At 46.5% G+C, this 72,089-nt stretch overlaps 1 protein-coding gene across 1 annotated transcript; it reads right to left on the minus strand.

Annotated features, from left to right (window-relative positions):
* Nucleotides 1–8,738: 8,738 nt before the first annotated feature.
* Nucleotides 8,739–25,325, minus strand: LOC122542336 (platelet-derived growth factor subunit B-like). Its single transcript, XM_043680003.2, has 7 exons — nucleotides 24,434–25,325; nucleotides 23,705–23,765; nucleotides 13,727–13,816; nucleotides 12,847–13,046; nucleotides 11,992–12,118; nucleotides 10,118–10,247; nucleotides 8,739–9,890 (listed from the first exon to the last, which is right to left on the minus strand). The coding sequence occupies exons 1-6, from the start codon at nucleotides 24,485–24,487 to the stop codon at nucleotides 10,138–10,140; spliced, it is 642 nt and encodes a 213-aa protein (XP_043535938.2). The 5' UTR covers nucleotides 24,488–25,325; the 3' UTR covers nucleotides 8,739–9,890; nucleotides 10,118–10,137.
* Between the last annotated feature and the right edge of the window lie 46,764 nt (nucleotides 25,326–72,089).

The raw sequence follows: 72,089 nt of genomic DNA on the forward strand, positions 1-72,089 counted from the left end.
AATGTTAAATTATATCATGTTATAAACACTGTCTCCAAGGGCATCTTTTACTCTGACATCATTTATTACATGTGCCTTATTACACATCATCAACTCCAAAATAATTGTTTCTTGGTTGAATCCACAATAAATTGTCCTAAATACACTCTATGAATTCTTCCTTGTGCCTACCATTGTCAATGTGACTTTGTCAATCGAATGAAGATTAAAGTCACTCATGATTAATGGATTGCCCATTTTACATGCTCTCCTTATCTCTTGATTTATTCTCTGCCCTACCCTGTAGTTACTGTGAGGGAGCCTATAGATTACTCCCACAATGCCTTCTTCCCTTTTTCATTTCTTACCTCCACCCATAAGGATTCTATACCATTTGATCAAGTTCATTTCTTGCTATTGTACTTACTCCATCTCATACCAACAAAGCCATCCTACCACTCTTTCCCTCCTGCCTTCCTTTTGAAAATGCATGTAGCCCTGAAGATGTAGTTCCCAACTTTGATCTCTGTGTAATCATATCTCTGTCACAGTGATAAGATCAAACCCATTAACCTCCATTTATTTCATTTATTTTGCTGTAATTACTTCATGCAAGTAAAGAGCCATTAAGTTTGCTTTTTTTCCCCCATTTTCTCCCACTTTTGCACATATTTACTGCTGTTTTGCTGTATTTGTACACTCTGAGCCTTCCTACCCCTTGCTGGGTATGGTTATATAAATAGCTGCCCTGTAATGTTGCCATATCCTCTTACTTCGTAAGTCTACATTCACCCTCTCCCAAACCCCACCTCCCTCTAATTAATCAGAAGTCCTCTCTGCAGCCCTAGTTATTTGATTCTGCCCCACCAGGACATCTCCCTTCTGCTGCAGTACTGGTGCTAGTCCATAACAAGCTGAAACCCATTCCTCCCACACCGATCTCTGAACCATGTCTTTAACTCCTTTCCTTTATTTATCCAATGCCAATTTACCCATGGCTCAGGTAGCAATTGCGATTATTTACCTTAGAGGTTCTGCTTTTCAGTTTGGCTCCTAACTGTTCAAAATGTTTCAGCAGAAACTCCTTCCTCACCCTAAACACTGTGCCGATAGTAGTCATGATTTGGAGATGCCGGTGTTGGACTGGGGTGTACAAAGTTAAAAATCACACAACACCACGTTATAGTTCAACAGGTTTAATTGGAAGCACACTAGCTTTCGGAGTGTTGTGCGATTTTTAACTTTAAACACTGTGCTATTGCATCTATTACAATAATTTCTAACATTTCCCCAATAACAGATGTCAAGCTAATTAGTCTTTAGTTATCCTTGTCTCCTTCCCTTTTTGAAAAAAGGATGTTACTTTGGCAGTTTTCCAATCCTCTGGCACTCTTCCAGAATCTAAGGATTCTTGGCAGATTACCGCAAATATATTCACTATCTCCGAAACTACTTTCTGTAATATCCTCGGATGACTCCCATCAGGTCCAGGAGACTTATCGACCTTTAGCCCCACCAGTTCCCTAAATACTTATTTCTCCAGTAATAGCTATTGTATTTCTTGTCTCGCCCACTTTTGATCCACGACTATTAATTTTTTGGAATGACATCAGTATCTTCTACTGCGAAGATTGATGCAAAGTATTTATTTAACTTCTCCACCATTTCCTGGTTCGTTATGATTAATTCACCCCAGCCTCATTCTCTATGTCTCTTTTGGCCTCTCTCTTCCTTTTGATATATTTATAGAAGCTCTTCCCGTCTGTCTTGATATTACTTGCAAGTTTACCCTAAAGGGTCATCTCTGGTTATCTTGGTCATGTTTTTGTTGATTTTTAAAAAAATTTCCCAGTCCTGTAGCTTATGACTAATGTTTACACAACGGCGTCAATTTTTCTTTCAATTTGAAGCTATTTCCACTGCTTGGGAATTCTAGAACTGGGGGGTGGGGGGGGGGGGGGGGGGAGCATAGTCTAAAAATTAGGATCAGACTATTCAGGAGAGATGTTAGGAAGCATTTTACACACGAAGAATGGTAGAAGCTTGGAACTTTCTTCTACAATTGGTAGTTGATGCTAGATCAATTGTTCAATCTGAGATTTTTTTAAATTAAAGAAATATATTAAGGGAAATGGGCCAAAGGCAGGTGTTTGGAGTTAGGCCACAAATCAGCCATGATCCCATTGAATGATGTAACAGGCTGGAGGTGCTGAATGGACCTTACCTATACCTATGCTTCTATCCTTAACTTCCATGGGTGGCTGATCTCTTTTCCAGAATCCGTCTTTCTCACTGGGAATATATATTTTTGTTATGAGCCATTCAACTTGCTGAAATCTACATAGGCTGCATTAAACACATTACCTTCATTGATATTCCTGGTTACCTCCTCAAAACATTCAAACAAATATGTCAAAAATGACCTTCCCTTAACAAATCCGTGCCGACTGTCTCTGGTTAAGCTATATCTCTCCAAGTGCAGATAGGGTTAGGGTTCTTTCCTGGTAAAAACAATGACTGCAGATGCTGGAAACCAGATTCTGGATTAGTGGTATGACAATAAAGCTTTATTCCTGATGAAGGGCTTTTGCCCGAAACGTCGATTTCGCTGCTCCTTGGATGCTGCCTGAACTGCTGTGCTCTTCCAGCACCACTAATCCAGAATTAGGGTTCTTTCCTGTAGAATTCTTTCTCATAGCTACTCCACCACTGCAAGTTAGACTGATTGGCCTGTAATTTTCTAGTCTGCCTCTTCCTTTCTTTTTAAACAATAGAATAACGATAGCATTGTCCTCTATTCTTCTGGCACCTCACCTGTGGCCAGAGAAGATTTGAAAATTACTCCTAATTACTGCTACTAAGGCCCCTAATGTCTCCTTCATTGCCTCTCTCTGCAGCCTCCGCTCCATCTCATCCAGACCTGTATATTTATCCACTTATAAAGCTGCTAAACCTCCTCTCCATCTAAATTGCTCCTAATATTTCATAGTCCCACACCCCGATGTCGATACCCTTGTCATCCTTTTCCATTGTGAAGACTGACTATTCACTGAGGACTGTGCCCACACACAGATTATCTCTGCGCTCCCTACTCTTCCCCTAATTATTCTCTTGCTCTTAATAGATTTGAAAAACCCCTTTGGGTTTTCTTTTACACTCTCTTTCCTTCCCTAATTTCCCTTATAAATTCCCCCCTCCCCACACGTTTCATATTTCGAGGACTTGATCATACTTCGCCCTTGGTAATTGCCATACGTTTTGGGTTTTTTTTTCCCTTTTAACAATATCCCTTGATATCCAGGCTTCTCTGGTCTTGAGCTCACCCTTTGCCTTTTCGGGAACAGACTTGGTTTGTACTCTCACTATTTTTCTTTAGTGCTATCTGTCTATCACTGCTCTAAGGTAGCTACTCTCAGTGCAAATTGGACCAATTTATGTCTTGTCACAGTAAAATTAGCCTTTCTCCAATTTGTTCCTGGCCCATCCTTATCCTTTTCCACAGTTGTCGTAATGCTTCCCTACTGATATGCCTGGGCTCATTTCTGAATTACAGGTCCAAAACTGCTTGTTTCCTTGTTGGGCTTTCTCACATCAAGTCAGCGTGTGGCCTCAAGGAGACAGAGCAGAACCGTAGTCAATGGGAATCAGAGGGGAAAATTTCTGTTGTTTGGAGCCACATGCACAAGGAAAGTGGGTTGTGGTTGTTGGAGGTCAGTCATCTCAGCTCCAGAATATCTCTGTAGGAGTTCCTCAAGCCCAACCATCTTCAGCTGCTTCATCAATGACCTTCCCTCCACCAATAAGGTCACCAACAAGAATGTTTATCGATGATTGACTGCTTAGTATCTGGTGCTGGGCATTGCACAATGTCCTAATACAGCAAGAGCTGGATGATATCCAGGCTCAGACTGACAACTGGCAAGACAAATGCCAGTCAAAGACCATCTCCAGAAAGAGAGAATTCAACCACTGAATCCTCCACTTATCAACATCATGGGGACTTACGATTGATGAGAAACTCAACCGGATTTGTTATTTAAATGATTGTGTGATTTTTAAACTTTGTCCACCCCAACACCAGGTTATAGTCCAACAGGGTTTATTTTAAAGCATCCCAAAGTTTGTACTTTCAAATAAACCTGGCAATTTCATTTTGTGAACATAGCGGCTACAACAGCAGGTCAGAAACAAGGAATGCTGTGGTGAGTAACTCACCTCCTGACTCTCCAAAGCCTGTCCACCACCTACAAGGCACAAGTTTGGAGAGTGAGGGAATATTCTCCATTTGCCCGGATGACAGCAGTCCCACAATAAAAGAAACTTGATAGCATTCAGGACAAAGCAGCCCGCTTGATTGGCACCACACCCACAAACACCCACTCGCTCCATCACCGACAACCAGCTGTTAGTACAATTGTAGGCAGTACACATTGCTCTGTGCTAAATCACTAGGTTCCTCTGATAGTACCTTCCAAACCTGTGATATCTACTATCAGGAAGGACAAGGGCAGTCGATATGGGGGAACACTACCTCCTGCAAATTTCCTTCCAAGCCACTGACCATCCTGACTTGGAAATATATTGGCTGCTCCTTTACGGTCGCTGTGTCCAAACCCTGGAATTCTCTCCCTAACAGCAGTGTGGGTCAACCCAGCATACAGACTCACCACCACCTCAAGAGCCGCTAGGGATGGGTAGTAAATGCAACATGAAGTAAACAAGAAATAAATCAACTGGCTCACAGATGTCATGACGTCTCTGCAGCAGGCTGGATTTAAACCTGGGTCTCGTAGCCCAGAGATGGGGACACTACCATCACAACACAGGGGGCCCCTCCGCCCAACCCATTCCTGCATACCCTCTTCTATTAACAGTGATTTTGAGCCATTTAACCACAGCGCTTCATGCTGGCTCCTTAGTGACAAATCGAGGTTTCATGTCACTCCACTGCTTTGTGTTTTGTTTCAGGTCTGAGCGATCGTGCAGTGACCTGTCTGATATTGTAACACTGATCTGTTAAAACTGGCAAGGAAACAAACCAAGTACTTTGATATATGCTGCGCCTGTTCCCATTCTCATGTTTTTAAGTTCTGGCCCAGAATTAACCCTTAATTCACAAAGTTTAAAGTCACGCAACACCAGGTTATAGTCCAACAGGTTTATTTGGAAGCACTAACTTTCAGAGCGCTGCTCCTTCATCAGATGGCTAGTGGGGCAGGATCATAGGACACAGAATGTACAGTAAAAGATCAAAGTATTACGTAACTGGTAACAATAAAGTTGAACAAACCTAGACAGTTTGTTCAATATATTGGATCAGTTGCATGCCACTGTGATCTTTTACTATACATTCTGTGTCCTATGACCCTGCCCCACTAGCAATCTGATGAAGGAGCAGCGCTCTAAAAGTTAGTGCTTCCAAACAAACCTGTTGGACTATAACCTGGTGTTGCGTGACTTTAAACTTTGTGCATCCCAGTCCAACACCAGCACCTCCTCAACATTAATTCACAATGGGAGCCCTCAGCTGACGTCACAATTAAAAGTTGTCTTTGGCATTCGAACAGTTAAAGTTGGACCTGTCATCTCAAAGAATGTTCCTGTAGTGACAGAGGTTCCCAGGGTACAAACACTCGACATTAGTGTAACACCTTTGGTATGATGTGGATTCCAAGAATGCTGCGCTTGAGAGCAGCTCCTTCACATGCAAAGAACTGAGGGGAGCAGACATTCATGAGAGAGAGAGAGCGAGAGCGAGAGAGAGAGAGAGCGCGCACACACAAACAGAGAGACAGACAGACAGACAGAGGGAGAGAACAAACTCTTTCAAGGGTCAGTCCCTCAGGGAAGACATATGCTGTGGATTGGAGCGGAGGGTAAAATAGACTCTTGTAGCTAAGAGTTGAAACTTTATTGCTGGAACAGCACAGCAGGTCAGGCAGCATCCAGGGAACAGGAGATTCGACGTTTCGGGCACAGGCCCTTCTTCAGGCCCTTCCTGAAGAAGGGCCTGTGCCCGAAACGTCGAATCTCCTGTTCCCTGGATGCTGCCTGACCTGCTGTGCTGTTCCAGCAATAAAGTTTCAACTTTGATCTCCAGCATCTGCAGACCTCACTTTCTCCTCTTGTAGCTAAGAAACTAGAGCAACTGGAGGCCATTCTGTCCAACAAGATTGTTCTGCTATTCAAGACACTCATCGCTGACCTTCAACCTCAACTTGCCTTTGCTGCCTGTGCCTCAGATTACTGACTGAGCGATCCAACGTCTGTCACCCCTCAACTTGAAATATATTCAACAATGGGTCAGCCATTACACTCCGACAGAGAATTACAAATTTTTAACTTTGCCAAAATGCTTTCAATGAAGACGTTTCTCTTCATCTCTGTCCAAAACAGTTAGCCCTCCCCCAATCAGGAGGCTATGTCCCCATGTCCCAGATTCACCTTAACCAGAGTAAAACAGCCAGCGTCAACCCTGCCAAAGCCCCTTCGGAATATGGTTTATATCAATGAACCCGGGACATCAAACATTCCCAGGTGAGGTACAGCATAGGGTTAGAGACGGAGTAAAACATTCTCTACAATGTCCCCAAGTACACTCAGAAGATGTAGAGCATGGAGTTAGATAGAACAAAGATCTCTCTATTCCTTTAACATGAAAGAAAACATCCCTGGACTCTGTCTCCATCAAACACTCCGAGGACAGGTTTAGACAGAGAAAAGCTCTCTGTGCTTGAGCTACACTTGGCATGTTGCAGTTGTACCTGCTCTCGGCACAGTGAGGTTTGTTATATTGTTATTCAGAAATGCTCTTATAAAAGGAAGATGCTCTTCTCATCACCAATGGCATTTTTCATCTACTAACAACCACCAGTAACTCCATGTTTTCCAGTTGCCTGTTAAGGACAATATAGACCATTAAAAAACTAAATCAAAATGGAGCAATGGAGTGGAATGAGGTGGTATTGAAGTTACCAAATTAGCAGCAGTGTTCTCTGCTGGATTAATTCAGGCTGGCTAATGGGGTAACTCAGAATGAAGTCAAGAAACCCCATACGACCAGGTGATAGAATCATGCAACATAGAAACAGACCCTACAGTCTAACCAGTCCACTCCCACCAGGTTTCCCAAACTAAACTAATCCCATTTGCCTCGGTTTAACCCATGTCCCTCGAAACCTTTCCTATCCATGTACCTGCCCAAATGTGTTTTAAGGGTCGTAATTATAGCTGCATCTACCACTTCCTCTGGCAACTTTTTCCATACACAAACCACCCAGTGTGTGTGAAAATGTTGCCCCTCAGTTGCCTTGTAAATCTTTCCCATCTCATCTTAAACCTATGCCCTCTAGTTTTGGCATTCCTTCCCCCTTCACCTTATCTATGCCTCTCATGAATTTATAAACCTTTATAAAAAGGTCAGCCCTCAGCCTCCTATGCTCCACACACAAAATCCCAGCCTATCCTTAATAGTCAAACTGCCAAGTCCCAGTAACACCTTCATAAATTTTTTTCCTGTGCCCTTTCCAATTTAGTAACATCCTTCCTATAGCAGGGCGACTAGAACTGTGTGCAGTATTGCAAAAGTGGCCTCACCAACATCCTGTATAGCTGCAACATGACATCCCAACTCCTGTACTCAGTGCACTGACCAAAGAAGGTAAGTGTACCAAACACCGTCTTCACCTCCTCTCCCTGTGGAATGTTCAACAACCTAAAGGCCTCTGTCTGACAATACTCCCCAGGGCCCTACCGTTAACTGTATAAGTGCTGCATTTATTTCAATTAAACTCCATCTGCCAATCCTTGGACTATTGGCCCAGCTAATTAAGATTCCACTGTACTCTTAGATAACCTTCACTGTCCACTATACCACCAAATTTGGTGTCATCCACAAATTACTAACCATGCTTCCTATATTCCCATCCAAATTGTTTATGTAAATGATGGACAACTGTGGATCCAGCCCCAATCTCCCAGAAAATTGAGCATCCAGTCCTGTCCTTCCCTCAACCATGTTTCTGTAATTGTTCTAATATCTTCTTGCTATGTTCCCACCCATGCCGTAAGTTCAATCTGCCTAACCTGTAAGGCCTCAGACATTGAAATAAATTCAGATTAATTCATTAGTCATCCCTCATCCCCTGCTGTGTTGTTGCCTACCTTGTCTATTTAACGTGCTGTCTAACTTTGAACCATCCTTCACCCCCTGTTATCTCACTACTGCTTAGAAATCACCTCCACCCCACTGCCAGACTAGTTTAAAGCCTCCCAAGTAGCTCTGGCCAATCTCTGTGAGGACATTGATCCCCCTCCATCCATCTTGTACAGGTCACGTCTACCCCAAAAGGGGAGGTCACAATGATCCAAAAATCTGAATCCTTGCCCACACTGCCAGCTCCTCAACCACTCGCTCATCTGCTCTATCCTCTTGTAGGTCAGCAGCAAATTGGAGAGCTTCCTGCCCTTGTCAGTCAAGACTGAATCAAGAATTCCGTGGCATCTGTTAGGAGTGTCAGGTTGCTACTTGATCAAGAAGATAGAGCATAGACTCTGCATCAAGATGAATGTTGGTGCAATGGTCCTCAAAAACTTCAGTCAGTCAGTCAGAGCCTAAGGCAATCCAGAGCAGCTCAGGATAATTAACTGACTGTCTCCAAATTATTTAGTTCACATTCCCAGTCCATGTTCTAGTTGGAATGTGTGACTCAGTGAAACGGATTCAACATGTTCCTTTGCACTTGGGTCTAACACAGGGATCACAAAAAGCCATTTATTGTGTTTCATATAAATCTTTACAACTTTAAATATATAAATAATTAGTCATAATATTTATCCTGAAAAAAAAAGAGATTCCATTCCAGTGTATAATACAGGTGAGCTGCTGAGGAGAATTCCCCGCTGTTTACAGCCTCTAGCAGAATAACGTCACCCACACCAGCCCCTGCACAGAGCAATCCATTTGCTGTTTCCTGCCCCCTCCTCTGTTCTGTGTTCCGGTACCTTTGCCCCTCGCTGGACAGTGCTGCTGCAGTTAGATCCACAGTTGGGGTTTGATCACAGTCCTGGCTCTGAACCAAATCGAGGCCGATCCCTTGCCTCAGGCAAGTGTAAACAAGTAGCAAGGACCAGGCGTGCCGTCAGCTCAACTATGCAGCATGCTTCGATCCCAGGAGCAGGAGGGGCCGGGTCTCCCTGAGCAAGCGAGTGACTGAGCGAGCATGGGGCTTCTGTGGCCATGCCTCAGGCCACTTCTTTCAGCTCCAGCTTAGTTAACTGTTGCACAAGCCAAATCTGCAGGGACACAAAGTCACAGCTTTCACAGACCAGCATTGAACCCTGATCTGGCCTGGTTTCCAATCCTGGGCCTGGGGTCTGCACGAATCCTGAAGGAGGTTAGGAACCAGGCAGGCACCGTGCAGTTAGCATCCTGGGCTGGGAGGAGGGTGGAAGTGGGTATTGAACATCAGCACCTGGGGGGTCTGTAGGTACCCCTGTAAAATGCCACTCAAAACGGGCAGAACCAGCTGGTGACCTGGCTTCCCCTCACGCTGTTCACTCCGATCACAGTAACCAACATTAAATACACAGAAAATATATTTTAAAATAAGCAAAATATACAGTGCAAGCAGCCTGGGTCTCCATGCAGAATCAACCACTCTCTGTCCATTTCTCACCCCAACAGAGGCATGAAGCTAAAAATCCAGTCGTCATTAGCATGGTGTCCGTATTAAGAATCAGCTTCAGTCTTTAGTGCAGATTTGTCTCTGGTTTGCAGGAGTTTGCCATGAAGATGTTAAAATCCAGTCGATCACAGTTGGAGTGATTGTGAGCAGCTGCCCTGACAGATAGAGCCCACTGACCGACTGCGATTTCAATTGGATTCTCCGTGGGATCCGAGTGTAGGACACCTGCAAATTCAGACAGGACAACGTGAATGTGACAGACAGGAGGACGGCACACCCAGCACAGGGCCAGGCCTGGAGGGTCACTGACCTACTCACAGAGCCTTTAGTGTTCATAACGCACGGCCCACCAGATCCGACCATCCTCTCGGGATACATAGCCCTCTCCCCCACCCCTTCCCCTACTCAATTGGGAACCTCTCAGCTGAGCGGAGAGCCAGAAGGCTCTTTACCTGAATCATGTTGCCTGCCCCTATCTCGGGGGGAGTCCCTTGCCATCGCTGATGTGCTTGAATTTCCGATACTTGCGCTTCCTGTGTCCTCGAGGCTGGATCACAGTGGGAGCTGCACTCGCCAGAGATCCTGGGGGGAAAAAGTCAGTCAGTCAGCCAGCCAGCCAGCCAGCCAATCAGCCTCCAGGGCTTCACAGAACCAGAGAGCAGGAGTAGGCCACTCACTCCAATCATGGTTGATCATCCAACTCATTGTTCCTGTTCCTCTACATTTCTTTTGATCCCTTTGACCCCAGGTGTTATGATCAGCTCTTTAAAATCATTCAATGTTTTGGCCTCAGCTGCTTTCTGTGGTAGGATGACTGCTTTCTGGGTGAGGAAGTTTCTCACCACCGTCCTAAGTGGTTTACCTCAAGTTCCGACCATGATCCCTGGTTCTGGATTTTCCCACTATCAGGACATCCTTCCTGCCTTTACCCTGTCTACTCCTGTTAGAATGAGGGGTTTCTCAAAGAAACTGAAATTCTAACTCCAATGAGTATAGGCCTAATTGACTTAACCTCTTCTCATATGTCAGTCCTGCCATCCCCAGGAATCAGGTGATTTTCCTGCTCCTCGGATGCTGCCTGACCTGCTGTGCTTTTCCAGCAACGCTCTAATCCATCCCCAGGAACCATCTGGTAAAGCTTTGCTGTACTCCCTCCAGAGCTAGAGCACTCATCCTCAGTTAAGGTGACCAAAAAAAACTGCACACAACACTCCAGATGCAGTCTCACTGAGGCCCTGCTCCTGTACTCACTATGAAGGCCAACAGCCCATTTGCCTTCTTCATCGCTGTTAGACCAGCAATGCTTACTTAGAGCGACTGGTGTCATCACACATTCCCCTCTCTCTATTAACACCCAGACAGTAATCTACCATCCTCTGTTTGCTCCCAAAATGAAGAACCTCACATTTATCCACATTATACTGCATCAGCCATGGATTTGTCCACTCACTCAGCCTGTCCAGATCCCACCTGAACCATCTCGGCACCCTCCCCACCCAGCTTTGCGTCATCTGCAAATTTGGAGGTTTTACATTTACATCCCTCATCTAAATCATTAACATATCCATCAGCCTGGATCTCGGCTACTCTGAGCTTCTAGTTAGCAGCAATGTTCCTGCTCTTGGTCACTATCTGGGCTCCTCAGCGTAGTGTGTTGGCTCTCTTAATTACAGTGCTCTCTCCATCACAACCTTCACTGCTCAGGCTCCCTCACACTAATAAGGAACATGTTGGTGAGGGCAGTAACAGAGCAGATCGAAGGGTTCCAATTGATATTGGCACTATATGGAAAACATGAAAGCAGTGACAAAACTTGGAAGCAGTATTAATGAGAACAGGATATTACTACATAACACTCAGCAACACCCAAGATCCACCCAGAACCCAAAATAGTCCTCAAGACTCACCCAGCATCCAACATATTACTCAGAAGCCACCCCCAGCACCCAACACTCTCCCAGCACCCACCTAGTACCAAACGTACCACCCAAGACCACCCAGCATACCACTCAGAATCCAATATACTACTCAGGCCTACTTAGCACCCAAGTGCCACTAAGACCCATCTAGTACTCTACATTACTGAGAATCCGCCCAGCACCCAACATACCACCTCAGGACCCACACTGCACCCACCCAGCACCCAAAATACCCCCCCAGCATCCAACATACCCCAGGACCCACCCAGCACCCAACATACCCCCCAGGACCACACCAACACCCACCCAACATATCCCCCCAGCACCCACCCAACATACCCCCCCAGCACCTGTTCTAGTTGGTCACTCCCATTTGCTTGCCTTGGGTCTGACGTGTGGACACTCACCCTGTCTCTCCCGCGAAGCCGTGTTTTCAGCAGTGGTTACACACTTGCACTCGACGTGGTCTAACAACACAATCACTGCATTCTTGTTTTTACAGTGTCGGTGGGGGCATATTCTCCTCGTTACCACCTGAGAAAGAGACCGTTCAGTTAGAGCAAACCATCATCAATAAAAATAACAGCCCAGAAAGACAGAGCCTTCAGTCAGTCACAGTTTGCTGTTTGCGTTTAGCACGAGGGGGCATTGCCATCAGGCGATGGGACTGCACAGTGAGGTAGTTTACTGTTGCCTCCAGACTCCAATGGGATGTTGCACTTTTTCAGAATTTTCCACCAACCCAAAGTCCTCAATGGTACCAGGGTGGTGGTAGGGGGGTTGGGTAAGCCAGACCACCCCGCAAGCAGGCTCCACAGCTCCCGCACTGTCCCTGCTCTCAGCACTGAAGATTCTAGAAGCCTCTCTTCCTGAGTTGGGGTCCCAAACATTGAAGAGTCAAGTGTGGAACGTTTCCCTGTAGGATTTGTTGTGGAAGCTTGCAAGGGACTGTCCGCAGTATCTTTGACTTAAGCAGAGACTGAATGAGGGGGTCAAATCCTTCCCTCCATCACCCAGACCATCACTAATCCTGCAGGTTAGACAGAGCAAGCCCAACCCTATCGCAGACCAGTAAAACCCCGACTTCCCTTTGACAGCCTCCTTTCAAGATCCCCTATACAACCCCCACCTTCTCTGCAATACCTTCCTGTACCCCGCTTCTCGCACTTGCTCCCATAGTCCCAAAGCCACCACAGACCCTCATACGCTGGCACTATCTGACCCCCCCCACCCCCAGTGATGCCATACGTCCTGCTCCTCACCTTGACGTGTCGCTCTTGTACCTTGGTTGCCTGGCACTTGTAGTTCCTGGTGTTGCAGCAACCAGAACATCGCTGCACCTCCACGCAGGATGGCCACACAACAAAATTGGCGCTGGTGTGATCCACCATGCTCCGGGTGATTTCGATGACCGTGGGCCTCACCTTACACTTGGCGGGCTTGGCAAGTTCCACCACCGGCTCTGGAAGAGATCAGCAAAGCAGCTCACCACAACAACCTGGGCAAATAGAGAGAACTCCGAAAGCTCTCACCGAGTCAGGCCAGAGCTCCATCAGTCAGGGTTAGCATAATCCCTCCAATATCCCCAAAGACAAAGGGCAGACTGGGAGACAGGAATTAGCAGTGCTGCAGGCACGGCCCGCAATGGACAAGTGACAGGACAGAGGAATGAAAGGCAGAGTCAGAAGTGCAGCAGTTTGATGTAGGGACTCCAGATGGGTAGGAGCAATCCCTCCCTAAAGTATTGCTTTAAAAACCTTCCTCTTACCCAGTGTGCCCCAGGGAGTGAGCTAACGCTCTCTTCACACAGGCACACTCTCCTCTCTGATTCCACCCTCTCCCAAAGAGAGGCCTGGACAAAAGCCTCCAACATCAATTCTGGCAAGAGTTTACAAACCTTCCACCCCTTCAGCCCAGAAATCACAACTAAACACCCTCATTGCTGGCGATCCCGATGAGTTGCCAAGACAGACATCCAACGCCCTCCTCCCGAGGCACTCAGAAATGTGACCAATGGCTACAGCAGGAAAAACAAGTGTACTTAGACACGGGCACCCCGTCTCGATCTGTTTCGCAAACGTACCCCCCCCCCCGCCAACCAGACATCAGCAGAAACTCATTCCTCCCAGAAAAGGCTCTCACCTGGGCTCTGTGTCACTTGGACAGCTTGCCAATGGCCTTTTCCAACCACAGACACCGAGTAAAGCTTCTCCGAATCCTTGGCATCTGCACCTGAAATCAGACCCATCGCTGCTCATTATTTTGGCCCACCTCCAATTCTACATTCACAGAATGGTTTTTGGAAACAACTGACAGCTGGAGACTGATATCACGCATTTGCGACGTGCACTTTTGAAATAAACTGAAGAAAAAAAGAAGTCACATTTAAAAAGAATGCATTTATTTAAAAAGTGCCATTTCAAAACCACCAAATGGTGGGATTCAGTTGACACTGAGAAATATTGAGAGAATAGGAAACTAATCATGAACTTCAAATTAAACTTCAGTTGCCAATTGCATACCAACGTGGATACGTGAGAGGATGTGTAAAAACAAAAGTCGTTGTATCCTCAAACAAAAGCAAAATACTGTAGATGATGACAATCTGAAAGAAAACCAAATTGCTGGAGAATCCCAACAGGTCTGGCAGGAGAAGTAGAGCCAATGCTGATATGACTCTCCTTAGTCCTTGGAAAATGTGCTTGGTCATTCAGAAATCTACCTACAAAATCAATACAAGTACTGATGCATTTAATAACAGAACTTGGATCAGGCCAACACAATGCACAATTCAGACCTCCAGATTATATTAAAAGGTTGGAAGCACGGGAACAGATGGATTGAAATGACATCAGAACAGAGAGGTTAAAGCTATCAGGAAAGATTTTAAATGGACAGATAATCAGATGGAGGTTTTAAAGATCATGAAAGGATTTGATAGAGTAGATGTCATGAAGATGTTTCGACTTGTCGTGGCGACTAAACGCTGTCAATAGTAGATAGCCGCTGATAAATCTAACTGCAAATTGGGAAGAAACACATTTGCCCAGAGAGAGTGAGGAAACAGTGGAACTCGTTTCCATAAGGAGATATGTCAAGGGGATGCTGGAAAAACACAACAGCAAAAGGAATAATAGGAGATGGTGACAGTGAGAGATGAATGGATGGGAGGAGCTCATCTGAGACAAAGATCAACGCAGAGCAGTTGGACTGAAATTGGTTTTGGTGCTGGAAATATTTTGGAATTAAAGTAATACCATGTCCAATTAGTTTCTATTGAGTACAATGTATCAATATCTTATGACTTCCAATATCTCTAATGATAAGAAAGTTAGCATTAAGGCACTTTACCTGAATGCTCGTAGCATTCGTAACAAAGCAGATGAACTAATGGCACAGATCATCGTGAATGATTATGATGTGGTAGGCATCACAGAGACGTGGTTACAGGGGGGTCAGGACTGGCAGTTAAACATCCAAGGGTTTTCAACTTATCGAAAAGACAGGGAGGCGGGCAGAGGGGGCGGGGTGGCCTTGTTAGTTAAGAACAAAATTAAATCTATGGCACTGAATGACATAGGGTCGGATGATGTGGAGTCTGTGCGGGTGGAATTGAGGAACTACAAAGGCAAAAAAACCATAGTGGGAGTTATGTACAGACCTAACAGTGGTCAGGACCAGGGGCGCAACATGTACCGGGAAATAGAGAAGGCATGTCAGAAAGGCAAGGTCACAGTGATCATGGGAGACTTCAATATGCAGGTGGACTGGGTAAATAATGTTGCCAGTGGATCCAAAGAAAGGGAATTCATGGAATGTTTACAGGATGGCTTTTTGGAACAGCTTGTCATGGAGCCCTCAAGGGAGCAGGCTATTCTGGACCTAGTGCTATGTAATGAACCAAACTTTAAGATTTTTTATAAAGTAAGGGAACACTTAGGAAGCAGCGATCATAATATGGTAGAGTTCAGTCTGCAGTTTGAAAGAGAGAAGGCAAAATCGGATGTAATGGTGTTACAGTTAAATAAAGGTAATTATGAGGGCATGAGAGAGGAACTGACGAAAATAGACTGGAAGCAGAGCCTAGCAGGGAAGACAGTAGAGCAAAAATGGCAGGAGTTTGTGGGTAAAATTGAGGACACTGTACAGAGGTTCATCCCCAAGAAGAGAAAGATTATCCGGGGAGGGATTAGACAGCCATGGCTGACAAAGGAAGTCAGGAAATCTATCAAAAAAAAAGAGAAGCCTATAAAGTGGCCAAAAGAGCATGGGGAAATCAGAAGATTGGGAAGGATACAAAAACAAACAGAGGATAACAAAGAGAGAAATAAGGAAGGAGAGGATTAAATATGAAGGTAGGCTAGCCAGTAATATTAGAAACGATAGTAAAAGTTTCTTTCAATACATAAGAAACAAACGACAGGCAAGAGTAGACATTGGGCCACTTCAAACTGATGCTGGAAGCCTAGTGATGGGAGGTAAGGAGATAGCAGGAGAACTTAATAAGTACTTTGCGTCAGTCTTCACAGTGGAAGACATGAGTAATATCCCAACAATTAAAGGGAGTCAGGGGGCTGAGTTGAGTATGGTTGCCATTACAAAAGAGAAAGTGCTAGAAAAGCTAAAAGGTCTTAAAATTGATAAATCTCCTGGCCCTGATGGGTTACATCCTCGAGTTCTGAGGGAGGTGGCTGAGGAAATAGCGGAGACTTTGGTTGAGATCTTTCAAAAGTCACTGGAGTCAGGGAAAGTCCCGGATGATTGGATGATCACTGTTGTAACCCCCTTGTTCAAGAAAGGATCAAGGCAAAAGATGGAAAATTATAGGCCAATTAGCCTAACTTCGGTTGTTGGTAAAATTCTAGAATCCATCATTAAGGATGAGGTTTCTAAATTCTTGGAAGAGCAGGGTCGGATTAGAACAAGTCAACATGGATTTAGTAAGGGGAGGTCGTGCCTGACAAACCTGTTGGAGCTCTTTGAAGAGGTGACAAGTAGGTTAGACCAGGGAAACCCAGTGGATGTGGTCTACCTAGACATCCAAAAGGCCTTTGATAAGGTGCCACACGGGAGGCTGCTGAGCAAGGTGAGGGCCCATGGTGTTCGAGGTGAGCTACTGGTATGGATTGAGGATTGGCTGTCTGACAGAAGGCAGAGAGTTGGGATAAAAGGTTCTTTTTTGGAATGGCAGCCGGTGACAAGTGGTGTCCCGCAGGGTTCAGTGTTGGGGCCGCAGCTGTTCACATTATATATTAATGATCTGGATGAAGGGACTGGGGGCATTCTAGTGAAGTTTTTCGATGATACAAAGTTAGGTGGACAGGCAGGTAGTACTGTGGAAGTGGGGAGGCTGCAGAAGGATCTAGACAGTTTGGAGGAGCGGTCCAGGAAATGGCTGATGGAATTCAATGTGAGCAAATGCGAGGTCTTGCATTTGGAAAAAAGAATAGAAGCATGGATTATTTTCTAAACGGTGAGAAAATTCTTAAAGCCAAAGTACAGAGGGATCTGGGATTGCTAGTTGAGGATTCTCTAAAGGTAAACATGCAGGTTGAGTCCGTGATTAAGAAAGCGAATGCAATGTTGTCATTTATCTCAAGAGGGTTGGAATATAAAAGCACCGTTGTGCTACTGAGACTTTATAAAGCTCTGGTTAGGCCCCATTTGGAGTACTGTGTCCAGTTTTGGTCCCCACACCTCAGGAAGGACATACTGGCACTGGAGCGTGTCCAGCGGAGATTCACACGGATGATCCCTGGAATGGTAGGTCTAACATATGAGGAACGGCTGAGGATCCTGGGATTGTATTCATTGGAGTTTAGAAGATTAAGGGGAGATCTAATAGAAACTTACAAGATAATACATGGCTTGGAGAGGGTGGACGCTAGGAAATTGTTTCCGTTAGGCGAGGAGACTAGGACCCGTGAGCACAGCCTTAGAACTAGAGCGGGTAAATTCAGAACAGAAATGCGGAGACATTTCTTCAGCCAGAGAGTTGTGGGCCTGTGGAATTCATTGCCGCGGAGTGCAGTGGAGGCTGGGATGCTAAATGTCTTCAAGGCAGAAATTGATAAATTCTTGATGTCACAAGGAATTAAGGACTACGGGGAGAATGCGGGTAAGTGGAGTTGAAATGCCCATCAGCCATGATTGAATGGCGGAGTGGACTCGATGGGCCGAATGGCCTTACTTCCGCTCCTATGTCTTATGGTCTTAATAAAACTTCCATATTAAATGGTGACAGACATTGTTGCATTATCTAGATCAAAGTAACATGATAAAGATTTGTTATAAAAAAAATCACTAGTCTGGGATATATACAGTGCAAGGGAGACAGACAGACAGGAGATACCACATAGAGATAGACATGCCTAGATACAAAATCCTCAGGATAACTCATTGTCAGGGTGTGCTGTAATCAGCAGGTGCTAAGGGGTCAAAGGCCAGAATATTGGGAGCGGTGATAAAGCTGGGCTTTAAGAAACATCTGAAGTGGATGAGACAGAGGTATAGAGAGACTTACAGAGGGGACTTCAGAGCTTAAGACATACACAGGTAAGGATATGGCCAATCAATGGGAGATCAGAAAGGAAGTCTGCAAAAGAGCTCAATTTAAATTAGTTTCAGATTGTGAAGTGACCAGTACAGTATCCAGTTAGCAGGATAGTTCCCTGACAACTAATAATTAAGTTATCTATTTACCGCTTACTGTTACCAATACGTATATAAAAACATAACAGATAGTTGCTAATATAATAGCTTTTCTGCCAATATTATAGCTTTTCTGCCAATATTCCAATGACCAGTTCAATTCCCAGCAGACCCATGCCCTGGTTACCAGAATCAATCCCAGTCTTTACAATTCACATTCATTAGCAGCCCCCTAATCCTCTCCCTTCCATTCAAATTCTGCTCATTTATCCTCATCTTTCACACATTTGCACAAATTGCTTCCAGCTAAAAGTGTGAAATACCAGCGAGAATAAACCTCATCCTTCAATCATCAGCTTCTGGAGCATTTCTAGCAATCAGTCCATCCCAGGTTGCAACTCTGTGGAACCAAACTGCAATGAATCAATGGGAATTAACAGACTGGAAAGAGTTTGCCTGGGGTTTACCAACTGTTAGCTGAAAATAGTGAAGTCACACCAGGCTAAAGGTAAAGTACAGAAAGCTCCAAGTTGTTGCTTTCTTCATATCTTCATTATACAAAGAATGTTTTTCAAACTCTGGCCAGGATTTGTTGCAAAAACTGCATCAGTGTTAGACAGAACAATTCTAACTGCCCAGTAATTGACCTGAACTTCAGCAGGACAAATAGGATGCCATCCAGCTCCTCAAACCTGCTGGAAAGCCACATGAGGAGGCCACTCCATTACTTTGCTGTGCTGTGCTGTGCTGGGGTAGGTGGAATGACCACTATATTCAATCGGTTATTGGTTAATCCCTACTTCAAATGTTAATTCTGCTGTGGTTTCATACCTGCAAAACTCTGAACTCAAAAACGCTTCAATCTCAGTTTTGGAATTTTCAAATGACCCCACAGACTCAAGTGCGTTTTGGGTGGGGGGGGGGGGGGGGGGGGGGAATGTTTTTGATCTGTGAGTGATAAATGAGGAAGGTGGAACGTATTTCCCTTGGGATGAGAATGTTGTCGTCTGCATTCAGATATATGGTGACCACAGACTGCTCACTATCATCTGTCCATCTTTGTAATTACTGCTCACAGGAACCAAGTGCTCTGATCACTTTTACTTGATTAATTCCTGGGTTTCTGTTTTCCTCTTTTCCCTTCAATCGCTTGTTGTACCTAACCTTCAATTTTGACAGTTTCCCTTCCAACCATGAAACCTGAAGGTGAATTCTGAAACCTCTCAAACCTGTGTGTAGAAGCAGAGTTTTAAATCACATGTATTTTATCTTTATCTTGTGCCACCCTGTTCTTAAGGCTTCTCTACAACTGGACCAAACCTAACTACTTCAATCCTACTGTCTGCAATCTCTGCTGCTCCAACAAGTCCATATGCATTTTCCATCGTTTTTAAAATTATGAGGAACGCGACAAAATCAAATCAAGAGAAATTACCCGCAACAACTAAATACTATTCCATCCTCTGGGATTTGAAGTAAGTGGGAAAGTTAGGAGCCAAGGGATGGGCGAGTTTAATTTACATTCAAACAAGAATTAAGTTATGGGATAATTTACCAGGAAAACTGACGCAGGTCTGGACAAAACACTTGAGCATCAACAACCATAGCTTGCATTTACACAACAATTCTTTCCCAGTAAGGAGCTGCCTTCTGGGCAGGGAAAGGGTCCAGAAGGAAAAAGGTGGAAGTTGATGTCAGTTCAAAACTACAGATTTAATATAGGCTGTTGTAAATATCTGACAGTCTGCAGAATAACAGATACCAATGATGATATTTGATTAAAGTTGGCCAGAGTTGGAGGATTAGATGGTAAGCCTGGTGAACACCCCCAATGTGAGCGGTCTAGTGTGCGGGGGAAGAGGTTTGTATGCTTTCCACTTTGGTGTGCTAGTTCGCATTTCATTTTTAGTGTCTACACCACTGGCTAACAGCAATACGACAAAGAGAACGCTGCATGTGTCAATCTCTCCCAGTTAGTTCACAGCCTCGCCATCAGAGAGTTCAGTTCAACATATGGAAACCAGCTTTGTTTTGGCTGCAAGGCTAAGCTTTGAAGGGGGTTCCATCCCCAGACATTGCAGCACATCCCAGGAATCATCCAACTTGCAGATACAGGCCAGAAACCTTGTTGACGTGGGAGAATTGGACATTAAAAAGATGCAAATGCAGACAGGAAATTTGGAGCGGAGTCCAAGTATGGATGGAAGTCTAAATTATTGTGCACCGGGAGGGGAAATGGGGAGCTCTTGAAATGGTTTGGTTCTGAGCAGAAATGCTGACCTCATGCCAACTGTCAGTGCCTTAGTACGGGATAACCGCCTCACTTGATCAGACAAGGATCTCCACACAGAAAGAAGAAGCAAAACGGAACATTGAAGGCACCTTTCATAACGGCACATTACCAGTGCAAGAGCAGAAGAATTGTGGTCTGAGGCTAATATCATTGTAAAGGGAGCTTCCATTGAGACCATGCAGACTGCTCCTGTTCATTGTCAGAGATATCGAGCAAGGAGACTCTGATTGCAATAACAGCTACTCAAAGTGAAGTCCAACAGACCGTGAGATAATGTATTAGTGACTACCGGTTACAACTTTGCCAGAATATCCATAATCTCGTGGAGTGAGTGAATGGGACAGGTACGCAGCAAGGAAAACTGCTCCATTGAAAACAAACGCAGGGAGGTCACTGGCTCTAATAAAGCAGCTGGGGAGATGGAACAGCACTCCAAGCAAACTGCCATTCAACAAGCTCCAAGTAGCATAGAAAGGCACAGCAGAGTATGATCTCGAGCACACACGAAGGAGCTAAGGAAAGTTAGGACTCACTCGCGCGGCAGAGCTAAGGTGCAGCGCCATCTCAATCAACACTTGAGATTGCTGATAGCTTGACAGATCTAAACTCCACAAATCACAAGCACTCGACGCTGAAACCCCAACATAACACCATGAAAGCTGCAGCTGTTATACCTGACTTGAGTAAGGCAGTGTGGAACAACAGAAACCCGACTGAGAGCACCAGATACGATCTAGCAACTCTGCACTCTCGGTGTATTTGCCATTGCAGGGAGTCCTGGATAGCCTATACCGAGGAGGAGTAAAGGCTGAAAAACACCAAAAAAACCCAGAAGATGTTGGAGACACTCAGCAGATCTGGCTACACTTGTGAAGAGTTAACACTTCAAATCCAGTGACTCTTCAAAACTGGAAACAGCTTGGAAATGGTATTTATGCTAAGGGGGGGGGTTGTGAGGGTTGAGGTAAATAAAGAGGTAGATAAAGGGATTGTTGATAGGAAGCTAGGGAAGACGAGATAGGCAATAAGGACCATCAGTGGGTGAAAAATGGGTTGACTCTGGTGAAAGCAACTGATGTGATGACTGGGCTTGGTGTGGGAGTTGCGGTAAAGAACATGGAAAGAGGTGCTCATTCTAAAATTATTAAACCCAATATCGAGTCCTTAAGGCTGCAGGGTCCCCAAGCAGAAAATGAGGAGCTGTTCTTCCAGCTTGTGCTGGAGCCCTACAGTGAGACAGATGTTGGCCAGGGAACACAGTGGGCTGTTGACGTGGCAGGCAACTGGAAACTCAGGGTCATTCTTGCAGACAGAACATAGGCGCTCCATAAAAGCGGTCACCCAGTCTGCATTTCGTTTCCCCAGTGTAGAGGGGACCACATTGTGAGCAGCCTGAACACCTCAACGTTTTAAGACGTATCTGTCAGAAGGATAGGGTCACTTCCTCAGGTTCCGCCACGCGCTAATTCCTCTAGCCAACAACCCATTGCTAAGCCAATGGCGTCCGCGCTGGCTCGACCACTTTCATCACGTCAATAACAGAAGTTTACCCAACACTGGGTTACAACAGCCTGAAGGACCAGACTCTCTGCTCAAAGGACACCTGACAGGAAGATATGAAGACAGCATTGACAACTGGGAGACAGACACGGATGGCTGTGACCTCTGGAAGGAGGGGAGCAGATAAGAGAAACACTCAGCTGGCTGAGAAGAGGGTCTAGAGAAAAGGCAGGCCATGAATGCTGCTCCTTCCCAGTCTGTCATCCACTGCAGTAAACCCCACAGAGACAGCAATGCCGGGGAGGGGGTGGCCCTGTACTATTATACCAAGAGAAGCTCAACACAAGTTTACCATCATCTTGCAAACAAAAACAGCCAGGTAATTGGGACGTTGTGTGCGAGAGAGAGTGTGCGAGCATGGAGGAGGAGGTTAGGTAGCAGGTGCGCTAAAATCGTTTTGGGAAATGTCTTTATTCAGTGGACTGGACCCTTACTGTCTCCAAAATGTCTCAATACCATTATAAACAAAAGCTCAAGCAGGTCAAGGGTTAAACAGAAATCCTGGCAGCAAGACTGAATTTACTGAAATGCTAACTATCATATTTGAGCAGCTGAAATGTTAATGTGAAGGTCATCAGCTCCAGCAAAAGAAAGAAACTTTGTTCATTTGAGTGTTCCAGACAATTGGAAATACAAACGATCAGGAAATAATTCCACAGATTCCATCCTTGTCGGGATGTGAGGAATGCTAACACACTGAGCCTATATTTAGAAGCACATTCATTGTGTTTGGAAAAAATACAAGAAGAAAGAGACTGGCATTAACAATGCTGGGCCCGAACCCAGGCAAAGAGATCAGCCTCACGCGATGCCTTACTCTGTTATACTGGTGAGGAGATACTGCAGCCTTGCCAAACCCCATTCGGATTGTAGACAATTGCAGGAAACACTGGGCTTTCTTAGATAGTAGCTGAGCTGAGGTTGGAATGGCCAGCAGACAAAACAGGCAAGAACTGAAATGCCGTTCCAGAATGCTGTGAGGAATGTGACCTAATCGAGGAGGTAGCCCAGCCCAGGAGAGCAGTTAGAAGCGACAGGGCTCACTCCTGTTTGAAACTGTATAATCTGCTCAGGTTTATTCACTCTGTCTCCCTTCTCAAGGGCAACAAATGCTGGCTCAGACACAAAAGCCCACTTCCTGCAATCCGTTACAAAGTGGCCCACATTCTGGGCACTGTGATGTTGCACTCTGTCTCTCAGCCCCACGGTTTCACCGTGCCTCCTGTTAGCATGCACTCCCTCCCACACACTCTCCATTCTCAGTGTTAACAAACCCTGCCAACTCCCCCTGCACACCCCCCTGCCAACTCTCCAGCCATTTCAAAACCCCACAGCTTCCCATCTGTGGATGTCCACACTCGCAAATCCCAGCATTCCCTCATTTCTTGTCAGCTGCAGATCAGCTTCACACTTTCACATCCCTCCCATGGCCTTTGACACCAACCTCTGGGTGGGTGAGACCAACCCATCAGCAGTCACCCTCTGAAATGACCAGTATCTCCCCTTACCCTCCCAACCTCACTTCCTGCCAACTGTTGTACCTACTACCAACAGCTTAGTGAAGCAGCCACACCTCTCCATGCCTGCACATGAGCCACAATGTATCTGTGATTTACCTTTGGCTTGATGAGGGACGAAATGCTGGGATCTGCTGTATTCTGAAGGAATCCAGTCACCCTGTTGGTATGGAAGAGACATAGTAATGATCAGTAACCCACAGAGACTGCCCTAACCCTCAGTAAGCCACCCACAGGCTGGAAACCAAGTGGCAGGGCGAGGGAGGGCACCAGATTGGCAGGGGGTAAAAGGGGGAGCACTCTCAATGTCACCCACACCTATCCCCACCTGGAAGGATGATTCAGGTTGCAAACTGACCCAGCATTTTACAGTCCCGTTCTGGCAAACTCTGATTAATGACAATAACTGCCCCACATTTACCCTTTAGTCTATGAGCCCCATTGCCTTCTCCCCCTGCCCTCACCACCCTGCCCTCACCACCCTCCTTCCTAATGTATCTCAGTACAGGCGGCAATAATCAAATCAAATCTGTGCTATTTGTTCTCGTCCCCTCTAACTGAAGCTCTGAGCAGGCTCTGAGTTCCCCCCCCCCCCCCAGGGGTTACAGACCTCACCCAACCCAAGGGGGCATGGAGAAGGAGCCAAAGTGGGGAACTCGAGCTCTGATCCTACCCCCTCCTCATGCTCCCCACCCCAACGCCCCATATCCCCAGACCCTGATCCATGTACCCCATGCTGTCCTGCCCCCAGCCCATATAGTTGCACGCCCTACCCCCCCAGTTCCCATACCCCCGCAGCAGACTCCCCCTACCCCCCCAGTTGCTCACCTGAGTGACGGCCCACAGACAGCCCAGTATGAACATTGCGGTGTTCAGATCCATAGCTCGGCTCCTGCTCTCAGAGGCTGCAATCGGAGCAGCTCATCGCCCCAACCCCCGGGGGCTAGCAATCCAGGGGCTTGTCCCGGGGCAGCTCGGAATTCCCTGCAGCCTCTCCCACACACGCTGGGAGTCCGCAGGTTCTGATACCACCGGGAGGGAGGATCCGGAGCAACAGGTGTCGCTCGGTGACCAGGAGCGGGTCCAGAAGCAGAGCCGGAGTGCCCAGTCCACGGCTACCCCTCACCCCGATGTCGTCCTTGCCCCTCTCCCCCCGTGTGCCTGTCGGTCAGTCTCCCAGTCTGTGCCCCTCTCTCTCCCCCCCGGTGTCTCTCAGTCTCCCTGTGTGTATGTCTCCCAGTGTATGTGTGTGTGTGTCTCTCTTTCTTTCCGTGTCTCTCTCTCTCTCTGTGTCTGTGTGTGTCTGTCTCTCTTTCCCTGTGTATGTCTCCCTGTGTGTGTGTCTCTCTCTCTTTCTCCCCCTTTGTGTCTCTGTGTGTGTCTCTCTCTCTCTTTCTCTCCCTGTGTGTCTGTGTGTGTGTGTGTGTCTGTGTGTGTGTCTCTCTCTTTCCCTGTGTATGTCTCCCTGTGTGTGTCTCTCTCTTTCTCCTCCTGTGTGTCTCTGTGTGTGTGTCTCTCTCTCCCTCCCTGTGTGTGTGTCTCTCTGTGTGTGTGTGTCTCTCCTCTCTGTGTGTGTGTGTGTGTGTCTCTCTCTGTGTGTGTGTGTGTGTGTGTCCCCCCCTGTCCCTGTCCCTGTCCCTGTCCCTGTCCCTGTGTGTCGCTAGGTCACTGCCTCGCTCCCTGTGTCTGTGTCCCTCAGGTTTTTCCCCCCTGATTAACTCTAGCTGCCTGCCTGGCTCTATGCTGTAAACTCCCTGTCACTCTGCTCTCTCTGGAGTTTTATAACCAAAGGCTGTGGAGGTGTGGGTCAGGATTGCGCATGTGTTGCGGGATTTCCCCCTGTCTTAAAGGGAAGGCGCAGCCCGTTAGCCGATAGAAAGGCCCGCCCTGGGGCTGAGACATGAAACATGACAAGTGTTGCACAGTCGGAGGCCAGGCCACCTCCTGTTGATGTTACATCACCATCGTCAGCTTTTTACAGGTCGCATTTTCTTTTCGTTATGTGTGTTCCTATGTCTTTCCGTTCTTTTCCACACCTGTCTTTTGCCTCTCCACACTTGTCCCTTTCTCCCCGTCTTTTCTCGTTTGTTTTGCTTCTATCTATCTCCCTCCTATTTATTTCTTTTTGTCTGTTTCTATCCATCTCATTTGTCTCTCTTTTATTTTTTAAGAATCACTACTGCATGGAAACAGGCCATTCATCCCAACAAATCCATACCAACCCTCTGAAGACTATCCCACCTGTCTGGCCAATCCACCGGTTTCCAGCATCTGCAGTCATTGTTTTTACCACCTAACCTGCACATCTTTGGACTATGGGAGGAAACCCACACAGACACGGGGAGAATGTGCAAACTCCACACAGTTGCCTGAAGGTGGAATTGAACCCAGGTCCCTGGCACTGAGGCAGCTGGGCTAACCACTCAGCCACCTAACTGTTTCTCTTCTCTCTTTGATTTTCTATCTCTGTCTCCTGTCCTCTATTTTCTCTCTCCTATTTCTGTCCTTCGGTCTCCAACTGTCTTTTCCCTCTTTTTCCCCCTCCTGGTCTTTCTCTGTCCTATTCACTCTCACCTGCTTCATCACTCCCTGTCTGTCTCCCTCTACTTCTCTCCTGCCCTTTTCCCTTGATATCTATCCAGGTGTTATTTTCCAGATCTTTTCCTTTGTTACCCTTTCTCTCTCAACCTCTCTCATTCTGATCTTCAAACTTTCCTTTTCTCTGTCTCTCTCTCAATATTTCTGACTCCTTGTTTTTATCAGTTTATGCTTCAATTCCTTTGTTTCTCGAGACATTCTCTTTCTTTTTCATGTCCCTCTTTCTGCATCCATCTTTTTTCCACTGTCTGTGTGTCTCTCTCTCTCTGTGTGTGTTTCTCTCTGTGTCTGTGTGTGTCTCTCTCTCTGTCTGTGTGTGTCTCTCTCTGTGTGTCTCTCTCTGTGTCTGTGTCTGTTTTGCTGATTCTTCTTTTATCCCTCACTATCTTTCTCTTTCTGTCCATCCGTGTCTGGGCCTGTCTCACTGCCTCTCCCCGCTCTCTGCGTGTCTGTCTCCCTGTCTGTCTGACCCTCTGTGTCTGTCTGGACCTGTCTCACTGACTCCCCTTCATTCTCTCTCTGCACTTCTGTCTCGCTGTCTGTCAGACCCTCTGTGTGTGCTTGTCTCACTGACTCCCCTCCATTCTCTCCCTGTCTGTCTGTCTCTCTATCTGGGCATGTCTTACTGGCTCCCCCCTCTCCGCCCCCCCCCACTTCACTTTTTTTCCCTCTTTGTGTCTGTCTCTCTGACTCCCCTCCATTCTCTCCCTGTCTGGGTCTGTCTCTCTGACTCCCCTCCATTCTCTCCCTGACTGTGCCTGTCTCTCTGACTCCCCTCCATTCTCTCCCTGTCTGTGCCTGTCTCTGTGACTCCCCTCCATTCTCTCCCTGTCTGTGCCTGTCTCTCTGACTCCCCTCCATTCTCTCCCTGTCTGTGCCTGTCTCTCTGACTCCCCTCCATTCTCTCCCTGTCTGGGTCTGTCTCTCTGACTCCCCTCCATTCTCTCCCTGTCTGGGTCTGTCTCTCTGACTCCCCTCCATTCTCTCCCTGTCTGGGTCTGTCTCTCTGACTCCCCTCCATTCTCTCCCTGTCTGGGTCTGTCTCTCTGACTCCCCTCCATTCTCTCCCTGTCTGGGTTTGTCTCTCTGACTCCCCTCCATTCTCTCCCTGTCTGGGTCTGTCTCTCTGACTCCCCTCCATTCTCTCCCTGTCTGTGCCTGTCTCTCTGACTCCCCTCCATTCTCTCCCTGTCTGGGTCTGTCTCTCTGACTCCCCTCCATTCTCTCCCTGTCTGGGTCTGTCTCTCTGACTCCCCTCCATTCTCTCCCTGTCTGGGTCTGTCTCTCTGACTCCCCTCCATTCTCTCCCTGTCTGGGTTTGTCTCTCTGACTCCCCTCCATTCTCTCCCTGTCTGGGTCTGTCTCTCTGACTCCCCTCCATTCTCTCCCTGTCTGGGTCTGTTCCCTTGTCTGCATCTGTTGCCCTGACTCCCTTCTGCATTTCTTTCTTGCACTGTCACCTTTTCTGACTGTCTGTCTTACGTATCCACTTTGTGTATTTGTCCATCTCTCTCAATCTGTCTTTCTCATTTCCTGCCTTTCTCTGCCCCAAACAAAGATTGAACAGATTGGAAACTCAGGTTAATAGCATCTGTAGACAGAAAAATGCAAAGTTTTCAGAACTGTTTAATTGGCATCTCATCTATCATCTTCAACATTAGCTCCCCTCACCACTGTGACAGTAATGTGCACTAACTAACTGTTTACTGCAATAATTCATCAAGGATACTCAGACAGCATCTTCCAAACCCACAACCACTTCCACCTGGAGGAACAAGGGCAACAGGTACATGGTAACACCACCATGGCAAGATGCCTCCCCACCCCCCAGCTCCTCACCATCCTCACTTTGAAATATATCACTGTTCCTTCAATGTTGCTGGGTCAAAATCCTGCAATTCCCTGATTTACAACGCTGTGGCTGTCTCTACACTACCTGATGAAGGAACAGTGCTCCGAAAGGTAGTGCTTCTAATTAAACTTGGTGTTGTGTGATTTTTAACGCTGTCTCGACAGTTAAAGAAAGGAGCTCACCTCTACCATCTCCAGGCAGTAAGGGATGGGCAACACCCACATTCCAGCAATGAATAAAAACTTTCAGTCCTTGATGCTAAAACGGACGCTTATTTTTAAAGAGAATATGAAAACAAGATTGAAGAAAATAAAATGTTTCCGCTGTGTGCCTGGATTTCTGTCTCTAAACAGAAAGGCTTGTATTAATACAGCACATTCGATTGGATGTGTTAAAGCAACTTAGTCAATGATATGTATTCAAGGAGTAATCACTGGAGAAGGAAGCTTTGAAGGGAGGTAGTGGCAGTAATGTCACCAGATTAGTAATTAAGGCCAATCATCTGGGGATGTCAGTTTGAATCCCATTGTTGAGAGAGTGGTGCTGGAAAAGCACAGCTGGGCAGGCAGCATCGGAGGGGCAGGGACATTGACCTTTCGGGCCGGAGCCCTTCATCAGGAATGAATCCCATTGTGTCAGGCTGGGAACGTTTGAATTCAATTAAAAGAGAACTGGAATAAAATAGAAAGGATTTCATGGTGATTGTTAAAAACTCATCTAATTGAATGGATACTTTTGTTATGGTATTGTACAAGTAATAATGCCCTCTCTCCTGTTCATTGTTGGACATGGTTGTGGACTGGAAATATGCTGCGAAAAGAAAAAAAGAGAATAAAAAACTCATCTAATGTCCTTTAGGGAAGGAAAACTCCCCCCTTTACCTGGTCTGGTTCACATGTGACTCCAGACCACACTGCAATGTGGTTTGACTGTATAAATACTGTTGACCCACCTGGCAACACTCACTTCCCATGAGCAAAAACATAGATACCTATTGGGCATTGCACACACATAGCGATGTGATAATCAGATGTTTTCTGAATGAAGGGTAAACATTAGCCGCGATACCAGGGAGAACAGCACTACTCTTCAAAATCGTACCTTCTGCCCAAACAGACTGAAATTTAAAAGATCTGTTCAAACAATCAGCTACCAATCAAGTAGGTGGTTTTGTTCTGGATGGTGTCCAGCTTCTTGAGTGTTGTTGGGATTGCACCCATCCAGGTGAGTGGGGAGTATCCTATTCCTGATGAAGGGCTTATGCCTGAAACGTTGATTTTCCTGCTTCTCGGATGCTCCCTGACCTGCTGTGCTTTTCCAGCACTACTCTAATCTAGACTCTAGTTTCCAGCATCTGCAGTCCTTGTTTTTACCTAGTATTCCATCACACTCCTGACCTGTGCCTTGTGGTGGATGGAATTTTGGGAGTCAAGAGATGAGTTACTCGCTGCAGTGTTCCTAACCTCTGACCTGCCATTGTAGCCTTATTTAAATGGCTTGACCAGTTTCTGGCCAATGGTAATCTGCAGGATCGGGATTTCTATTTTCTCAGCATTATGACATATTCATGCTTAGTAAGACATCACATTTTATGGGCAGTAAGTGTGCCACCCCCACCACTGGCACAGCCATATTGAATGACAGAACAGGCTCAAAGGGCCGAATAGCCAACTTGTGCTCCTATTTTCTTACAAGGACCGACCAGACACCATGTTTAAAAGACTCCAGGAGTCTCACGAGCATGATCCAGCCTCTGCTTATCAGCCCCTCGGAGATGTCAGAGACCAGGCACAAAACGAAGCCTGTTTGGATAATGCCCTTCCTAGATATTGTCCTGGAGGTGGTCAGGGGACATAACAGTGTTTCGTCAATGCTTCACCCCCCTAGGAGTGTGAATTAGTGCTGTCACACTGCCTCCTTGACCCTGCAGCACAACCAGGAGAACATACACAGCTGATATCTTTTACCAAACACTTCCATAGGGTGAGGACACAGCTGCCAAACATGAACACTCCCCATCTATTCCAGGCACACACATCGAATAAGGTTTTACTGGTTTTCATCAACTCAAACTCTTTGAGAACATTGAACCCCCTTCATTCAGAGCTGCTTAACATCTAAAAGCCTCTGAACAACATTCTTCTTACAAGTAACGCACAAGGATAACCAACGCTCTGGGTGTTGACACCTCTATTTGTATCTGTCAATGCAGACAAAGTGCACACGTGCCTGTGCACATGGCCTTTCCCGTTAGTGTGAACATGTACAAACAGCAGAAGGAGATGTCTGATACCAGGCTCCTCAAGCAGGCCCCTGAACTGACAGGAGAGCAAGGAGAAGGGGCCAGGGCTATCCACAGGTTGGCTCAGTGGTTAGCACTGCTGCCTCACAGTGCCAGGGACCCGGGCTCGATTCCAGTCTCAGGCGACTGTCTGTGTGGAGTTTGCACATTCTCCCCGTGTCTGTGTAGATTTCCTCCGGTTGCTCCAATTTCCTCCCACAGTCCAAACATGTGTAGGTTAGGTGAATTGGCCATGCTAAATTGTCCCATAGTGTTCAGGGATGTGTCGGTTAGGCGCATTAGTCAGGAGAAATGTTAAAGTAATAGGGTAGGGGTCTGGGTCTGGGTGGGATACTCTTCAGAGGGTTGACATGGACTTGTTGGGCTGAGTGGTCTGTTTCCACCATGTGGGGATTCTACGACTCTAGTGAGGAAACCTTCAATCAGCTACTCCCAGACCACATCCAGCAGCACCATCTCAATGAAATCTTGCCTAAGGGTGGTAGCTCGCGACACTAACCAATCTTCACAGCGCCCGCGCCGGACAAACGGATGTGCTTTCCTGTTGAAGGTGTTGGTGACCTCCCGGATACATGCGTGGGTCACTGATTTGGTGATACCACATGTGGAGGTGGTTGCAGGTTCAACGTTCAGCCGCACTGGCACAGCAGTGCCTCCCCAACGGTCTGCCCACAGCATCAGTGTTCACCCATCGGCACCATCAATACAACAGAAAGCTTGGATCCCCACTTCAATCCCTGTCTGTTCATCCCCAGCTGCAGCTCTACTTCTGTAGATCACTTCTTCTCCTTCTCATAATTAGGAAGGCCAGTACAATATTATCATTCATCTCAAGTAGACTGGAATATAAAAGTAGGGATGTACTTCTGAGGCTTTATAAAGCTCTGGTCAGACCACAGTCAGAGTATTGCAAGTGATTTTGGGCCCCATACCTCAGGAAGGATGTACTGGCTCTGGAGCGGGTCCAGAGGAGGTTCACGAGAATGGCCGTAGGAATGATTGGCTTAACATATGAGTTCTGTTTGAGGATTCTGGGTCTATACTCGATGGATGAGGGGCGATCTGGTTGAGACTTACCGAACAGCCTGGACGGAGTGGATGTTGAGAAGGTGTTTCCTTTGGCAGGAGAGATAAGGAGCCGAGGGAACAGCCTTAGATTAAAGGGAAGATCCTTTAGAACAGAGATGAGGAGAAACTTTTTGAGCCAGAAAGTGGGGAATCTATGGAATGCATTGCCACAGAAAGCTGTAGAGGCCAGATCATTGAGTATAGTTAAAACAGAGATAGATTGGTTCTTGACTGCAAAGGGGATCAAAGGTCACAGGGCAAAAGCGGGAGAATGATGTTGAAAAACCTATCAGCCATGATTGAATGGGGGAGCAGACTCGATGGGCCGAATGGCCTAATTTCTGCTCCTATGGTCTTACGGAAACAACCTGATCAGGGCTGTGATTACACACATCTGCAGCAGGTGAGACTTGAACCGTGCCCCCCCCCCCGGCTCAGAAGGCCATGAGAGTCGCCCCCACCCCCCACCTCCTTTCAGCCTGAGTACAGCAAATTCAGCTGCTGGGGGGGAGTTGTTTAAACATCTGGCTTGGGAGGACCCACCTGTGAAGAAATCCCAGGAACGAGGAGTATGTTTTCAAGTTGACAATCCAGCTTGTGCATTGGGTGACAGGTTGTCCTCCAGCTCCCTCGCTCTACAAGGGGTCATGCATCCTCCAACACCCACCATCTCTCTGATGGAGACAGTGAGGACTGCAGGTGCTGGAGATCAGAGTCAAGAGGATGGTGCTGGAAAAGCACAGCAGGCAGCATCCGAGGAGCAGGAGAATCGACATTTCAGGCCAGAGCCCTTCATCAGGAACCTTCCTGAAACATCGAACTTCCTTTTCTCTTTCTGATGCTAACCATTTACAAGATCTTAGCCTTGATCTTTAAGTTGTTTTTCATGCAGGTGACAATGAGCTCCATCTTCTTCATGGTGGCCTTTGTTATCCCCTGTCCCCTGTGAGACAGCCCTCAAGCCGGAAATCTCCTGCCTGCTGAACTATTTCATCCCAATATGTGAACCTTTCAGATACACGGCTGCAGATGCTGCTGTCCACCTGGATGTTGGGTAACTCTCCAGTGCCGTTCCCAATGTTGGTGATTCTTTGGTGTTCCTTGTTCAAGGTGAATGAATGCTGGAATACCATTGGGAATGCTGGTGTTTATTCACTGAAATTCTACAATAAGAGCAAAGCCCTTAATGAGTGCACCTACAATAGTATTTTCCAGTTTCTGTACTGGTTCCATCAGGTTGTGCAGGAACTCATAGACACAGAGTGTGGGTCAATCCCATTAGCACGGACCATACTCTGAGAGGTCTGGTTTGGAAACCGATTTTGAGAAAGATGGTGGATCTAGACTTTCCTTTGCGTGGTTCACCCTGTGTCCACCCCATTAACAATAACCATCTACTCCCATCACTGGAGAGCCTTATCAATTTCTCTCGTGTCCCCCTCTAATCTTTATTTACTGTTTAGGTTAGATTAGATTCCCTACAATGTGGAAACAGGCACTTCGACCCAACCAGTCCACACTGACCCTCTGAAGAGTAACCCACCCAGACCCACTTCCCTCTGACTAATGCACCTAACACGACGGGCAACTTAGCATGGCCAATTCACCTGGCCTGCACGTCTTTGGACTGTGGGAGGAAACCGGAGCACCCGGAGGAAACCCACTCAGACACGGGAAGAATGTGCAAACTCCACACAGACAGTTGCCCGAATCTGAGACCCTGGTGTTGTAAGGCAGCAGTGCTAGCCACTGAGCCACCGTGCCACCCCTCAAAGTACAGCAGCATCCTCAGCAGGGAATTGAACCCCGGCCTCCAGCATGATAGGCAGGGATACTAACCACGATACTACCGAGGACTGAATGTGATTTTGTTTTCCCTGTTGTGCTGTTTTGTTCCTTGCTGCCAATGTCTCTTTGCGTCTTTCTCTCCCTGTCTCTTCCTTCTTTTCTATCTTTCTATCCTTTATTTGTGCTTTTTGCTGAGTTTTCTGTCTACCTTCCTTTATCTCTTGTTCTGTTTTTCTGAGATTATTTTTCCTTTGAAGTTTTGTTGGGTATAATAAAGCACACCTGCTCAGCACTTGAAAGGTATTCTATTTTTGTTCATTTACATTTCTGCTTTCAAACTAATTTCTGGCCATTGGAGTATAACACGATTCCATGAGTTGTCAGTGACTCTTTGAAAGTAGCACTTGTTGCAACCTGTTCACTCCCAAGTGGCTGTGTTACAGAGAGCTCACTGTACGATTTAAAAACATCAAAATTCAAGCAATAAACTACAAATGGATCTCCCATTGAATTCCTGACTAAAGTCTGTTCAGTGTCAATCCTCTTCAACAGGTATCCTTTAGGTTTTGGGGTTCTTCACCTTTTTGGGATCTGTCTACTATGATGTTCCTCACCTGCTGGAATCCCATGGATTTGAGGTTCATCACCTGTTGGGATCTGGCAGGCTTGCGGTTCCTCATCGTACAGTGAGCTCTCTGTAACACAACCACTTGGGATCCCTCAGATTTGGGGTTCCCATTTTTGTAGGATCCCAATTATCCCGGCTCCAATGGTTAAGCAGTGGATTGGAGCCTTGTCTGTGATGAGCATTTCAGGGTGTATGGGGATAAGCTCGAGTTTGAGGTCGGGTGGGAAGGCCGAGAGTGAGGGACAGCATGCAATAAAGGAAGAGGGTAAGGGATATGGAGATAGGGAAGTGGGTGAGGGTAAGGGATATGGAGATGGGGAAGTGGGTGAGGGTGAGGGATATGGAGATGGGGAAGTGGGTGAGAGTGAGGGATATGGAGATGGGGAAGTGGGTGAGAGTGAGGGATATGGAGGTAGGGGAGTGGGTGCGGGTTAGGATGTAGAGGAAGGGAAGTGGGTATGGAGATTGTGTGGGTGGGGAGCAGGGTGTGTGTAGGTGGGGAGTTGGGTGTGTGTGGGTGGGGAGCAGGGTGTGTGTGGGTGGGGAGCTGGGTGAGTGGGTGGGGAGTTGGGTGTGCGTGGGTGGGGAGCTGGGTGTGTGGGGGTGGGGAGTTGGGTGTGTGTGGGTGGGGAGTTGGGTGTGTGAGGGTGGGGAGTTGGGTGTGTGAGGGTGGGTAGTTAGGTGAGTGAGGGTTGGGGAGATGGGTGTGTGGGTGTGGCATTGGGTGTGTGTGGGTGGGGAGTTAGGTGTGTGTGGGTGGGGAGTTGGGTGTGTGGGTGGGGAGTTGGGTGTGTGAGTGGGTAGGTGGGTGTGTGAGGGTGGGGAGCTGGGTGTGTGAGGGTGGGGAGTTGGGTGTGTGTGGAGAGTTGGGTGTGTGTGGGTGGGGAGCTGGGTGTGTGGGTGGGGAGTTGGGTGTGTGAGTGGGTAGGTGGGTGTGTGAGGGTGGGGAGGTGGGTGTGTGGGTGGGGAGTTGGGTGTGAGGGTGGGTAGCTGAGTGTGTGAGGATGGGGAGTTGGGTGTGTGATGGTGGGGAGCTGGGTGTGTGGGTGGGGAGTTGGGTGTGTGAGGGTGGGGAGCTGGGTGTGGGTGGGGAGTTGGGTGTGTGAGGGTGGGGAGTTGGGTGTGTGTGGATGGGGAGTTGGGTGTGGGAGGGTGGGGAGTTGGGTGTGTGTGGGTGGGGAGTTGGGTGTGTGAGTGTGAGGAGTTGGGTGTGTGGGTGAGGAGCTGGTTGTGTGAGGGTGGGGAGTTGGGTATGTGGTTGGGGAGTTGGGTGTGTGAGGGTGGGGAGCTGGGTCTGTGGATGGGGAGTTGGGTGTGTGAGGGTGGGGAGTTGGGTGAGTGGGTGGGGAGTTGGGTGTGTGAGGGTAGGGAGTTGGGTGTGCGTGGGTGGGGAGTTGGGTGTGTGAGGGTGAGGAATTGGGTGTGTGGGTGGGGAGTTGGGTGTGTGAGGGTGGGGAGCTGGGTCTGTGGGTGGGGAGCTGGGTGTGTGAGGGCGGGGAGCTGTGTGTGTGGGTGGGGGGTTGAGTGTGTGAGGTTGAGGAGCTGGGTGTGTGTGGGTGGGCAGTTGTGTGTGTGAGGGTGGGGAGCTGTGTGTGTGGGTGGGGAGCTGGGTGTGTGTGGGTGGGGAGTTGGGTGTGTGTGTGTGGGGAGTTGGGTGTGTGGGTGGGGAGCTGCGAGTTGTGGAACTGGGTGTTGGGGAGTTTAGGGAGCTGGGTGGGAGCGTTCTGACCTGGGTGGGAGAGTATGGTGCTCGTTGGGAGCATATTGAGCTTGGTGTGAGCGTATAGAGCTGGGTAGAAGTGTATAGAGATGGTTAGGAGCATATACTGCTGGGTGGGAGCATACAGAAATGGTTGGGAGTGTATAGAGCTGTGTGGAAGCCTATAGAGCTAGGTGGGAGCGTATGGAACTGGGTGGGAATGTATAGAGCAGGGTTGGAGTGTACAGTGCTGGGTGTGAGCATATAGAATTGGGTGGGAGTGTATCGAGCTGGGTGGGAGTGTATCGAGCTGGGTGGGAATGTATAGAACTGGGTAGGATTGTATCGAGCTGGGTGGGAGCGTACAGTGCTGGGTGGGATCATAAAGAATTGGGTGGGAATATATAGAACTGGGTAGGAGTGTATCGAGCTGTGTGGGAGCGTACAGTGCTGGGTGGGAGTGTAGGGAACTGGGTTGGAACGTAGGGAGCTGGGTGGGAGAGTATAGAGCTGGGTAGAAATGTATAGAGCTGATTGGGAGCATATAGTGCTGGGTGGGAGCGTATGGAATTGGGTGGGAGTGTATCGAGCTGGGTGGGAGTGTATAGAGCTGTGTGGAAGCGTATAGAGCTGGGTGGGAGTGCATGGAGCTGGGTGTGAGCATATAGAGCTGGGTGGGTGTGTATGGAGCTGGGTGTGCGTGTATAGAGCTGGGTGGGAGCATATAGAGCTGGGTGGGAATGTATAGAACTGGATGGGAGTGTACAGAGCTAGGTGGGAGTGTATAGAGCTGGGTGGGTGCGTATGGAGCTGGGTGGGAGTGTATGGAGCTGGATTGGAGTGTATGGAGCTGGGTTGGAGCATATGGAGCTTGGTGGGAGTGTGTAGAGCTGGGTGGGAGAGTACAGAGCAGGGTGGGAATGTATGGAGCTGGTTGGGAGTGTATAGAGCTGGGTGGGAATGTATAGAACTAGATAGGAGTGTATAGAGCTGTATGGGAGTGTATAGAGCAGCATGGGAATATATAGAGCTGTGTGGGAATGTATAGAACTGGATGGGCGTGTATAGAGCTGGGAGAGAGTGGATGGAGCTGGATGGGAGTGTATGGAGCTGGGTGGGAGCGTATGGAGCTGGGTGGGAGTGTATAGAGCTGGGTGGGAGGGTATAGACTGGGTGGGAGTGTATAGAGATGGTTGGGAGCGTACCGAGCTGGGTGGGAGCGTAGAGAGCTGGGTGGCAACATATATAGCTGGGTGGGAGTGTATAGAGCTGGGTGGCAACATATATAGCTGGGTGGGAGTGTATAGAGCTGGGTGGGAGGGTATAGAGCTGGGTGGGAGTGTATGGAGCTGGGTGGGAGCTTATAGAGTGGTTGGGGGGGTATAGAGCTGGTGGGATTGTATCAAGCTGGTTGGGAGTGTGTACAGCTGGGTGAGAGCATATAGAGCTGGGTGGGAGTGTATAGAGCTGGGTGGGAGCGTATATAGCTGGGAGGGAGTGTATGGAGCTGGGTGGGGGTATATAGAGTTGGTTGGGAGTGTATACAGCTGGGTGAGAGCATATAGAGCTGGGTGGGAGTGTATAGAGCTGGGTGGGAGCGTATATAGCTGGGAGGGAGTGTATGGAGCTGGGTGGGGGTGTATAGAGCTGGGTGGGAGTGTATGGAGCTGGGTGGGGGTGTATAGAGCTGGGTGGGAGCGTATAGAGCTGGGAGGGAGTGTATAGAGCTGGGAGGGAGTGATCCTAGCTTATCTCTCCACGCTTCAGGCTCTCTGCCTTTATTCCCGATGAAAGGCTTTTGCCCGAAACGTCGATTTCGAAGCTCCTCGGATGCTGCCTGAATTGCTGTGCTCTTCCAGCACCACTGATCCAGAAAGGGAGTGTATGGAGCTGGGAGGGAGTGTATAGAGCTGGGAGGGAGTGTATAGAGCTGGGAGGGAGTGTATAGAGCTGGGTGGGAGTGAAGGGAGCTGGGTGGGAGTGTAGGGAGCTGGGTGGGAGTGTATAGAGCTGGGTGGGAGTGAAGGGAGCTGGGTGGGAGTGTAGGGAGCTGGGTGGGAGTGTATAGAGCTGGGAGGGAGTGTATAGAGCTGGGAGGGAGTGTATAGAGCTGGGTGGGAGTGAAGGGAGCTGGGTGGGAGTGTGTAGAGCTGGGAGGGAACGTATAGAGCTGGGTGGGAGCGTATAGAGCTTGGAGGGAGCATATAGAGCTGGGTGGGCGTGTAGGGAGCTGGGTGGGAGTGTAGTGATCTGGGTGCGAGTTTCGGGAGTTGGGTGGGCATGTATAGATCTGGGTGGGAGTGTATGGAGCTGGGTGGGAGTGTATGGAGCTGGGTGGGAGGGTATGGAGCTGAGTGGGAGTGTATGGAGCTGGGTGGGAGTGTAGGGAGCTGGGTGGGAGAGTATGGAGCTGGGTGGGAGTGTATGGAGCTGGGTGGGAGTGTATGGAGCTGGGTGGGAGCGAATGGAGCTGGGTGGGAGCGAATGGAGCTGGGTGGGAGTGTATGGAGCTGGGTGGGAGTGTATAGAGCTGGGTGGGAGTGTATGGAGCTGGGTGGGAGTGTATGGAGCTGGGTGGGAGTGTATGGAGCTGGGAGGGAGTGTATGGAGCTGGGTGGGAGTGTATGGAGCTGGGTGGGAGCGAATGGAGCTGGGTGGGAGCGAATGGAGCTGGGTGGGAGTGTACGGAGCTGGGTGGGAGTGTATGGAGCTGGGTGGGAGTGTAGGGAGCTGGGTGGGAGTGTATGGAGCTGGGTGGGAGTGAATGGAGCTGGGTGGGAGCGAATGGAGCTGGGTGGGAGTGTATGGAGCTGGGTGGGAGTGTAGGGAGCTGGGTGGGAGTGTATGGAGCTGGGTGGGAGTGTAGGGAACTGGGTGGGAGTGTATGGAGCTGGGTGGGAGTGTATGGAGCTGGGTGGGAGCGAATGGAGCTGGGTGGGAGTGAATGGAGCTGGGTGGGAGCGAATGGAGCTGGGTGGGAGTGTATGGAGCTGGGTGGGAGTGTATGGAGCTGGGTGGGAGTGTATGGAGCTGGGTGGGAGTGTATGGAGCTGGGTGGGAGCGAATGGAGCTGGGTGGGAGTGTATGGAGCTGGGTGGGAGCGAATGGAGCTGGGTGGGAGTGTATGGAGCTGGGTGGGTTCCTGTGTAGATTTGACATTTGACTGGACTGAACATCCTATTCCTGGTATGAGGGAGATGGGATTGTTTTCCATTCAGAACTATATCAGAATAACAGGCAGCCCCGGGGAATGAAGATTCCACTCTGGAAGATTTGATATAATGTCCTGTTTATTAATGTGATTCGATTTCTCCAGACCCTCCAAAAGAGATGGATAGCAGACACCAACATCTAAAAAATGAGACGTATGAGCAATGAGTGTGCAGCCCACTGGCCTGGCACTATGTCAAAGGGTTTCTCAGTAAGACAGGGCAGGGTGAATGATAAATACTGAGCATTGAGAGACACAGTGCGACTGAGACTGAACAGGTAACACTGAGCTGCCTTTTTGAACTGCTCGCATCCCACCTTTCACCTTACAATGCTGGCATTGATGAAGCAGCTGAAGATGGTTGGGCCAAGGACAGTGCCATAAGGAGCTGAGATAACTGACCTTGAACAACCATAACCATCTGCCTTTGTATCAGGTATGACTCTCATCAGCAGAGAGTTTGCCCCCTGATACCCAAGGGTTTGCACGGGCTCTTGAGCGTTCACTCATTTGAATGCAGCCTTGATATCAACGGCTGTCCCTCTCCCCTCCCCTCTGGAATTCAGCCCTTTTGTCCATGTTTGACCCGAGGCTGTAATGAGATCAGGAGCTGAATGACCCTAGGGGAACCCAAACTGGGCGTCACTGAGCAGGTTATTGCTGAGCAGGTGCTGCTTGATAGCACTTTCCATCATTTTACTGATGATCGAGAACAGACTGATGAGGGGGGGGTTGTCTGAATTGGATTTGTCCTGCTTTTTGTGTACAGAACCTGGGCAATTTCCCACATTGTCGGGTAGATGCCAGTGTTGTTACTGTACTGGAACAGCTTGCCTCGGGGAGCGGCAAGTTCTGGAGCACAGGTCTTCAGTCCCATTGCAGGAATGTTGTCAGGGCCCATTGCCTTTGCAGTGCCTTGCCTCTTCAGCAATTATTCGCTGTCACATGGAATGATTTGAACTGGCTGGAGAGTGACTTGTGATATGGGGAACTGCTGGAGCGGACTGAGATGGATTTCCCTGCTCGGTATTTCTGTCTGAAGGACTGATGTACTGCACTCCCCCAGCATCGAGAATAGGTGTATTTGTGGAGCCTCCTCCTGCAGTTTATCTGTTGAATTTTTACGACCACTCCTGACTGAATGTGGCAGTTCTGTGGAGCTCAGAGCTCAGATCAGTTGTCCCTGTGTACGGCAGTCTCTTTCTGCGAGTGAGCATGTTGCTATGGCTTCACCAGTTTGGCACCTCATTCTTTTCGATATACCTGAAACTGCTCCTACCGTGCTCCGATACACTCAGCATTGAGCCAGATTTGATCTCCTGAGTTGATGGGAAAGGCAAAATGGGCAAACGCCAAGCCATGACATTGTGTCGGATTATTCTGCAGATATTGATGGCCCACAGCACCTCCTGGATGCTTAGTCCTGAGTTGCTAGATCTATTTGAATCCTTTTACATGACAATAGTACCACGCAACACATTAGAACACAAGACATAAGACCACAGGAGCAGAAATTAGGCCATTGGGTCCATTGAGTCTGCTCTCCCATTCAATCATGGCTGATAGGTTTCTCAACCCCCATTTTCACGCTTGCTTGCCATAACCTTTTACCCCCTCAACAATCAAGAACCTATCTATCTGAGTCTAAAATATCCTCAATGATCTGGCCTCCCCAGCCTTTTGTGGCAATGAATTCCACAGATTCCCCACTCTCTGGCTGAAGAAGTTTCTCATTATCTCCGTTCGAAGGGATCGTCCCTTTACTTTTAGGCTATTCCCTTGGGTCCTTATCTCTCCGGCCAATGTCTTCCCCCCGTCCACTCTGTCCTGGTTGTTCAGTATTCTGTAAGTTCCAGTCAAATCCCTCCCTCTTCCTTCTAAACTCCATCGCGTATAGACCCAGAGTCCTCAAACATTCCTCATATGCTAAGCCTTTCATTCCTGGGGCCATCCTCGTGAACCTCCTCTGGACCTGCTCTGGGGCCAATATATCCTTCCTGAGGTATGGGGCCCAAAATTGCTCACAATACTCTGAATGTGGTCTGACCAGAGCCTTATAAAACCTCAGAAGTCCATCCCTGCTTTCATATTCTAGTCATAGAGTCATAGAGGTGTACAGCATAAAATCAGACCTTTTGGTCCAACCCATCAATCAGATATCCTAAATTTGTCTCGTCCCATTTGCCAGCCCTTGGCCCATATTCCTCTAAACCCTTCCTGTTTGTTTACCCATTCAGATGCCTTTTAAATGTTGCAATTGTACTACTACTTCCTCTGGCAGCTCATTCCATACACATACCACCCTCTGCGTGAAAAAGTTGCCCTTAGCTCTCTTTTATATCTTTCTCCTCTCATCCTAATCCTATGCCCTCTAGTTCTGGACTCCCCGACCCCAGGGAAAAGACCTTGTGTATTTACCCTATCCATGCTTCTCAGGATTTTATAAACCTCTATAAGGTCACTCCTCAGCCTCCAATGCTCCAGGGAAAACAGCCCCAGCCTATTCAGCCTCTCCCTGTAGCTCAAATCTTTTCTGAACCCCTTCAAGTTTCACAACATCCTTCCGATAGGAAGGAGACCAGAATTGCACACAATATCCAAAAGTGGCCTAACCAATGTCCCGCAAAAAGACCTCCCAACTCCTATACTCAGTGCTCTGACCATTAATGCCACGCATACCAAATGCCTTCTTCATTATCCTATCTACCGACGACTCCACTTTCAAGGCGCTATGAACCTGCACTCCAAGGTCTTTTTGTTCAGCAACACTCCCCAGCAACTTACCATTAAAGTGTATAAGTCCTGCCCTGATTTGCTTTTCCAAAATGCAACACCTTGCATTTATCTAAATTAAACTCCATCTGCCACTTCTCAGCCCAATGCCCTGTCTGATCAAGGTTAGACTTTTTTTTAGATTAGATTACTTACAGTGTGGAAACAGGCCCTTCAGCCCAACAAGTCCACACTGACCCGCCGAAGCGCAACCCACCCAGACCCATTCCCTGACATTTCACTCCATAGATCCCGCTGTACTCTGAGGTAACGTTCTTCTCTGTCCACTACACCTCCAATTTTCCTCGCGATGAATGACAACGCTGTATTTGCCTTCCTAATTACCGATTCATCCTGCAAGTTTACCTTGGCAGAATCCTGAATGAGGACCCCCAAGTCCCTTTGCACTCCAGATTTCTGAACATCCTTCCCATTCAGAAAATAGTCCATGCCTCTACTCTTCCTGCCAAAGTGCATGACCTCACACTTTCCCAGGCTCCACTTGCTCAGATGTTTGAATATAGGCTGGGACTTTTTTTTAAGGTGAACTTAGGAGGTTGAGGGGTAATCTTATAGAGATGTATAAAGTCATGAAGGGTATAGATAAGGTGAATGGCAGGTAATTATTTCCCCAGGGTGGGGGATTTCAAGACTGGAGGGCCTATTTGTAAGGTGAGAGGAGAGAGATTTCAAAAGTAAGGAAAGGAAAATGTTTTACACAGAGAGCGGTTCACCTGTGGAATGAACTTTCAGAGGAAGTGATGGATGCAGGTACAACGAATAAAAGACATTTAGATAAATACATGAACAAGAAATGTTTGGAAGGATAATGGGCTCAGCACAGGCAGGTGGGACTAGTTTAGTTTGGGAAGGAAAAGGATCTAGGAAAATGATAAGCTGACCATGGATGAGTGGTGAAGTCAGGACAGCATCAAATTGAAGGAAAGAACATTCAACATGGCAAAGATTAGTGATAGACCAAAGGATTGGCATAGTGGACTCTCGGCGTGGTGCGCTGATCTTAATGTCTGGCGCTGTGCCCTCTTGGCCTGGTGTGGCAACTTTGTGACCATCGTTCTGAACTTTTAGTTCTGCAATGTTGGACGTTCTAATTGTCAATTTTCTGAGATCCTGTAACTGAAGAAGCTGTACCTGGATACCTCTGTACCTAAATGGTGCTCAAAGTGACGACATATAAACTTTTGCATTCATTGAGCATATGTGACAATAAAAGTTAATCTAATCTAATTTTAAAAACATCAAGAGATGACCAAAAAAGGGAGAAAATAATCTTTGAGAGAAAACTTGCAAGATAGGCAACAATATGTAAAATTTAAATATTTAAAAAGGGCTAGAGAGGCTAAAGAGAACATAAACTGGGGAAATAAGAATGAGGAACTACAAAATGGCCAATGAGTAGGGTAAATATTTTGCATCCGCTTCATGGTAGAAATCATAATAACGTTCCAAAATTACTGACTAATCAAGGGGCAAATTGTGGAGAGGAAATAAATACAATAACTATCACTAGAGAAAAAGTACTAGGGAAACTAATGGAGCTTAAAGCAGATAAGACCTGACGAGATATAACCTGGGATATCTAAGGCAGTGTCTACACTGATAGTGAATGTACTGTTTGTAATCTTCAAAGAATCATTAGATTCTGGAGGAGCGCCAGCGAGTGGAAAACTGTCAATGTAATACCTTTATTCAAAAGCAGAAAGAGAGAAAAACAGGTCATTATAGGCCAGTTAATTTAACATTTGTTGTTGGGAAAAAGTTAGTCTATTATAAAAGATGTAATAGTTTAGTGTTTAGAAATACATAACCTGCTGAAGCAGTCAGCATAGCTTCAGGAAGGGGCAGTCATGTCTGACTTATTCCAATTATTTTTTATATTACTTATAGTGAGGAAACAGGCCCTTTTGCCCAACAAGTCCACACTGACCCGCCACCCACCCAGACCCCTTCACCTAACATTACAGGCAATTTAGCATGGCCAATTCATCTAACCCGCACATTTTTGGACTGTGGGAGGTAACCGGAGCAAACCCACGCAGACACGGGGAGATGTGCAAAACTCCACACAGTCAGTTGCCTGAGGTGGGAATTGAACACAGGTCTCTGGTGCTGAGAGGCAACAGTGCTAACCACTGTGCCACCGTGCCACTCACTTAAAAGGAATTCACAAACAGAATAGACAAAGGAGACAAAAGCAAAATACTGTGGATGCTGTAAATCTGAAACAAATACAGAAAATGCTGCAGAAACTCAGCAGGTCTGGCAGCATCTTTGTAGAGAGAAACAGAGTTAATATTTTGAGTCCAATATGACTCTTCTTCAGGATACATAGATTAAGGGAAGTAATGGATGTAATAAATTTGTGTTTCAGAAGGTATTTGATAAAGTAAGCATGTTAGACTACTTTAAAAGTGATAAAGGGGTAATAAAGGTGCATGGATGGGGGATTGACTAACTAGGAGCAGACAGAGAGTTGGATTAAGGGGATCACTTTCAAGATGGCAATCTGTGTGGTACCAAAGAGCCCTCATTTAGTTGAAGTCACTGGGAATCAGACAGAAAACTTACCAACTACTGGAGTCAAACATGGTGCACCGGAAGGTAAAAAACAATGAGGTAAAAACAATGACTGCAGATGCTGGAAACCAGATTCTGGATCAGTGGTGCTGGAAGAGCACAGCAATTCAGGCAGCATCCGACGAGCAGCAAAATCGATGTTTCGGGCAAAAGCCCTTCATCAGGAATGATGCACAGGAAGATGATCGTTGGAGGTCAGTCACCTTAGCTCCAGGTCTAAGGGGGTGGGGGAGGGGCAATGGCCTCGTGGCATTGTCACTAGACTATTAATCCAGAAACTCAGCTAATGTTCTGGGATCTGGGCTTGAATCCTGCCAAGGCAGATGGTGGAATTTGAATTCAAGTGAAAGAAAGTCTGGAATTAAGAATCTGATGACTATGAAACCACTGCCAATTGTCAGGAAAAATCCATCTGGTTCACTCATGACCTTCAGGAAATTAAATCTGCCATCCTCACCTGGTTTGGCCTCCATATGACTCCAGACCCCATAACTGACTCTCATCTACCTCCTGAAATGGCCTAGCCAGTCACTCAGTTCAAGGACAGCTAGGGATGGGTGATAAATACTTACTGGCCAGTGACATCCGTGTCCCAGAAGTGGATAAAAATAAGGACATCTCTGCAGGAGTTCCTCCCGTTAGTGTCCTAGGCCTAACCATCTTCATCAATAGCGTTCTCTCCATCATAAGGTCAGGAATGGGGAAGTTTGCTGGTTGACGGTGTACTGTTCACTACAGGAATTCACCAGAAAGTGAAGGGGGTGAAACCTTACAGGGGTCTAAGCGAAGTGGGCAATGGTGGATGTGAAAGAGATTCGGACGAGAAGTGTGATGAAGCCCATCCTGAGCTCGAGGTCATCTTACTCCATCTTTTAAGCTTTTCACAAGAAATTCTCATTTGGCAGTGACGAGATGCCACTCGATGGGGACAAATGCATGTTAAACACCTGGTTTAGGCACAAGTCACCTTATTAATATTCAGACTGCCATCTTATCAAACAGGTCAATGTCAGGAAAACTTGACAAGGAAGCCAGATGGAGTACCAGCTTGCATCTTGCTCCCAAAGACCTCCAGGTTGGGAGCTAGGCACCAGGACATCTCAGGGCATGGTCCATGGACAGGAGCCATATACACTCACATTCACAGACATTGACATCTGACATGTGCCATCTCTACCAGCCCTCACACCACATCCCTGATCCTTTTACAGAATACCTCTGTACTCCAATGCTGCACGGACATTGAGAGAAGATGTTTCAGGCAAGAGTGAGGGTGGTAGAACGTGACACTTAGTGGGAAGTGGAGCCAGAAGCAAAGACAGAGTGAGTGTGAGGTATCAGAGAGAATATACTGGCACTTACACTGGCAGAGGGGAGAAGATCATTGACCATCTTCCATCGGTGGTGGGCCTTCAGATGGCAACCTCAGACCTGGCATGGTCTGTTGTTGTGACCGCTGCTGGTCACTGGGGGAACAGTGTGTGTACCATCTTGCCCAGCAGGACCTCCAGGTTCCTGCCCACAATGTGGTGAGCCAGGTTTTCCCTTATCTAGTATTTCTGGGGCATATATCAGCAATTTCAAATTCCTCTCCAAGTCAGACACACTCCTGAGCTCAACATGTATCATCAATCTCCCAATGCTTCCAGGTTATAGGCTTGGAATGCTCAACTAACAGCACGGGGGGGGGGGGGGGGGGGGAGGTGGGGGGGGGGGGGGGGGGGGCGTACCACCATTACCTGGACAAGCAGAAGATGGTACATCACCAAGTTCCCAAAGAGAAACTAGGGCTGGGAAATAAAGCCAGTGACTTCCCTACCAAGAAAATACCCAACTCTTTTGGAAAGGTCCTTGAGATTTCGAGGGGCAGCACGGTGGCTCAGTGGTTAGCACTGCTGCTGCACAGCGCCAGGGACCCAGGTTCGATTCCAGCCTCGGGCGACTGTCTGTGTGGAATTTGCACATTCTCCCTGTGTCTGCGTGGGTTTCCTCCGGGTGCTCTGGTTTCCTCCCACAGTCCAAGGATGTGCAGGTCAGGTGAATTGGCCATGCTAAATTGCCTATAGTGTAAGGTGCATTAGTCAGGGATAAATACAGGGTAGGGGAATGAATCTGGGTGGGTTTCTCTTCGGAGGGTCGGTGTGGACTTGTTGGGCCTGTTTCCATACTGCAGGTAATCCAGTTTAAAAAAACATCTAACTTTTGTCTGTTTTTCCCTCATCTGCCAGACTATCCCAAAATATTGTATATTGAGCTTCACCCATCCCCCCCTCCCATCCCCCACATATTTTGTCACATAGCACTGCCTTCAGCCTTGGTCATTCACAGATCCTAATCTCCGTATAATCTCTCTATGCACTGTCATTATCACCTCTTTATTGCTACCTTCCCTCAGCCTCGTATAAATACCTCCCTATTTCTCCCATTTTTTTAGCTTTGACAAAGGGTCAGTTAGACTCAAAACGTCAGCTCTTTTCTCTCCTTACAGGTGCTGCCAGACCTGCTGAGATTTTCCAGCATTTTTTCTTTTGGGTGTCCCAAAATATTCTCCTCAAATAAATAAATATGGTTTTTCCAACAGAATTGATTAAAATGATCCTTCCCCACATTGAATTTTTCTGTTCCTTCTTACTGTATTGGCTCGTTTTGCAGCAATTTTCTCAGAGCTCACTTCTGGCCTTTCAGCCGAATATATCAACCCTCCAGATGTTGCACCGTCAGGCACCTGTGCAGAGTTTGGAAACGGAGCTGGATGGACAGGAAGCTGTTTGTCCTGTTTCTCTGATGATAAGGAACTTCAGAACTTCCAGAGGAAGCTTGGAAGTGAAGGAGCCAGATTGAAACACCTGTTTACCCAAATCCCTTCCTCTTCCTCCACTTTCTGTGAATTCCCAACTGGCTGGATGATGTCATGCTCCCTTGTTTTGTTTGTCATTAAAATGTTCTATAAAGAAGGACAAAGCAGCTTTACGTATTGCACGCATCTTGAGCCAATTCATTCACTGACTGGATCCTGCAGCAGGTGTATTAATGTGCCTCAGAGTTGCTCGGAGAGCGTGCCGCCACTGGGTGAACAGATGTACCATCCCCTCAGCAACTTCTTGTCAGCTGCTTTCTTTTTCAGTTGTTAAGTGTGCTCAAGAAAACTTTCTCAATCAATATGGAGATGACTCAACTAGAGGAGGGGCAAGACCATGCTTTCCTTGGGAAATGAGGCAGTGTAAGTGTCAGTGGGAGAACAGTTTCTGACCATAATTTTAAATAGTTATGGACCACAAGTTAAAGTTGCAAATTAGAAATAGCTCCATTTTGATGGTGTTAGTCAGGAACTTTCAAAAGCTAATGGGTGGGGGGGGGCGTGGGGGGTGTAAGGGACGTCTGGCAAGTGGGAGGCTTTCAAAAGCGAGATAACGAGAGTTCAGGGCCAACGTGCTCCTGTTAGCATGAACTTTCCAGCATCTGCAGTTGCACCATCTCCAAGTGTGAACGTCAAGGCTGGTGGGAAAAGGGCATTCTGGATACCTCGAGATATTGAGTTGTGGAGCTAAAAAAAGAAGGAGGTATATGTCAGGTAAAGGCAGATGGGATCAAATGAATCCCTTGAGAAGTATAGGGGATGTAGATGTAAATGTAAGAGGAGGGTGAAAACGGGACATAAGACAGCATTGGCACATAATGTAAAAGAGAATCCAAAGAGATTCTATAAGGATATTAACAGCAGAAGAGTAACTAGGGAGAGAATAGGGCCCCTTAAAGATCAGCAAGGCTGTCTATATGTGGGACCACAGGAGATGGGGGAATATTTTGCATCAGATTTACTGAGGAGAAAGAAATGGAAGTTAGGGAGCTCAGACAAATACATAGTGATGTCTTGAAAAGAGTCCACATTATAGATGATGAGCTGCTGAAGGACTTAAAATGCAAGAAGATAAATAAATTCCCAGGATCTGATCAAGTGTATCCCAAGGCGTTGAGGGAAGGCAGGATCACAATTGCAGGTCCCCTCATGGAAATGAAAATGTGTTGCTGGAAAAGTGCAGCAGGTCAGGCAGCATCCAAGGAACAGGAGAATTGACGTTTTGGGCATAAGCCCTTCTTCAGGAATATGGATGTAGGTTTTGCAGGGATTCTGAGAGACAAGACCTGCATGCATTTGGAAAGGCAAGGACTTGATTAGGGATAGTCAGCATAGCTTTGTGAGTGGGAAATCATGTCTCAGGAATCTGATTGAGTTTTTTTTGAAGAGGTGATCAAGAATATGGATGAAGGCAGAGCAGTAGACATTGTCTACGTGTACTTCAGTAAGTTAAAAATCACACAACACCAGGTTATAGTCCAACAGGAGCTTTCGGAGCGACGCTCCTTCATCAGGTGATAGTGGAGGGCTCGATCATAACACAGAATTTATAGCAAAAATTTGCAGTGTGATGTAACTGAAATTATACATTGAAAAATTGATTGTCTGTTAAGCCTTTCATCTGTTAGAATACAGTGATAGTTTCACTTCTTTCATGTGTAAATCACAAAACCTTTTTTTTAAAAAGTTGCAATCTCGGGTTAGCTGTTAACAATGGTGATAGCTAGACAATATGTTGTCTAGGCAGTTTTTAACCTGTAATTTACCAGTCCAAATCATGAGTACTGTAGTAAGGCCTTCAGCAATGTACTGCATGGTGGACTGGTAAGTAAGGTTAGGTCTTATGCGATCCAGGGAGAGCTAGCCAATTAGATATAAAACTGACTTGAAGGTAGGAGAGAGAGGGTGGTGGTAGACCATTTTATTGGAAGCCTGTGACCAGTGGTGTGCCAGAGGGATCAGTGCCGGGTCCATTGTTGTTCATCATTTATGTAAACGGTTTGGATGAGAATATAGGAGGAATGGTTAATACTTTCATGGATAACATCAGAATTGGTGGTATAGTGAACAGGGAAGAAGGTTATCTAAGAGTACAACATGATCTTGGTCAACTGGACCAGTGGACTGAGGAATGGCGGATCAAGTTTAATTCAGATAAATTGTGAGGTGTTTCATTTTAGTAAGAGAAACTAGGGCAGGGCTTACACAATTAATGTTAGGGGCCCTGGGGAGTGTTGTTGAACAGAGAGACTGAGGGGTACAGGTACATAGATCCTTGAAAGTGGTGTCACAGGTAGACAGGCTAGTGAAGAAGGCATTTGGCACACTTACCTTAATCGTTTAAAGTATTGAGCACAGGAGTCCAGACGTTGTGTTAAGCTTGGAGTTTTTGGAGTATTGCATAAAATTCTGGTCACCCTGATAATGAGAAGGATGTTATTAAACTGGAAAGGATGTGAGAAAGATATTACAAGGATGTTACAGAGACTGGAAGGTTTGAGTTATAAGGAGAGGCTGGGATCTGGACTGTTCTCCCTAGAGCATGGGAGGCTGAGGAGTGACCTTGTAGAGGTTTATAAAATCATGAGGGGCGTGGATAAGGGCAAATAATCAAAGCCTTTTCCGCAGAGTAAGGAGAGTCCAAAACGAGAGGGCACAGATTTAAGATGAGAGGGGAAAAATTTAAAAGCGACTTGAGGGGCAATGATTTTACACTGAGGGTGGTGCGTGTCTGGAATGAGCTGCCAGAGGAAGTGGTAGAGATGGGTACAATTACAAAATTTAAGTGTTTTATACAGGTACATGAATAGGAAAGGTTTGGAGATAAATGGGTCAAACACATGCAAGGGCCAAACACAGGAAAATGGGATGAGTTCATTTCACGAAACCTGGATGAGTTGGGCCGAAGGGCCTGTTTCCATGCTGCATGACTCTAAGGGCTTGTCATGCTCATGAACCAAGGGCCAGGGTGTAAATTAGAGCTGAAAATGTGTTGCTGGAAAAGCGCAGCAGGTCAGGCAGCATCCAAGCAGCAGGAGAATCGACGTTTCGGGCATGAGCCCTTCTTCAGGCAGCTACCTAGCTCATGCCCGAAACATCGATTCTCCTGCTCCTTGGATGCTGCCTGACCTGCTGTGCTTTTCCAGCAACACATTTTCAGCTCTGATCTCCAGCATCTGCAGTCCTCACTTTCCCCTCCAGGGTGTAAATCACATGCCTCCAGCATTCATTGGCCAGTCCCAGTCACCCTTGAGAAGGTGGTGGTGAGCTGTTGCAAACCATTTGGTACAGGCCTCGTCTGTTAGGAAGGGGGTTCCAGGATTTTGATTCTATTGCCCATGAATCTGTAAGCCAGTATTAGTCAGCCACACCTTTAGGAGAGAAGGGGGAAAAAAATTGATGCAATTTAAAAACAAACCGATCAACCCTGTCGGTAAATGTGTCAGCAATCTCCATCCTGGCGGGAAACTGCAATCCTGAACTCACATGAAATGTGGTTGACTGTTAAATATGAGTTATGAAATTTGGACTTCAGACTCAAGCCTAGAAAAAACTTTCTGGAGGATACAGTTGAATGAATATCGAGTGCTTTTTTCAGTGTTAATTGGACTGTCAGTTTTTCCATGAACAACTGTATTGAGAGTTGCTGTGTTGTTGACAGAGAAATGTGATGGTTTAGATTGTTTGGCAGAGATTATGATTACCCTTATATGTTCAATATTCTATGACGGAGAAAGAATTTGTGCTTGGTCTATTTGCATAATATACTTAGTAAGACCGTCAGCTTGCCCATATTTGGTATTCTGTCATTTCAGAGATTATTATGATTTATATTTACAGTAGCGCTTCGACTTACGAACCTAATCCTTTCCAGGACCCGGTTTGCGAACCGAAAAGTTTGCGAACTGAATCAATTTTTCCCATTGCTCGGATAGCGTAAGAATGCTTGGACGGCTGTTCACAGCGCACACGCCAAAGACGAACTGAATGAGATCACGCGGGGCCTGAGAGCTTTTGCGTTCAACAAGTGCATAGCAAAACAGAGCAATGAAACCACGTGGTTGCACACGGGCTTTTTGCGTTCGTAGCTTGAATTTCGTACGTACGTTGAAGCAAAATTTTAGGTACATTCCTGTTTGTAAACTGATTTGTTTGTGAACTGGGTCATTCGTATGTCGAGGCGCTACTGTATTTAGTTGGTTAGTGTGCCCTTTGTATTTCACAAAAGATTTAATATTTTGGAAAACTTCTTCTAATGAAGTAATCAGACTTCATCACCTCTGGAGAAAATTTGAGCCCATGTAATTTGGAACATTCTTGTTATTTTGTGTGTGGATTACTCGATGACCATTTATCTTCTTTGTTTTAATGTACTCGAGAATGTGTTTCTGATGTGGAATGATCTCCCCTCTTCTTCTTTCTCTCAATTAAGAGATAGAGATTTTCATTCTTAGTGCTGGGTAGAAACAATGAGTGAATGGGGGAGAAATGTGTGCTGTGCCCACATACGTTTCTTTCATTTGAATACTGGACACACTCTCCACCCTTCAAGCTCTCTGCCTGTATTCCTGATGAAGGGCTTTTGCCCGAAACGTCGATCTTCCTGCTCCTCGGATGCTGCCTGACCTGCTGTGCTTTTCCAGCACCACTCTGATCTGGACACACTGGGAAGGTCAACATTTGAGAAGCCTTTTTGAACCGCTAAAGTCTATAACAAAAAAACTAAAATTAAAAACTAATGATATAAACTAAAGTCGATATCATAAAACTACTCCAATTGTTCTGTTAAACTGAAGTTTCATAACTCTCATCACATCCATTGCATCTGACACCACTGTTTGTGGATGACAACATGATTGGTGGTATAGTGGTCAGTGAAGACGGTCATCTCATATTACAAAGAGATCTTGATCAATTTAGTCAATGGACTAAAGGAGGGGCAGAAGGAGTTTAATTTGGATAATTGTGAGATGTTGCATTTTGGTAAAACAAAAATGAATAGGACTTAAACAATTAATGGTAGTGCTCTGGGTTGTGTTGTAGAACAGAGAGACTGAGGGGTTCAAGTACTACATGAGTTGGACGTCATGTTGCAGTTGTACAGGACATTGGTGAGGCCCTTTCTGGAGTACTGTGTGTAGCTTTTGGCACTTTGCTATAAGAAGGATATTATTAAATTTGAGAGGGTTCAGAAAAGATTTACCAGGACGCTGACATTCTTGATCACCTGCAGAGACCTATTGTTCAGCCTGTCGACATGCCACACACACCATTTGCATGACCTTTTGAGCTCTCTGCACATCGATCTCGCTGCCTATAAACTCTGAGCCTGTGTGTCTCTGTCTCACTTCACCTGAGGAAGGGGCAGTGCTCTGAAAGCTTGTGATTTCAAATAAACCTGTTGGACTGTGACCTGGTGTTGTCTGAATTCTGATCACATGAGGAGTGGTTGAGGACTCTGTACTTGATAGAGTTCACAAGGATGAGGGGAGGATTTCATTGAATCTTCTGGAATCCAGAGAGGCCTGGATAAAGTGGTCATGGAGAAGACTAGGACCCGAGGGCATCGCCTCAGAGTGAAGGGACAACCCTTTAGAACGGAGATGAAGAGGAATCTTTTCAGACAGAGGGTGGGGAAATCTGTGGAACTCATTCCCTCAGAGAACTGTGGAGGCAAGTCATTGAGTGAACTTAAGACAGCAATAGATGGGTTTTTGGGTAGTAAGGTGATCAAGGGTTACAGAGAGAAGGCAGGTGAATGGGGTTGAAAAATATATTTGCCATGATCGAATGGTAAAGCAGACTCGATAGCCAAATGGCCTTATTCTGCTTCTATATTATATGGTCTAATGGTCTGAAGGAAATGTTCTCTAACATATTAAGGGAAGGATGAAGCAATCATAGCTGACAAGGGCAGACAATGTGGGAAGCCGGAGTCATCGAGTCATAGAGTCATTGAGATGTACAGAACGGAAACAGACCCTTCGGTCCAACCCGTCCATGCCGACCAGATATCCCAACCCAATCTAGTCCCACCTGCCAGCACCCGGCCCATATCCCTCCAAACCTTTCCTATTCATATACCCATCCAAATGCCTCTTAAATGTTATAATTGTACCAGCCTCCACCACATCCTCTGACAGCTCATTCCATACACGTACTACCCTCTGCATGAAAAGTTTCCCCTTAGATCCCTTTTATATCTTTCCCCTCTCACCCTAAACCTATGCCCTCTAGTTCCCTGACCCCAGGGAAAAGACCTTGCCTATTTACCCTATCCATGCCCCTCATGATTTTATAAACCTCTTTAAGATCACCCCTCAGCTTCCGACACTCCAGGGAAAACAGCTCCAGCCTGTTCAGCCACTCCCTAGAGCTCAAATCCTCCAACCCTGGCAACATCCTTGTAAATCTTTTCTGAACACTTTCAAGTTTCACAAAATCCTTCTGATAGGAAGGAGACCAGAATTGCATGCAATATTCCAAAAGTGGCCTAACCAATGTCCTGTATGTCTGCAACATGACCTCTCAACTCCTATACACAATACTCTGACCAATACAAATATCTCAGCAAGAGGCCCTGCACTCACTTCCCTAGTTTCCCACAGAGTTCTAAGGTACACCTGATCAGGTCATGGGGATTTATCCACCTTTATGCGTTTCAAAACATCCAGTACTTCCTCCTCTGTAATAAGCACATTTGTCAAGATGTCACCATCTATTTCCCTACATTCTATATCTTCCACAGTAAACACTGATGCAAAATACCTGTTTAGTATCTCCCCCATTTTCTGCAGCTCCACACAAAGGCCGCCTTGCTGATCTTTGAGGGGTCCTATTCTCTCCCTAGTTACCCTTTTGTCCTTAATGTATTTGTAAAACTTTTGGATTCTCCTTAATTCTATTTGCCAAAGCTATTTCATGTCTCCTTTTTGCCCTCCTGATTTTCCTCTTAAGTATAATCCTACTTCCTTTATATTCTTCTAAGGATTCACTCAATCTATGCTGTCGATACCTGACATATGCTTCCTTCTTTTTCTTAACCAAACCCTCAATTTCTCTCGTCATCCAGCATTCCCTATTCCTACCAGCCTTCCCTTTCGCCCTGACAGGAATATACTTTCTCTGGATTCTCGTTATCTCATTTCTGAAGGCTTCCCATTTTCCAGCCGTCCCTTTACCTGTGAACATCTGCCCCCAATCAGTTTTTGAAAGTTCTTGCCTAATATCATCAAAATTGGCCTTCCTCCAATTTAGAACTTCAATTTTTCGATCTGGTCTATCCTTTTCCATCACTATTTAAAAACTAATAGAATTATGGTCGCTGGCCCCAAAGTGTTCCCCCACTGACACCTCAGTCACCTGCCCTGCCTTACTTCCCAAGAGTAGGTCAGGTTTTGCACCTTCTCTAGTAGGTACATCCACATACTGAATCAGAAAATTTTCTTGTACACACTGAACAAATTCCTCTCCATCTCAACCCTTAACACTATGGCAGTCCCAGTCTATGTTTGGAAAGTTAAAATCTCCTACCATAACCACCCTATTGCTCTTACAGATAGCTGAGATCTCCTTACAAGTTTGTTTCTCAATTTCCCTCTGGCTATTGGGGGGTCTATAATACAATCCTAATAAGGTGATCACCCCTTTCTTATTTCTCAGTTCCACTCAAATAGCCTCCCTGGATGTATTTCCGGGAATATCCTCCCTCAGCACAGCTGTAATGCTATCCCTAATCAAAAACACTACTCCCCCTCCTCTCTTGCCTCCCTTTCTATCCTTCCTGTAGCATTTGTATCCTGGTACATTAAGCTGCCAGTCCTGCCCATCCCTGAGCCATGTTTCCGTAATTGCTATGATATCCCAGTCCTGTGTTCCTAACCATGCCCTGAGTTCATCTGCCTTCCCTGTTAGGCCCCTTGCAATGAAATAAATGCAGTTTAATTGATCAGTCCCACCTTGTTCTCTGTTTTGTCCCTTCCTGCCCTGACTGTTTGACTTGCCTTTATTCTCAGCTGTACCCGTCTCAGATTGATTTCTTTCCTCACTATCTGCCTGGATCCTACCCCACCACCTTACTCATTTAAATCCTTCCAAGCAGCTCCAGTAAATTTCCCTGCCAGTATATTAGTCCTCTTCCAATATAGGTGCAATCCGTCCTTCTTGTACAGGTCACTTTTACCTCAAAAGAGATTCCAATGATCCAAAAATGTGAATCCTTCTCCCATACACCAGCTCCTCAGCCACACATTCATCTGCTCTATCTTCCCATTCCTGCCCTCACTAACTCGTAGCACTGGGAGTAATCCAGGTATTACTACCCTTGAGGACCTCCATTTTAAATTCCTGCTTAACTCTCTATATTCTTCCTTCACAATCACATTCTTTTCCCTTCTAATGTCATTGATTCCAATGTTTACAATGATCTCCTGCTGGGCTCTCACCCCCATGAGAACATTCTACACCTTCTCTGAGACATACTTGATCCTGGCACCAGGGAGGCAACACACCATTCTGATTTTTCACTGCTGGCTGAAGAAACATCTGTCTGTGCCTTAGACTAGAGACTCCCCTAACATAATCAATCACTTGGAACCCGACAGACCCCTCATTGCATTAGAGCCTGCCTCAATACCAGAAACTTGGCTGTTTGTGCTACATTCCCCTGAGAATCCATTACCCCCTGCATTTTCCAAAACAGTATACTTGTTTGAAATGGGGATAGCCACAGAGGACTCCTGCACTACCTGCCTACCTCTCTTACCTTTCTGGCAGTTAACCCATCTGTGTGACTGTATCTGAGATGTTCCCCCCTTCCTATAACTGCCATCCATCGCACCCCCTTGTTCTTGTAAATTCCTCATTGCCTTGAACTGTCCCTCTAACCGATCCATTCGATCTGATAGGATTCACAACCGATGGTATTTATTGCAGATATAATCCTCAGTAAACCGTAAACTCTCCATAAACTCCCACATCCGAGTACATATCACTCTACTAAAGGCCATTTTTGCTTCTTTTAATCTGCAGACCCAGAAAATAGCACCGTCTTGTTCCTCTACAAAACAATGCTCCAGGCTAACTTAATACTTAAGGGTTATATTTTTAAGTTTAATCAAGAGACTTATCGCAATAAAATATATAATCACAAAAGAACCCACTCTACTCACTACTGCAGACTTACAGTAAGGCCACACTTAAAGCTATTCACTTATCTGTTTCTGTGCTGTGACCTCTCCCAAACAGGTTCCTCCAAGATCAGTTGTGAATTTCTCTGTTTGTTAAGTTTTCCTAGACACATTCTGATGTCCAGTGATATATGAATTCAAACAGCAAAGGCAGTAACTGCACAGGTTCACTGCTGTGTCAGGGAGCAGTGTGGGTTTCTCTCTCTCTCTCTCTCTCTCTCGCACCGACTGATCACATGCTGCCTTTGTCTGTCCTTCTCCCTTTGCGGTTTTTAACTTTTTTTCCTCCAAAGTTCCAAACCAATTGCAACAGCTCCTGGAATTCGAGGAAATCACCTCCAGCACTTAAAGTACCTCAAAAAAGGAGCAGCCAGAAATTTTCCCATCCTCCATCTTGGATTACCCAGAATCCAACAATGATGAGGAAGCTATTAAAATCAGCTGAGGACAACTAAAAAGGCAATGGGGGAGAAGATGAAATATGAGGATAGGCTAACTAGTAATGTTGAAGAAGATTACAAAGTTTTTTAGATCTTATAAAAGGTAAATGAGAGGTGAGAGAAAACATTGGCCTGCTGGAAAATGAGGCTGAGACAGTAATGACGGGGAACGAAGAAATGGCGGAGCAACTGAACAGGTACATTGCATCAGTTTTCACAGTGGATGACACCAGCAACATACCATATCGGGGCGGCTCTGTGGCTCAGTGGTTAGCACTGCTGCCTTAAAGCACCAAGACCCCAGGTTCGAATACCGCCTCCACAATCTCAGTGTGGAGTCTGCGTCTTGTGGGCGGCACGGTGGCACAGTGGTTAGCACTGCTGCCTCACAGCGCCTGAGACCCGGGTTCAGTTTCCGCCTCAGGCGACTGTGTGGAGTTTGCACGTTCTCCCCGTGTCTGAGGGATTTCCTCCGGGTGCTCCGGTTTCCTCCCACAGTCCAAAGATGTGCAGGTCAGGTGAATTGGCCATGCTAAATTGCCCGTAGTGTTAGGTAAGGGGTAAATGTAGGGGTATGGGTGGGTTGCGCTTCGGCGGGTCGGTGTGGACTTGTTGGGCCGAAGGGCCTGTTTCCGCACTGTAATCTAATCTAATCTAATCTAATCTAATCTAAACTTCAAGAGAGTCTGGGGGTGAAGGTAGTGGCCATCACTAAGAAGAAGGTAGTGGGGAAGCTGAAAAGTCTGAAGATTGATAAATCACCAAGACCAGGTGGACTACACCACAGGGTTCTGAAGGATATAGCTGAGGAGATTGTAGGGGCACTGATGGTGATCATTCAGGAGTTACTGGAGTCAGGGAAGGTCCTAGTGGACTGGAAAATGGCTATTGTAAACCACCTGTTTTAGGAGGAAGGAAGGCAGAGGACAGCAAACTATATGCTGTTAGCCTGACCTGGTCATCAGTAAGATTTTACAATCCGTTACTGAGGGTGGGATTGTGGTGTACTTGGAAGTCATGGTAAAGTAGGGCTGATTAAGCACATCAGAGCGCATGCCTGAGAAATCTGTCAGAAGTTTTGGTAGAGGAAACAAGAATCAAAGGAGAACCAGTAATCACTTTTCACAAGGCCTTTGACAAGGTGCTGCACAAGAGGCTGCTAAATAAGATAAGAGCTCATGGTGTTTGGGGCAAGGTACTGGCATGGTGAGAGGATTGGCTGACTGGCAGAAGATAGGGATTAGGGATAAAGGGACTTTTTCAGGATGGTAATCGTGACTAGTGAAGTTCCACAGGGGTCAAAAAATTAACTCCAAATCCCACCATCTGCCTTGGTAGGATTCAAAACCAGGTGCCCAGAACATTCGCTGAGTTTCTGGATGAATAATCCAGTGATGGGCTATTACCTCCCCACTTGTGTACCTCCACACACATCATTTACTGCTTCCGCTGCACCCGATGTGGCCTCCTCTATATTGGGGAGACAGGCCGCCTACTTGCGGAACGTTTCAGAGAACACCTCTGGGACACCCGGACCAACCAACCCAACCGCCCCGTGGCTGAACACTTTAACTCCCCCTCCCACTTCACCAAGGACTCCTCCATCCCCAGACCATAGCAACACGATGGCTGGAGGAAGAGCGCCTCATCTTCCGCGTAGGAACCCACCAACCACAAGGGATGAACTCAGATTTCTCCAGTTTCCTCATTTCCCCTCCCCCACCTTGTCTCAGTCCCAACCCTCGAACTCAGCACCACCTTCCTAACCTGCAATCTTCTTCCTGACCTCTCTGCCCCCACCCCCACTCCGGCCTATCACCCTCACCTTAACCTCCTTCCACCTATCGCATTTCCAACGCCCCTCCCCCAAGTCCCTCCTCCCTACCTTTTATCTCAGCCCGCTTGGCACACTTTCCTCATTCCTGAAGAAGGGCTCATGCCCGAAACGTCAATTCTCCTGCTCCTTGGATGCTGCCTGACCTGCTGCGCTTTTCCAGCAACACATTTTCAGCTCTAAAAATGAGGATGTTGATAAATGCTGTTACATGCAAATAGGCCTCTCACTGCTGACTGGATGGAATCTCACCTTGCTGCTCAAATTGTGGGTGAAAAACTTGCTCTTGTATCTCCTCACTGACCATCTCTCAGAATTCTCCCAACCTTCTTGACACTGTCCATGTTATCCAGGAGTTGAGAAGATGCTGCCAACATTTCAGTTGATCCAAACCAATGTTTTATAGAGGTTCATCATCACTTATTTGTATTTGTACTCATTTATTTAAACTCCAATGTACCTATTTCATCATTTTCTCATCCTCCACCAGACCTACAATCATTTGTGTGCCTAGATCCTCAGGCTGCTCAATCCTGTCATCCCCTTTAGAATTGAATGTTTTAGTTTCTACTGCCCCTCCTCTTTCTTTCTCCCAAAATACATCACTTCATCCTTCTCTGCATTAAATTCCAGCTGCTGCATATCTGCTCATTCCACTAGCCTGCACTCTCTTCAAGCCTATCATTATTGACCTCACCATTTGTAATAACCTCAAGTATTGTACCATTTTTTTACAAGTTTTCCCAGGTCACCCAAGTCTAGATCACTAAGGAAGAGCAGTGATCCTAGAAGCAATACCTGGGATGTCCAGTGTAAACCTCCTCCCACTCCGAAAAAGAAACCATTCACCATTATTCTGTTTCCTGCCACACAACCAACTTCAATTTGATGCTTACACTTCCCCTATTATTTGGGTTTCCACTTTGCTGAAAAATCCATCATGTGGTATTTTGGTCTTTTGCCTTTTGGTCGTCTCTATGCACCACATCAACCACATTACCCTCATCAACCATCTGCATTCTATTATAGGAAAGCTCTGTTGACTTTCTTCAATATGAGTTGTCTATAACAAATCTGCGCTGGCCTCCCTTAACTAATCTGCATCGTGCAATCGTCTGTTACCCTCCACTGAGGCAATTGTCTCCAAACGCACGTCCATCGCTGACTGACTGGCCTGTCTTTGTGGAGTTTAGCCATATACTGTTCTTTGAAAATAGCTGCCATATTTGTCATTCCCCAGTTTTCTGGCACCACCCCTAGATCTAAGAAGGACAAAAAAACAATAGCCTGTGCAGTTTTCACCTTCACTCAATTTTCTCAGCAGCATTTTGTCTGGTTTTTATAATTTTTCAACTTTTAGATCATCAAGTGTCTCAAAACACAGGATGTGGAGACATAGTGATAATATCATTGGACAAATCTAGAGGTCTAGGTTAGTGTTCATCAGGACATAGATCTAAATCCCACCATGGCAGAGGGTGAAATTTGAATTCATTACAAATGAGGGATACAAAAAATTGAACATAACAGTGACCATGTAACAAACTGTCAATTATCACTAAAATCCAATCCGATTTGCTGCTGTTCCGACAGGAAGGGGAATCTGCCATCTTAGCTGATCACAGCAATGATAGGTGATAAATGCTGTCCTAGCCAATGACACCCACATATATCCAATAACAAAACAAAATTCTTCCTGTTGCTCAAGATAGGTGCAAAGAATGCATTGACTCTCCCAGTCATGGCCCCATCTCCTGCATTGATTCCTTTTTTGCTCCCTAATCAGTTCACCTCTTCTTTTACCGCTGTTGTAAGTGCCTTCAGAGATTTTTGAATTCCCTTTTATGGTAAGTCCCAATCTTTTCTCACAGTCTCTTATTGCATTTCCAATTTCCTTTCTCACTTCCTCTCTGAACCTCTTGTAGTCAGACTTATTCCCACTTGCAGAACTGGCCTGACATCAGTCTCACTCCCCCTTTTTCTGCTTCATTTTACTGCATTCTGTTAGGGAAGAAAACTACTTGTGTATTTACTGCAGAGTCGCAGTGTGAGACAGCTGGCTTTACCAGGTGCTCAATGTTTTTCAGGGTAATCTGAGATCCACTGGTCACTGTACAGGTTTAAGGTTCTGTATGACCAAGCAAATCTGAAATATAATAACTCTAGAGATATGTTGTGTGTACAGGTGTAATGGCAGATGCAGGCTGACAGATCCCCAGTTTTTGAGGTTTCCTTTGCAATAGAAATCATAGAATCGGTGCAGTGTGGAAGCAGGTCATTTGGCCCATCAAGTCCAAACCGACCCTCCGTAGAGCATCATCTAGACTGACTCCCCTACCAAATCCCTGCAACCCCGTATTTCTTATGGCTAATCCATCCAACCTGCATGTCCCTGGACTCTATGGGCAATTTAGCATGACCAATCCACCTAACTTGCAGATCTTTGGACTTTGGGAGGAAACCAGAGCACCCGGAGGAAACCCACAAAGACAGAGGGAGAATGTGTAAACTCCACATTGAAGGTCACCCGAGGGTGGAATTGAACCTGAATCCCTGGTGTGGTGAGGCAGCAGTGCTAACCACTGTGCTGATCATGGATCAACCTTCTGTTGATGTGCAACAGCACCTCACGTTAAAAGATGTCACATACAAGGCATCTATCTAAAATAGGCATCAATGTGTGAGAGGCCCTCGCTCAGAAGAAACCAACTCAGAAAAACCTCCTCTATGAAGGGACACAATTCTTTAAGAACACCGAGCAGCAAGGGGAAGTATGACAAGGAATCCAGAAAGGCATGCCAGTGATCTCATGGTCAAGGACCAATTCCATCGCCCAGAAACATCTGCCAAACGTGTGGTCGGATATATGGCTCTAGGATAAGCTCATCAGCCACGCAAGGTCCCACAGAACCCAGGACCAGTTAAACAGAATATCCTGGGGGACAATCATACTCGTTAGCAAGTGATCAACATCAGTGACCACTCCCACAGTAAGCAGCACAGAATCCTATATATTAGAAGATCTTGTTTTATTCTTCATGGAATGTGTGTGTCACTGGTGAGACCAGCACTTATTGTCTATCCCTGATTACCCAGAGGGCAGTTAAGAGTTAAACCATTTCTGTAGATCTGGAGTCATATGTAGGACAGATGAGGTAAGGATGGCAGTTTGCGTTCCTAAAGGACATGAATGAACCAGATGGGTTTTAGACAATCGACAACGGTTATTAAACCCTTAACTACAGAGATTTTACTGAATTCAAACTCCATGATATGCCAGGGCAGGATTTGAACTGGGTCCCCAGAACAGTACGTGGTTCTCTCTGGATTGGCAGTCCAGCGATACTATCATGAGGCTATTGACTCCCCTTTCATCTCACTGCAGTGGTATGGAAACCATTGGGAAAACGTCTGAAGGAGAGAATTGATCTCCATTTAGTGAAGCAATGTTTGATCTGAATAGTCAGCATGGCTCTGTCAGACAGAGGTCATGCCTAACAAACCTGGTTCAATTTTTCAAAAAGGTGAGTGTGTTTAGTTGAGGTTAGCTGAAGGGCCTCTTCTTTACTGCATGAGTCTATGATGCTATGCTTTGACAAAGTGCTTCACCCGGGGAATTTAGTGAGTGAGGCAATTTGACATAGTGATGGGGGATAAACAGTTCTGATCTTTTACAAGCAAGCAATGGTTTGGTTGAGGAAGTGAGAGACAGTGAGATCTTGAGAAGAGCTGGCTGATAAATCAGAGGGTGAAATAACAGAACATGCATGAAATCTTCAAAAAGGAAGGATTAGTGTCAAAGGGAAAAGTACCACATAAGAGACTGCTAGTGAAGGTAAAACTCCATGGATCCAAGGAAATTTTCCAAGCTGGATACAGAGTTGGCTGAGTGACAGGAAGCAGAGTCACATGGTTGAGGGGTTTATTTTTGATTGGGAGTCTGTGATCAGTGGGGTCCCACAGGGGTCAGTACTGGGCTCTTACTGTCTTGTAATATATATAAGTGATTTAGATTTGAATGTAAGAGAGTGTAATGATGCACATGGGCAGGACAAACAAGGCAAGGGGATACAGGATGAACAGTGGGACCCTGAAAAGCACCCTGGATCAGAAGGCCCTTGGCGTGCAGGAACACCAGTCAGTTAAGGTATCAGGGCAGGTGGTGGAAGTAGTTACAAAACCATATGAGATACTTGCCTTTATTAGTGAGGCACAGGATTTAACAGCAGGGAGATTATGCTGGAACTGTCTCGCGTGTTGGTTAGGCCACAGCTAGTGTGTTGTGTGCTGTTCTGGATTCCACATTATAGGAGGGATGTTATAGTTGTGGGTATGTTCACTAAGCTGGGAAGATGATTTGCAGACAGATCGTCTCCTGTTGAGGTGATAGCTTCAGTGCTGGAGCCTTCGGTGAAGTGCCGCCGTACTGTGCCTTCTGGAATTTATTGGGTTCCGGTTATTTGTTGTAGTGGCCGGTTTGTTGGGTCTAGGTCTATGTGTTTGTTGATGGAGTCTGAGAATGAGTGCCATGCCTTTAGGAATTCTCTGGCTGTCCTCTGTTTAGCTTGTCCTATGATCGTTGTGTTATTCCAGTCGAATTTCTAGTTCTTGTCATCTGTACGTATAGATACTATGGACAGCTGGTCGTGGTGTTTAGTGGCTAGTTGGGGTGTTCGTGGACTGCTACTTGTCTGCCTGCTTGCCCTATATAGTGAAGGGGACCGTCAGAGAATACAGTAGAATATAGGTAGATTGGAGAGATGGGCAGAGAAATGGCAGATGGAGTTCAAGCCGGGCAACTGCGAGGTGATGCATTTTGAAGATCCAATTCAAGAGCAAACTGTACAGTAAATGGAAAAGCCCTGGGAAAATTAATGTACAGACAGATCTGGGTGTTCAGGTCCATTGTACCCTGAAGGTGGCAACGCAGGTCAGTAAAGTGGTCAAGAAGGCATACAGCATGATTTCCTTCATCGATTGAGTACAAGAGTTGGCAGGTCATGTTACAGATGTATAATACTTTGGTTCGGTCATATTTGGAATACTGTGTACAGTTCTGGTTGCCACATTACTAAAAGGATGTGGATGCTTTGGAGAGGGTGCAGAGGAGGTTCACCAGGATGATGCCGGGTATGGAGGGCGCTAGCTATGAAGGGAAGTTTGCACATGATGGGTATCTAGGTTAGAGTGGTGCTGGAAAAGCACAGCAGGTATCTGGTCTTTTGTCCTGGTGAGTAGTTGTCTGAGCATGGCTGTCAGTTTATGGATTGTCATGAATCCCAGTGGGTGGAGACGTTTGGCTCCAAGATGTTTTTCTGCGAGGTAGCGTGGCCAGTGTGTTAGGTAGTGGCCTTTCCTCCTCACATTGGATGAAGTTGCGGGATGTCTGTTCTTGGTGAAGACTCTGTAGAGGTGTTCGTCTTCTTCCCTTCATAGGTCGAGAGTGCTGCTGTGTGTTGTAGCCCTTTTGAACAGGAGGCTCCGACGCACTGAAGATGTCACCTAGACAGGGGAAGAGACGTCTGCAAATCAACTTCCCAGCTCAGCGACCATACCCACAACCATGACAACTGGCACCCGAGCTACAAATCTTGAATAGGAGGGATGTGATCGCACTGGAGAAGGTGCAGAGGAGATTTACCAGGATGTTGCCTGAGCTGGAGCGCTTCAGTTATGAAGAGAGGTTGGACAGACTGGGTTTATTTCGCTTAGAATGGAGGAGATTGAGAAGGGACATGCTTGAGATGTATAAAATGATGAGGACACAAATAGGGTAAACAGGAAGAAGCCTTCCCCCTTGATGGAGGAATCAATGACCAGGGGAATAGATTTAAGATGAGGGGCAGAAGACTTGGAGGAGATGTGAGGAAGAATTTTCTTTCACCCAGAGGAGTGATGGCACTCTGGAACTCACTGCCTGTACAGATGGTCGAGACAGAAAATCTCAACACTTTGAAGACGTAATTAGAGATGCACTTGCAATGCCAAGGTATACAAGGTTGTAGGTCAAGCACTAGAAAATGTGATGAGAATAGTCAGGTGGTTGTGGTTGAGTGGTGCCAGCTCGATGGGCCGAAGGTCCACTCTCTGTGTTGTAGACCTCGATGACTCTATGACTCTAGGTGACTGGTTAGTGAACTTTTCACCAAGGGAGGACGTAAGCAATGATTCAGAGGGGGAACTTAGAGTACGTGCGTACTTTTTCAGGGAACATACTAACTGAATGAAAAAGCTTCTTTTGCAAAAATAAAGATTAGCGAAGACAGACATTTGTCCCTTACAATCAGAAAAAGGGGAAGTTATAACAGGAAACAGAGGTGGGAGACATACTGTCATTCCGCCTTCAATAAATAACATTCCAAAAATGTTGGGCAACACAGGGTCTAGTGACAGGGGGAAACTAATGGAAATCAGCATTAGTAGGGAAATGGCATTGAGGGCATTGATGCGATTGAAGGCTGGTTCAACCACTGGATGTCCTTATACTCCAGCCACTGAAAGTAAGCAGGCAGCTGCAGCAGGCGGCAAAGAAGGCAAATGGTATATTGACCTTCATCATGACAGGATTCAAGTACAGGAGCAAGGATGTCTTGCTGCAATTGTACAGGGTCTTGGTTAGACCACACCTGGTGTATTATGTGCAGTTTTGGTCTCCTACTGTGCAACAAAGGTACATGAGACTTATTCTTGGGATAGTAGGACTGACATATAAATGGAGACTGGATCAATCAGGATTATATTCACTGGTGTTGAGAAGAATGAATGGGGATCTCAAATTCTCACAGGACTGGGCCGGGTAAATGCAGGAGAAATGTTTCTGATGACTGGGGAGCCAGAATCACGGGTCACAGAACACACTTCTTAAACCAAAAGTAAACTGAAAGTAAAGTTCCCTCAACACTGTCCCCATCAAACACACCCGGGACAGGGACAGCACGGGGTTCAATAATGAGTGAAGTTCCCTTGACTCTTTAACTGAAAAAGGAAGCCAAAAATAATATGGAACAGCCCCTGTTGGGGCACCGTGCCGTAATCACATGTAAACAATTGAACAGAAACTTCTTAAATAAAACAGAACCTTACTAAATTAAATTAATGTTGTCTGGAGTGATGATGATGTACCTCACCCCCTATGGTGCCTATCGGTCTTTAAAGAGTTTGACTGTGTTGGTGAGCTCCGTGTACTCCCTCTCTAGGGACACCCCAGTGTGTATGTAACCGTGAATGAGGGGCAGACAGCGATGAGTCTCTCTGTGGCCCACTGCCTGGATGTGGTAACGGTCACCTCGGCCAGCCCCAGGAGCAGAGCCATGGGCAGGCCCTCTAACTTGGCCCATACCAAGTTCCTGTAGATCAGCAGCATGTGGCTGAAGTGTAACCAAAACTTTAGGATGGAGTTTTGGCCATTTAGGGCAGAGATGAGGAATAATTTCTTCACCAAGCATGCGGAGAGCTTGTGGAATTCTCTGTCCCAGAAAGTGGCTGAGGCCAAAGCATTGAATATTTTCACATTGGAGCTGTATATATTTCTTAGAGCTCAAGGAATCAAAGGATATGGGGAAACACAGGGACAGGGATACTAATGTGCTCATATATGGCGCAGCTGGCCAGAAGGGCTGAATGGCCTACTCCTGCTCCTATGTCTATCTTTATTTCTCTGTAACTTTAACCCTTTTATCTTTCAACTGGTTGAAACATCAGTGGGGGATTATAAAGTGCTGTATTAAATATACATTTTAGTAATTAATAACATTTCAGTCAGAGTAATCAATAAGCCTAATGGACCAGAGTAAATGCAATGGGATTAATGAAAATTGATAGTTTATACAAGGAAACACTACATTCTGAAAGAAATGAGCAGCTCAGGTCCAATTGAATTTTGAACACTTTATTTGTCCTGGGTGATCACAAGAGGAGGAAATGTCTCCAGCTGCTCTAGGTAAGGGGGGTGGCTGCAGGAGACATTACTGAGTATTAGAGAAGAGGGGAGTGTCTTGGATTTCTGGACACTCGTCACTCCACAGGCAATGAGAGGGCAGGATGGTGGCTGGGTGGCTGTCTGGAAGAGTAGGAGGAGGCAGGAAGTACAGGCCTCTCCAGGGTTTGGAGACTGCTGGGAGTGCAGTCAGGCCAGGGAGCCAATGAGGAAGTGACATGTCTGGTTCTGATCGTCCAGTTACAGGAAGGATATTATTAAAGTTGGAGAGGCTTCAGAAGAGATTTACCAGGATGTTGCTGAGTATGGAAGGTTTGAGTTATAAAGAAAGGCTGGATAGGCTGGGACTTTTTTCACTGGAGCGTAGGAGGTTGAGAGGCGACCTTGTAGAAGTTTATAAAATAATCAGAGGTATAGATAGAGTTAATGATAATTGTCTTTTCCCTTGGATGAAGGATTTCAAGTCGAAGGGGCACATTTTTAAGGTGAGAGGGGAAAGATTTTAAAAAGAATGAGGGGGACATGTTTTACACAGACCGTGGTTCACATGTGGAATGAACTTCCTGAGGAAGTGGTGAATGTGGGTCCAATTGCAACATTTAAAAGACATTTTGATAAGTATGTGAATAGGAAAGGGTTGGAGGGACATGGGTCAGGAGCAGGCAAGTGGGACTAATTTAGTTCAGGAATATGTTTGGCATGGACTGGTTGGGCCGGAGAGTCTTTTCCGTGCTGTATGACTCTATAGAGGGAACAACAAAGTGTTGAAATACAGTTGTTGTAGGAGAGTCAGGAGAATATACAGACATTTCTATAATGATCATTGTGACTACGACATAGTGTGATGCCTCCTTGGTGTGAGGGTAAAGGACGAGATGGAGAGGGTGCAGAATATCCTGCTGGGGGTGGGGAGTGAGCTGGAAATTGTGTTAGACGCTAGCATCAACAACTTTGAGAGGGCAGATATCAAGGTCCTGTGGTCAGATTGTCAGAAGCTAGAGAGGAAGTGAAAAAGAAGGAGCTTGAAGTCACTCCTTCAGGATTATTCTCGGTGTCAAGTGCTGATGAGACTAGAAAGAGGAAGATCGGGAGGATCAATGTGTCGTCTGAGGCCTTCTGCAGGGATGGAGAGCTCAGTTTCTTGGCCATTGGGACCAGTTCCAGGACCGGAAGCACCTGTTTGATGAGTTAAACGCAACAGAACTGGGATCAATGTCTCTCAGTGAGGTTCACGAGAGTCACAGAGTCTTACAGCACGAATCCCCTTGTCAACTTTTATAGGTGCGTTATCGAGAGCACTCTGTCTGGACGTATCACCACCTGGTATGACAACTCTACCATTCAAGATGTTACAGAGAGTGGTGAACTCGGCCCGGACAATCACAAAGGCCAACCTCCCATCTATAGAATCCATCTACCAGGCCCGCTGTCAAGGAAAGGCTGCCAGCATTCTCAAAGATCTATCCCACCCTGGCAATGTTTTTCTATAACCTCTACCATCTGGGAGAAGGTACAGAAGCCTGAATACACGCACCAGCCGGTTATGAAAGTTTCTACCCTACTGTTGCTAGAATACGGAATGGACTCGCAAACTCTTAACATTCGCCTGTCCCTGTGTTTTTGTTTTTGCTGCTGTTTACCTATTATTTACTATCTATGCTACTTAACTCTTTCATCTGCCTGTATTGCTCGTAAAACAAAGCTCCTCATTGTGCCTTGGTGCATGTGACAATCAATTCAATTCAATGTCTTTTAAATATAACTGCCCTGCGTCCTCTACTTCCTCTGGAAGTTCACACGTGAACCACACTCTTTGTAAAAATAGAACATAGAACATTACAGCACAGTACAGGCCTTTGGCCCTCGATGTTGCGCTGACCTGAGGAACCAATCTGAAGCCCAACTAACCGACACAATTCCATTATCATCCATATGTTTATCCAATGACCATTTAAATGCCCTTAAAGTTGACGAGTCTACTCCTGTTGCAGGCAGGATGTTCCATGCCCCTGCTACTCTCTGAGTAAAGAAACTACCTCTGACATCTGTCCTATATCTATCACCCCTCAATTTAAAGCTATGTCCCCACATGCGAACCATCACTATCTGAGGAAAAAGGCTCTCCCTGTCCGCCCTATCTAACCCTCTGATGACCTTATATGTCTCAATTAAGTCACCTCTCAACCTTCTTCTCTCTAACGAAAACAGCCTCAAGTCCCTCAGCCTTTCCTCGTAAGACCTTCCCTCCGTACCAGGCAACATCCTAGTAAATCTCCTCTGAACCCTTTCCAAAGCTTCCACATCCTTCCTATAATGCGGTGACCAGAACTGTACACAATACTCCAAGTGTGGCCGCACCAGAATTCTTACAGCTGCAGCATGATCTCATGGCTCTGAAACTCAATCTCTCTACCAATAAAAGATAATACACTGTATGCCTTCTTAACAACCCTATCAACCTGGGTGGCAACTTTCAGGGATCTATGTACAAGGACACCGAGATCTCTCTGCTCATCTACGCTACCATGAATCTTACCGTTAGCCCAGTACTCTTTATTTCTGTTGCTCCTTCCAAAGTGAATCACCTCACACTTTTCCGCATTAAACTCTATTTGCCACCTCTCAGCCAAGCTCTGCAGCTTATCTATGTCCCTCTGTAACTTGCAATATCCTTCAGCACTATCCACAACTCCACTGACCTTAGTGTCATCTGCAAATTTACTAACCCATCCTTCAACGCCCTCATCCAGGTAATTTATAAAAATGACAAACTGCAGTGGTACCCAAAACAGAGCCTTGTGGTACACCACTAGTAACTGAACTCCAGGATGAACATTTCCTATCAACCACCACCCTCTGTCTTTTTTCAGCTGGCCAATTTCTGATCCAAACTGCTAATATTGCCTCTCATGTCTTGTTTAAATCTTTCTCCTCTCACCTTAAAATGTGCCCCCTTGTCTTGAAATCCCCCACTTTAGGGAAGAAAACAGCAGCTTATCTATACCCTCATGATTTTATAAACCTCATCTCCCAACCTCCTACACTCCAGTGAAAAAAGGTCCCAGCCTCTGTTTATAACTCAAACCACTAATGTGGCTGTGGAGGTTTTAAACTAAATTGGCAGGAGCATGGGGACCAGGGCATCGAAGTAGAAATGAATTGCATTAAGACCGAAAGTATTGGATAAAATGATAGAAGGAAGTAGTACCACATATCCTCATGCTCTGGTTATGAGGAATGCGAAGACAGATCATAATGTAAACAAACAAAAGGTGGTGAACATTGTTTCGCGTCATTCATCATCCTCAGATATTGAACATCAAATGCATTACACAATAGAGCTGGACCACAATAGCAATCTCCAACAAAAAACATCGAACCTGTTGGCGCCACAGACTTGAAGGCTGAAGGGCCTCTTGTGTACTGTATACTCCCCATGATATTATCCAGCATTACCGTCACTGTATAAACATCCTTGGGGTTACCAGTTACCAAACCTGAACAAGACTAGCCATATAACCAGTGTCTACAACAGCAGGGCAGAAGCTAGCAATACTACGGTGAGTAACTCATCTCCTGCCTGTCCATCAACTATAAAGCACAAATCAGGAGTTTGACGGAATACTCCCCACTTGTCTGACTGAGTTGCTGCAACTCTCGAAAAGCTTGATACCATCCAGGACAAAGCAGCCCACCTGATTCACACTTGTGCAGCACTTTCCATTTGTCAGCACAAGGCTGGATATTGCCCAGATCTTATTGCGTTTGCACACGGTACCTGAGGAGTTGCAGATGGTGCTGAACATTGTGCAATCATTGGCAAACATCCCCACTTCTGACTTTATGATGGGGGAAGGTCATTGACAAAGCAGCTGAAGATGGTTGGGCCTAGGACACTCCCCTGAGGAACTCCTGCAGAGATGTCCTGGAGCTGAGATGACTGACATCCAACAACCACAACCATCTTCCTATATGTCACATATGACTCCAACCACCAGAGAGTTTGTTCCCAATACCAATCAATTCCAGTTTTGCCAGGGCGCTTTGATGCCACATTCAGTCAAACACAGCCTTGATGTCAAGGGCTGTCCCTCTCCCCTCACCCTCTGGTATTCAGCTCTATTGTCCATGTTTGAACCGAGGCTGTAATGAGGTCAGGAGCTGAGTCACCCTGGGGGAACCCAAACTGGGCATCACTGAGCAGGTTATTAGATTTTATTTAGGTTAGATTCCCTACAGTATGGAAACAGGCCTTTCGGCCCAACCAGTCCTCACTGACTCTCCAAAGAGTAACCCACCCAGACCCATTTCCCTCTGACTAATGCACTTAACACTACGAGCAATTTAGCATGGCCAATTCACCTGACCTGCACATCTTTGGACTGTGAGAGGAAACTTGAGCATCCGGAGGAAACCCACACAGACATGGGGAGAATGTGCAAACTCCACGCAGACAGTTGCCCGAGGCTGGAATCGAACCTGGGACCCTGGTGCTGTGAGGCAGCAGTGCTAACCACTGAGCCACCATGCCGCCCGTTATTGCTGAACAGTGCTGCTTGATTGCACTTTTGATGACACCTTCCATCACTTTACTGACCGAGAGTAGACTGATGGGGTAGAAATCGGCCGGGTTGGATTTGGTTGCAGGACATACCTGGGCAATTTTCCACATTGTTGGGTAGATGCCAGTGTAGCTGCTGTACTGGAACAGCTTGGCCAAGGGTGAAGCAGGTCCTGGAGCACAGGTCTTCAGTACTATTGCAGAATGTTGTCAGGGCCCACAGCCTTTGCAGTATCCAGTACCTCCAGCCATTTCTTGATATTACGTGGAGTGAATGGAATTACCTGAAGTCCACACCGACCCGCCGAAGCGCAACCCACCCATACCCCTACATTTACCCCTTACCTAACACTACGGGGAATTTAGTATGGCCAATTCACCTGACCTGCACATCTTTGGGCTGTGGGAGGAAACCGGAGCAACCGGAGGAAACCCACGCAGACACGGGGAGAACGTGCAAACTCCACACAGTCAGTCACCTGTGGTGGGAATTGAACCCGGGTCTCTGGCACTGTGAGGCAGCAGTGCTAACCACTGTGCCACCGTGCCGCCCACCAATATATGCTTTGTGGCACAAGGCAAGGGTAGAAACCGTAATGAGGGTTGTATCAGTGTTTACTAAGAAAGACAATGCTGACAAAATCTCAGTAGAAGCAGAGATGGTGGAGGTAGTGAACATTGATAGATGGGAAGCACTGGGTGAGGCTGGCTACACTTGAAGTGGTATAAGGGCGGCATGGTGGCTCAGTGGTTAGCTCTGCTGCCTCACTGCGCCAGGGACCTGGGTTCAATTCCTGCCTCAGGCAACTGTTTGTGTGCAGTTTGCACATTCACCCAGTGTCTGCGTGGGTGTCCTCCGGCTGCTCCAGTTTCCTCCCACGCTCCAAAGATGTGCAGGTTAGGTGAATTAGCCATGCTAAATTGCCCATAGTGTTAGGCACATTAGTCAGGTGTAAATGTGGGGGAATGGGTCTGGGTGGGTTACTCTTCAGAGGGTCGGTGTGGACTTGTTGGGCCGAAGGGCCTGTTTCCACACTGTAGGAAATCTAATCTAAGTGAGCTGCCTGCAAGAAAATTGATAGGCACTTGGAGAGACATAGAGTCGTACAGCATGGAAACAGACCCTCAGTCCAACCAGTCCATGCCAATCAT

Source organism: Chiloscyllium plagiosum, unplaced genomic scaffold (assembly GCF_037043375.1).
Source record: "Chiloscyllium plagiosum isolate Xiang-an unplaced genomic scaffold, Cpla_swu_hap1 HiC_scaffold_33, whole genome shotgun sequence".
Lineage (NCBI taxonomy): Eukaryota > Metazoa > Chordata > Chondrichthyes > Orectolobiformes > Hemiscylliidae > Chiloscyllium > Chiloscyllium plagiosum.

Excerpts from the sequence above, each read along its gene's own strand:
- LOC122542336 (XM_043680003.2), bottom strand. The coding sequence starts at position 24,487 with ATGGATCTGAACACCGCAATGTTCATACTGGGCTGTCTGTGGGCCGTC. Across the intron at positions 13,817-23,704 it reads CGTCCCTCATCAAGCCAAAG|GTGCAGATGCCAAGGATTCG; the intron begins GTAAATCACAGA and ends GTCTGATTTCAG. Across the intron at positions 12,119-12,846 it reads TACAAGAGCGACACGTCAAG|GTGGTAACGAGGAGAATATG; the intron begins GTGAGGAGCAGG and ends TCTCTTTCTCAG.